The 72089-nt window shown below is 42.3% G+C and overlaps 1 protein-coding gene and 1 pseudogene across 1 annotated transcript; both read left to right on the top strand.

Moving 5' to 3' along the window:
- Nucleotides 1–23996: 23996 nt before the first annotated feature.
- Nucleotides 23997–31429, top strand: LOC136335519 (small ribosomal subunit protein eS27-like; annotated as a pseudogene).
- Nucleotides 31430–35216: 3787 nt separating this feature from the next.
- Nucleotides 35217–65182, top strand: EGLN3 (egl-9 family hypoxia inducible factor 3). The gene is made up of 5 exons (XM_066277695.1): nucleotides 35217–35886; nucleotides 57207–57326; nucleotides 59560–59696; nucleotides 61456–61529; nucleotides 62944–65182. The coding sequence occupies exons 1-5, from the start codon at nucleotides 35530–35532 to the stop codon at nucleotides 62973–62975; spliced, it is 720 nt and encodes a 239-aa protein (XP_066133792.1). The 5' UTR covers nucleotides 35217–35529; the 3' UTR covers nucleotides 62976–65182.
- The last annotated feature ends 6907 nt before the right edge of the window (nucleotides 65183–72089 follow it).

Genomic DNA, 72089 nt, shown 5'->3' with positions numbered 1-72089 from the left:
TAACATAATGGTTAAAAACTACATGATCTAGAAGTCTGTTGATTTTTGAATAGAAGTAAATTTAGCATCTGCTTCTAATAGATGCAAATGTAATATGGATAGAAAGAATTGAACCAGATTTCACATTTATATAGATTCAAAACTTAGCAGAGGTAATTAAATTATCTATAACAGTTTCTTAAGATTTCAGCCTTTCCTATGCCTACTCAGATTCCTACTTATAAAGGAGGAATCACTGCTGTTTGTTACAGGTTCAAAAAGTAATGTTTAATGTTCTTTTCAGGACCCACAGAGGAGGCATAGCACAGGGCTCTTCTCTCTTCTGCTTTCTCTTTCACTGAAGAAATGGTCCTGACCTTTCCTTGACTTCTTCCCTTTTTGCCAAGTTATGCAGTTGATTTGCCCTCTTTATGCCAAAACCCCAAACAATGCCAACCCTCTGTTACACTAATAAGAGGTCTATTACTTTAAACTGGTGGGGGGTTTTTGTTTGTTTTTTTACCTTGGCTGCACATTAAAATTACCTACTTTTAACACTCCCAGCCCAGATCAATTGAATCAGAATCTCTGGGGCTGGAACCCAGGAATTCCTAGTTTTTAAAAAATCCCCAGTGTTTCCAAAGTGCAGTCAGGTTTACCAATCACTGGCTTGAACCAAAAAGATGACATGTTACTGTGGGAGCATCACAGATCAAGAGACAGCAAGGCCCCAGCTGCAGTTCAAAGATCATCAGAGCCGCCCTCAGTGTTGTCCTTACAGTTTCTACTGCTTATCACTGTAGATTTAGCATTTGCCTCCACAGTGTAGCCAAGAAAGGAAAGCAGAAGCAGTCCTAGGTTGAGGTTATAGATGGATAGATCCCAGTGTTTTGGAACCAGCTAGTATTGGCTTGCAAGGTCAGTTGTGAACATTTCTTCCTCACCTTATATTCAGTGACATCATATATTAGCCTGAAGTTGGCCGTGAGGGGAGTGTTTATACCATGGAAATCAGGGCTTGTGTTTCCCTAGAGATTCAGTGATTAAACATTTATCAGCCCAAAATTGAATAGATCTCTAGTTCCCTGCCCTGATCAAACTTGAGACAGGGAACTTAAAATCATCCGTGGCTCATTAGCAAATCTGACCATATGATACTATTGCTCCTTTATTGGCAAATAAAGAGGGGGAGTAAAGCCAAATAGAAGAAAAAATTAGGAGTTTGCTGCTGCCACTATGATTCTGATAGCTTCATGGATAAGTAGAAGAGGAAAAAAAGACTTTAACATGGCCCAATACATCCCTTTTCCTTAACATGTTAGCCTAGACACCTGTGTATTATGTCTTTGGGTAGAGAACCAAGATAAAAGAAAGCTGGCTACACAATTGCAGTAGTTAAATCATAGTATAAACTACTCCACTAAAGAGATTCCAGAATACAGTGGCTTATGCAAGAAAGAAGTTTATAACTGTAATGGAAATTTCCAGTGGTAGATGGTCCAAGGCTGTTATGGAAGCTTTCATTGCTGACTGCTCCCAGCTCCTGTCATCACATGTGTATACCAACCAGTCAGAAGGAGAGAGGAGTAAAGGGAGCACATACTTTGCCCATTAAGGACACAACGAGGAAAGACTTACATCACTTCTACTCATACCACATTGGCCAGAACTGAGTCTTGATGGCTGCACCTACCTGTAAGAAAGGCTGGGAAATGTAGTCCTAATTGGACAACATGCCCAGCTAAACTTCAGAAAATTTTCTACTACAAGAAGAAGGTGAGGGTGGATATTGATGGATAACTAGACTCTGCCACACCATCCTCTTGTTGACATGCACGTTTGTGTGTTGTCATGGCTGGAGTTGGAGGCTTAGAAGGGCAAAACTTTAAAATATTTTACAGATAACAGGATTCTTCTCAGAGTCTTCAAGTTGTGATTCTCCCAAGAGCTCGCTATGTTAGTAGAAAACATCATCTCTGAAATTCACTGGCACTAACTCTTAGAGTTTATTTCAATGTATACACGTGAAAATATTGTGTATTATAATATTTTCTTATAGACTTTACAATGTAGTATCTTACTTGATATATATATATAATATATATACACATATATATATATATATATTTGGCCCAAATAATTCTTTGAAAGATGACTTTATTAGGACTTATGAGACCACATGGGATGTCTTTATAACAAAAGACAAACCTCTAGACCATAAGTGTACTAATTATAAATAAATAGGAATTAATATCACTCCCAGTCTTTCTCTCTCTAATCCATTTATAGTCGTCATGTTACCATAGACAGCCAGGGAGCACTGGGCATCTCCCTCATTCACCACAATGGCTGTTGACAGAGGTTCTTACACTGAGCATGTCCAGAGCGCATGATGAATGGTCAGGGCATCATTATGTCAAAAGCTAGAACAATAAATGGAGAGGGCCCCATCTACAGAAGCTAGCAAGATAATTGGATAGAAAAAAGCTCTTCTCCATCTCTATAAGAACCGTGGGCTTAAGCCTGATGAGAGATGGTCTGTGAGATGAGAGTCTGCCATTCTCCCAGGTCATGGCACTTGAATAAACCTCTTTCCTTTTGCATCAGCACCTGCCTCATGATTTTGACCTTTCTGCAGCAGGCACTGAACCTGCTTTTGTTATATTTTTGGTTACAGTTTTTGGTAACTTCTCCAGGACAGCACAGACCTTGATAAGCCCCAAAGGGCTCAGGCTGTGGTCCCAACTGCCTGTGGCCAGTGGATCACAGGAGCAGAACCTGGGGACTTCCCAGCAGCTCCAGAGAAATTTTCTCTGGGAAATTGCCTGCACTCCTCAAGGTGCCAGCCACCTGAGATGCCTGGCTGGTGAAAGGAAATGGTTTCTGGGGAGTAGAATGACTTCAAGACCCAGTAACTCGCATGCATGCCTGGGCTCCTCCATCCCTGCCACTGGGCTTTGTGCTACTTGGGTCCAGTTAGGACATTGTGGACCCTGCTGCTTGGACTTTGAGCCACTTGGACTTTGTGCTGTTGGGTCCAGTCAGGACCCCTTACAGTATGGGTTAGCTGGAGATGAGATACTAGGACTTGTTTGTGAGCACTCATCTGGACTAATGAAATTATGGATCCAAGTTTTATTTATTGTTCCCACTTTGTAGTCTTTCTATGGTTCTGGTTTTGGTTTGGTACTTTCATGCCATAGGGATGGTTGTGTTTCAACTCCTGAAGGGAACCTACTGGGCTGAAATTTAACAGATTGGTCAGTGTACCACTGTGACCCTATCACTAAGGAAGAATTGGTTTCCTATTGTAACACTGCTTGGCCTATGTATAGACTATGAGGAAAATGGCCCCTAAATTTTTCCCTAAATTACTACACTATTATACAATTGGAATTGTTTTGCCTACAAAATTCCTTATGTCCAGGTATTTATGTCTTTACACAATAAGGATTTAGCAAAGCAAAACAAACAAACAGAAACCAAAAAGAAAAAAGAAAAAAGAAAGAAAGATAAAAAGGAACAATTTAATGATACAGAGAAGGGAATTGGCTCTAAACCCCTCCCTGATAATGAGACACAAGAAGAAAAGGAAAACGAGGAGAGGAGTCTCTTTCATGTCTTGAACCTGGGGATCCAGGTTAGGCAGCAGGAAGATTTCCCCTGCCACCAGCCCTGCTGCCAGATGCCTCTGAATAGGGCCCTGTATGATGAATAGGGAATAGGGCCCACTGCTGTATGATGAAGGAATGGTCTTCCCTTGAATACTGGCAGGGCACCCACTTTGGCCAGGGAGCATCCCTATCGAAATGGAACAGTTCCATTTGAGGCAATATTCTACAGGTGGAATAAATTGGAAAATCCAGCCCACTGTCTACTACTGGGCTCATACTCCATTTTTCACTTCTGATTTACTGAATTGTAAGAATTCTAACCCCTCATTTAGGGAGGATCCTCAGAAAATGGCAGATCTTATCATCTCTATTTTTACCATTTACTATCCAAACTGGGTGATGTACAGACTCTCCTTAACATCCTGCTGATGGTAGACGAACAACGGCTAGTTATAGATAAAGCTAGTGAAGAGGCTCACAACTTCCATCAAGAGAATCCCAACAGGATCCCCAATGCAGCCAGGGTAATATCCTTGATAGAGTCCAACTGGGACCCGAATAGCTGGGACCTAGCCTTTTCACTTTGGAAGCCCATCGGCAACACCGCTTCTTGAAATACAAAGCCGTTTACCAGCTCTGTTGTTCAGCAGTGCCATCCTCCAGCCACTGCGTATGCCCCCTCACCTAAGGGCTCCCTTCCATTCTTGACCCCCTTCTTCCTTTTGTAGATAGCAAGAGTCTGTGGACCTGGGAATAGGTAAGACTACACCCCTTGCAACAGAAAGAAACTACAGATCTCAGTCCATTTATCCTTGTAACATTACAAGGGTCTGTCCCCAAACTTTTTACACAGGGGGCCAGTTCACTGTCCCTCAGACCGTTGGAGGGCCGCCACATACAGTGCTCCTCTCACTGACCACCAATGAAAGAGGTGCCCCTTCCGGAAGTGCGGAGGGGGGCCGGATAAATGGCCTCAGGGGGCTGCATGCGGCCCACAGGCCGTAGTTTGGGGATGCCTGGTAGAGTTTTCTAGGGGGAAATTGCTACCATAGACAGAGAGCTCTGAGGAGGCTCCCCCATTCACCAAGATGGCTGCCGGGGAAGGTTCTTATACCCAAGCATGCCAAAAACTAGAAAGATGAATGGACAGTGCCCAAGTGCACCAAAAGGTAGCAAGATAAATGGATAGAAAAAAATCCTCCCCTCCAGAGGTGGATCAAGGTCGATTGAGACCCCAGACGCAGAAGAAAATATTGGGCTCCTTAAAAAAAAAGAGACAGGGAAAATAAAAATACACATTAACCATATTTTTAAATAAATAAAAAATATTATGTACTATTAATGTTAAAATTGCACATATGAAACCAAATTTGGTGTTGTTAGAAAAAAGTATAAAGTTGGGGTTTTTGCGGGGCCCTTCAGAAGTCGGGGCCCAGGGCACGCACCAAGCACACCCGCCATTAACTCCGCCTCTGCTTAGGAGACTTGGATTCCAGTTCTACTCCCACTATCTAGTTGGGTGAGTTAGGACTCACCTATATGATGACTCTAGGAAGAGCTGAACCTGAAGCTAAAATTCAAGATAGACTAGACTGTGTAGGAAAAGAGACTTCTTTAAAGTAGTTTGGAGAGCAGTTTCTCCACTGATTCTCAATCATCCCTGCCTTCTGATATTCACCCCCTTGTCTAGTCCCCTCATCTTGAGTGAAGGTTGCACCTTGATTGTCATAAATAAAAAACAGAAAAAGTGAGAGCCATTTTCCTTATATTTTCAGATGTCAGCTTCTGAGATTAGATTACAAAAGTCTGGGCTCTTGGTTCACACTGTCTCTCTGCAGTGGTGGGATTCAAATAGTTTAACAACCGGTTCTCTACCCTAATGACCATTTCAAGTACAGAAAAATGATATACTGAAAGGTAGTTTATTATTTTATGCATTTAATACTTAAATAAGAACAATGAAAGAGGTACACAAAACTAGATTATGTTATAAGAAAGAGTTTTAAAATATTAATGAAAAAAATATTAAATAATACCTGACAAAAACAATAAAACTGTTATTTAAGATATTTCCATGTTGCTTCTTGATTGATATCTTTACTTACAACTGTTTTCACCTATGGACGGAATGAACATTACTACAGGAGCTTGGAATATGCTGTTGCACAGATGAATAGTTAAAAAAGAGTAAGAAATGTAAATTTGTGATTTCTACATTGGGCAGCTGCCCAGGCACCCACCTTAGAGAGAACCCTGATTACAAGTGCCATTTTAACAACCGGTTAACTGAACTCAACAAAAAATTAGGTATTGGTTCTGCCAAGCCAGTGAGAGCCAGCTGAATCCCACCAGTTTCTCTAGCTTTTCTTGCTTTCTCTCTGATAAAGCAAGATGCCATGTTGTGAGCTATTTCCTGTAGAGGCCCAATGGGTAAGGAACTGAGGGCAGCCACCAGCCAGTGGCATGCTGGGAGTAGCACTATAAAGAGGCCTACAAGGCAAGGAACGGATGCCTCTATCAACAGTCAGCCAGCACCTGAGGCCCATCAACAGCAACAGGAGGGAGTTGGAAAGCAGACGCCTTCCCTCCCTGCCACCGCCCCCCCTCACCCCCAGTTGAGCCTTGAGATGACTATGGTCTTGGCTGACACCTTGCTAGCACCTAATGAGAGACCAGGCCAGGGAACTCAGCTACACTGTGCCCTCATTCCCGACCTTAGAAAGTCTGTGAAAATGAAGATGCTGGTGTTTTAAGCCACTAAATTTGGGCATAATTTGTTACACAGCAATAGATAATGAATACAATAGTATGATAGACCAAATATCAGTTGAAAATGGAGAGACATTAGGAAAAAAATACTTCAAAGTTAAAAGTATTAAAGCTGATAATGTGACTATTAAATTGAATTGAATTTTGAAACCCACATGTACAGTAAAAGTAAATAAAAAATTAACCAAATTGATGCCAATAACTCTTAGTTCAGAAACTAAGATTAAGTCTCAACCTTTGGCTCACAAAGGAACACATTTTTTCTTTAGGGAATGATCCCTGTTTTAGCATAATATATATAAAAACTGTCTCCTCAAGAATTAGGTAAAAGATATGAGGAAAACATAGGTGTGTAGGCCAAAAATGGTGAGTTTCAAACAAATTCCTGATAACTGTGACCAAAAAGAAGAGAAACCTTCTTTATAATATCTATTAGGCACATCTAATTATATCATATGTGTATATATATATATATATATAATAAAATTAAAATTTAATTCCTCGGTCATACTAGCCACACTTCCAGTGCTCAATAGCCTCAATGGCCAGTTGCCATAGTATTGGACAGTGCAATAGAGAACATTTTTCTAAGATCTCATAAGAGGCTATTGAACGGACAACTGCTATGAAGCATTTCTGTGGTCCTAATACCAATATTTCTGATATTTGTTTCACTGTTAGTCCATTCTTCTACAATTAACTAGTGTAAACTGTCAGGTGTGCCTGGAAACTCTGGAGATGGCGGCAGCTCAGTCAGCCTAAAGGTATTCTGAGCCCACTGAAGAGCATTCGTACTGAGTGGGGAGGATGCGTGTTCTGAAAAGCATTATCAGAAGACTGGTACCATAAAGCACTAGCAAAGATCCAGTCTTTAGGTGAGTCAGTAGGTATCACCACTTCTAACGCTAGTTTCCAAAACCATTAGCCATTCACTATTGCTCTGGGTTTCCGTTTTCCTAGTTGTCAAATGAGAGCAGAGGGCCAATCTTTCAAGTTCCTTCAAGCTCTAAAACTCAATGACTCCATATGTCATTCTGGTAAGAAAGCTGGTGCATGGCTAAATTATTTGATGAGTCGCAGATCCAGGGTAGGAGTCCTCTGGCTGATTTAAAACCAGCTCTTTCAGGTTTCTTCCAGTGTCCAGGCTCCTGTCTTCCCTCTAGGTGATATCAGGGCACAGGATGGAGAGAGGGAAGGGAGCAGGACTGTGCCCAGTCCCCTTGTGTATCTGTCACTAGGTCATGTGGGATCTGGGGATTTCTTTCATTCCACGTGTCTAATGTAGGCAGTCAGGCCAGGTGGTTGTCAGCGCTTTCTCTACCTAACAATATTTTTCCACCATTTTCACTCCATGGTTACTTCATGTTGCTTTGGGTCAAAGATGGTTGAAATTTGCCTGAGCTGCTATTTCCTGGCGGGCAAGAAACAAGTCCTTGTATGATGAATTCTCCCAAATTTTCTATTTATTACTAGTACTCCCTACTCCCCATTGGCTCTTGAATCTTTAAGGTTGCCCAGGCTGTGGGCAGAGAGCTCCCACCTTCACATCTGACCACTGGTTCTTCCCTTCTCCTCCTCTTCTTCCTTCACCCTTATGTCCAACCAAAATGCCTGTTCATTCTCTCCTGCCTCTCCACACTGGCTTTTAGCAAACCTTTCCTTTACGTATTCTCTAGGAGAATTCTGAAAAACGTGAACACTTTTGTTGACATCTAAATTTTTTGTAAGTCTAATAGTCACAAAAGATGTGATCTCTGGTATATTTTGTATTGAATATATGCTCTAAGCATGTTTTTTTTTTAAACCTCAGAACATTAGATTTTGCTCATTCTATGTATGGAAAATATTTACATGAACCTAACTAGCAAAGTCAGTTTTTATTGTCTAACCAGTCAGCCAAATCAGCCATACTTTCTGTCAGCATAAGTCTTGATTTCATTTCTCAGTTTAAGTCAACGTTTCAGGTTAAGTCTTCACGGCAACCATATCACTTAGAGTTCTAATGCATAGGAACAAAGATGAACAGACAGATGTGCAGTGAGCTGGCAGGACCCTGTGCCTGGGTGGGGTAAGGCCTCCTGGCCCTCAGTGTTTTCCTATGAGCTCACTTGGCAGCTGCTCTCAAAGAACCGCCTGTCCAGTCATTTGCTGACCCAGGCATTTCTGTACCCTGGGGCAATCATCAGTTCAGGATCTTGGATGGTAAGAGGTCTAACTTGAAAAGGCAGGTTAATCTGCAAGTTCTAAAGGCAGATTAACTTTAGAAAAAAATACATGTGGAAGTTGACGGTCTCAAAATTTGTTCCTTTAAAGCTTCCAGTGACCAAGCACCCCGTCAAAAGTCTTCACGTTCTTCCAGGGGTACACGTATGCCACTTGAAGACCATGGCGTTCTTGTGAAGCTCTGTGCTCAGACCCCTGAGCTTTGCTCATTAAACGCAGAAAAAGAAAACATTTAGAGTTTAGGCAAAACCTTGTTTTCTTTTAACAAAGCCTGGAATTCCCTTGCTGTGAAAGGAGGAGATTTCCTCTGACAGTCCAGGCTGAGTGATGGCCTTGTTCTGTTAGGTATCCAGTCTCCCCACCGGTGTAGTGCGCCCCATTGATTCAATGAGCGAGGGGTCAGAGGATAATACTACTTATGGGTAATGAAAATTACTTTGGTTTAATATTTCAAAGGTATTGCCTTTCCTTTATCTTTCATTTGGAACAGGGATTAAACTGACTCTGTGTTGTTCGAGTAGGACCAGAGAAGGGGGGATACAGAGAAGCAGCTTGTGAGTCGCCACGAGGCAGAGGGAGAGCTGCAGACCAGTGGGAGGGTCTGCCTGTGCAACCAGGTGGCACGTGGAGCCTCTGCCTGTGGAAATCTAAGTAAACTAGACTTACTCTTATCCCTCTGGTGGAAGTGGTGGGCTGTCCCGGGTGCTGGGCAAATCCTTTTCTCATAGTTAATGCTGACCCTGGGCACTTGCTTTCAGGTGAGCTCTGTTTTGCAGCACATCGGTGAGAAATTACATTCACCCCAGCTTTGATTTTTACACAAAAAATACTAAAGTGGGAGAAAACAAAATGCAAGGAGGTGTTAACATCACAGGACAAAAACGAAAATAGAGAAGAGTTGCACAGTGCGCCAGACAGAAAGAGTGCCTGACACCCCCTCTCAGAGGTGGCGGGGCCCCAGCCTCTGTCCCTCCTGCTAAACACACTCTTCTCATTTTTCTCTTCAAACCTCTCCTGCACACCTTCCAGGAAGAACTCACATTATTTTCCTTGTCTCATTCAGAACACTTGAGCATGGGTACACATCACAGTCTTGGGGTCTCACCAAACTCCAGAGCCCCCAAAGTGTACTGCTCACAAAAACTAGGGGATATTTCAAAATGAATATGAAGTGATAAAATATCCCCTAATTTTTGTGAGCAGTATAGTTTATATTTCTCCAAAGTCTGCTCCTGTCTCAAGTAGAATTCTGCTTCACCAGGATTCTCTTGTTATACTTGGAAAGTAACTACCGTAGTTCCTCATGAATTAAGTTCTGAGTGGCTGTCAGAAACTTCTAGAAGGGATTTTGGCACTCATGGTAGAGAAGGGAGTTGGATTAGGGAAGTTTCTATTGTTTCTTTGACATCAAAACTTTTTAACTCTAACCTTCAGAAGTAAAGAGCTTTTCCAAAATGAAAATATTATTATTAATTTTAACTATGAATGTATTATGTATACACTGTGAAAAAGAAAAACCCAGATGATAAATAAGTATAGAAATTGAAATACTTCACCCACATCTCCTTCACCTAAAGGGAAGCAATTATACTTTGGCATACATCATTTGAAATTTCAGATTCATACAGTATGAATGTGTGTATATATTTACTTACTTTACACAAATGGGACTGAAACCTGCTGCTTTATAATCTGCTTTCCCCTTACTGAATATATTTCTATATCAACAGTTATAACTCCATATCCTTATTTTAAATAGCTACATAGAATCCTGTAATTTATTTAACTGACATGTGATTGTTGAACATTTAGGTTGTTTCCAATTTTTAGATAGTGTTGCAATAAGTATTCTATCTAGCACATATATCTTTCAAAGAGAGTTTTTAGTTTCCCTTTCCTGAATACCTTTGAAATTACCTACCCTACCACACACCGTATATTTATGGAAATCTATTTCTCTTTGTATTTTAAAGCTCCTTGAGGTGCAATTATACAATGATTTCAGAAAATAATGACTGTCAAAACAATGCTATATTGTTGCTTAATAGGAAAGGGCAGCTCTTTAAAAATTTAAATTAGGGCTTATTTGCATATATTCTTATATAATATGTTATATTAAAACATCTATTTTTAAAAAGGTTTTATTTATTCTTTTTTTTTTTTAGAGAAGCGAGATAGAAAAAGAGAGAGGGAAGGAGAAGGTAGGAGGATCAGGAAGCATCAACTCCCATATGTGCCTTGACCAGGCAAGCCCAGGGTTTCGAACTGATGACCTCAGCATTCCAGGTTGATGCTTTATCCACTGTGCCACATAGGTCAGAAATCATTTCTTATAATTATTATTGGTAAACTTCATAAAGATAATTTTTATCAATTTGTAGCTCATTCTATCACTCCAGGAAAAGTTGAAATAATCTTGCTCTCCTATCGAGAAATCCAATTTACTTGAAGTTATGTATCCATAAAGAAACAGCTGGACTGTGATCCAAATGACTGTGATGAAGCTGGTATGATAGTTAACAAGATCACTTTCTGTAGTTGAAGTGAACTCCAAAAGTTCTGCCTAGGAAAAATTCTCAGATGCCTTTAAATGCAGGATTTCTCTGGGAGAAGAGAATCCTCTTTGGTAATGCTTTTGGATTAATTAATCGAAGTTTACGATGTGAGCTAATGGTTATATCTAACAGTTAGTTAGAAGTACTTTTCTGGTTATAAGTATAGAAATCAGTTCATGCTCACGTAAGCTAAAATGAAAAATTGTTAAGCAAACACAGAAGTCCTGTCAATGGTTTCTTGGAAAGGTTCTGACACAAAGTCCTAGAAAGCTAAGTGACCATTCCTGTTGTGGGCCCTCCCTGCTTCTCCTCACACATTGGCTCGTTCTTCTCTTTTCCTGCACATTGGCCTCTCATGATTGATTCTTCACTGGGAGAGAGGCTCACCCTGCAGCTCGACCCAACTCTTACAAGTCCAGCTCTCTGATGAAGGAAAGTCTATTGATTTTTCCCCTGTGTCTCCCAATTCCAAATTTATAGAAACAGAGACTCAGATAGACCCAGCCTGGATTAGATGACTTCCCTTGACTCAACCAACTGGCTGGGAGGCAAGAGCATACTACACAAGATGGCTGCCTGGGAGGCAGGCAGCCAGAGTGGTTCTGAGTGAAGAAAAAATCAGAGTATGAAGCTTGGGAAAGGAGAGATGAGTCCTAGAGATATAGAGAGTTGAATGCCATTAGATTATAGGTATTGATTTTAAACACGGAATGGATAAAATCATGTAGTTAATTCTTAATTGTGTGGTATAGGGAAGAAAGGATAGGAACAGAATCCTGAAGAATCTGACTTTAGGGCTGAGCACAGGAAGAGGAGTCATTTCTCCCAAATGAACCTGACTTGTCAGTGAAGAGAACTCCAGGAACGTGTAAAGAACTGCTAAAAAGGCATTTACTTATTATTTCTGAAATTTATCAAGTTCACTGATTGTTTTCTTCAAGGAGTTTTCTAAACCGCTTGTCCACTCTGCTTCCTGCTTGGTGTGGGCTCTGTGCAGCCCCCACCTTGACTGATGATAGCTCAGCTGCCTTTCCCATTCTGGCGTTTCTCCACCAGGGATGAATCCAGCTCTGAATGGGACCTCAGAGTTACATAATAATGAGACTATTTAAAAAAAAAGAAATACAAAATATAAATATAAATTAAGGTAAAAAAATAAGTATTTATTTAGAATGAGAAAAGAAATGACAATAATTACAGTTTTTTAAAGTTGACAAATATCACAAGCATAACAAAATCTAGGAATTCACATAACTTAAAAAAATTAACTCTTGCAAATACCTCTAACATACTTTCTCCCTAATTTTTTTTTTAAATGAGAGCAGGAGAGATAGAGAGACAGACTCCCACATGTGCTCTGACCTGAATCCACCTGGCAACCCCCATCTGGGGCCTATACTTAAATCAACTGAGTTATCCTTAGTGCCTAAGGCTGACGCTTAGACCAACTGAGCCATCCTCAGTGCTCTGGGCCAACAGTCAGACAAATTGAGTCACTGGATGCAAGAAGGGAAGAGAGAGAAAAGGGGGAGTGGAAGGGATGAAGAAGCAGATGGTTGCCTCTCCTGTGTACCCTGACCGGGAATCAAACCTGGGATGTTCATACACTGGGCCGATGCTCTATCCACTGAGCCAACTGACCAGGATCTCCCCCTAAATTTTTGACTTTCCAGTTTTTGATCACCTCTTTCTATGACAATGATTTTGTAATTAATTATCACTTTTCACAATCAGAAGGTAATTCATTCTTTCCTCTAGCATAATTGTTTACACTTGTAAAAATTGATAGTTTAGAAAAGGTTCCTCTAGCATCAGAATGATTATTGATAATTGTTTAAGAATATTGTCAAATCTGGTAAAGCTATCAGGTTTCTTTACTCTATGAGCTGTAAACTTCAGAAGAGTTTTTCCATAGACAGACTTCAGGTTCCACACATTTCAAACTGAATCTCCTCCAGTACACACAGGCTTCCTGGTGCTGGCTTCTGTAGGATGCGTTCATACTACAGTACTGCCTCTGGCTCCTCATTCTGTGTCAGGACATCTCACACAGGAGATGGCCAGAAAAGGTGTAGTCAAGAGTTCAGCATGGATGCTATCTTGAACAAGCTTGTCACTGGGGTGAGAGAGACAGGAAACAGGTAACTGAGTACCCTAAGGTAGGTGTAATTTTGGTGGCCATGGCCGGGCAGGTCCATATTGGATTCGGGCAGACAGTAGAGGAACTGTGGAGCCAGAAAGCGTTGGGCTATTCCCATTTAATGGAGTCTCACAACGATGGACGAGCACACAGGCAGGGGAAAACCTATTCTCTGGCAAACAAACAGCAAAAATGGATCCTCACAGTGGCGGGCAGGCAATCTGCCATCCTCAATCCACCCTGAGTGTAAGCACCCATAACCTTACATAGGCTATGCACAAGTACCTCTGCCACATGCTTACACACTAATCAAGCACAGTGCTTGAGGCCAGTGAACCAGTGAGCAAGACTAACACAGCTCTTTTCCCAACATTCTACCCCTTTAGGGTTGCTTGCTTCACATTCTATGCGACAAGTATCTTACGTATTGTCCCTGTGTGAGGACTGAGGTACATTACAGAAACAGATTACAGCAACAGCACAAATTATATAACAATTACAAAGATGCTGTTCACAATGTCTCCCTGAACACTCTGCCCAGGGAGTTAACTGAAGGCCCATCTCTAGTCGCCTACCCCATGGTAGGTCATAGGGCCTGCTAAGTCCAGGGCCATGTCCATTGAAGAAAGTGTCCTTGGTATGTTCCTGCAAATGGATGGGAGTGGCTTCCCAGTGCAGAAGGGCCTCCACAGGTGCCATGCCCCCCCATCAAGGTCTCTCATAGTACTATCCACAAGAGGCATGTCCATCTACAAAAGGAGCCAGTGCCCCTCTAGTCATAGTCCAAGAATTCATTACACCGCTCAATGACCAGTCCACGATAGACAGCCCAGCTGTCTGTGCAAATCACCAAGGTAAAGGTCCATTATAGGCAGCTAGCCATATAGCTCTCTATTAACGGACCTCAGCACCTTTCCATAAGTGCACTGTCCATTGCCAGAAGTCCCATCTGAACCCCTCAGAGGTCCAAGCTCACAGGGCCTGGTGGTGTCAAACACATTCAAGGCCTGTGCTGCCTGACAGTTTTCTTAGCTGTTGCTGCAGCTGCTGCTGTGAAAAAAAGCATCTATTATCTTCTAATGCCAACACCTGTTGCCCATTAGAAGTGGACCAGTGGATTGCCAACTTCACATGGGCTTTCCAGCACCCTGCCTGTCCTTGTTGAACAGGTCCCTCAACCTTCCCCCTATTCAAACTGGCATAACAGGTCTTGAGGATCCTTCTCTTCCACAGCTATCTTCAACAAGTAATCTTGCAACTGTGCAACCTGAATGCCAGCCATTTTCCTGGAAGATGCTGGGGCCACTCACTTCCCCCGCTTTTTCAGCAGCTGGAACCTCTGTTCTGGCTTAAGCAGCCACCAGATCTCCAACAGAACTTTATTAGGCTTGCCATCTAATTTCTCCCTATCTTTCCCAGCTGCAATCAAATCTACCCACATCTGTGTTCTGGTAACCTTTACAGGCCCTTTTCTCTTGTTAGTCAGGGTGGGGGACAGAACAAGCAGCAGCCCTTGCAGCCTTATAGTCCATCTCTATTCCAAAGAAAATGCCATCCACCCCTATGCCCCACAACTGCAGCAACCAGGCTGCCTGGGTTTCGGCCTGAATTGCACCCTCAACTCCATCAGCTTTGCCTGGATGTAGGGCTGGACTACAGAGTGCTCCACTACCTGTGGAGGGGGCTGTGCCTGCCCCTGAGGGACTCCTGGATGCTGGGATTTACCTTCTGGGTGACCACTGGCTGAGCTCAGAGTCTGCTGATGGCAGTTTCATCCCGAACCTTCTCATCCTCAGAAGAGTCAGAAACGCCTCCTCCTGCCAACTCAGAGCCACTCCTCTGGCATGGATGCAGCTCCATCCTCAAAGCCTGCTTCAGCTTGTGAGGCTGCCAGCTCTTGGCCTAAAGCTGAGACTCAAGCTCCTAAACCCACGGCTGTTTCTCTAACAACTGCCGGTGCCAACATTCAGCTTCCAGGGCAAACTGCAGCTCACAAAACCACAATTTCTTCTCCAGCAATCATTCCAATTCCAGGCACTGTTAATGCTCAGCCTGCACCTCACACTACAGCTCTTGAAAGTGGTCAGTGTCTTTCTCCAGCAACTGTTTCAATTCCTGCTGCAGTAGGCGTTCATTCTGCAGCTCATCCTGGAGCTCTCGACCTCAGGGAGCCTCTCACACAGAGGCCTTGTTTTCTGCTTTCAGAGCTGTAAAAAACACCCAGCCTGCCTGACCAGGTGGTGGCGCAGTGGATAGAGCATCGGACTGGGATGCCAAGGACCCAGGTTCAAGACCCCAAGGTCGCCAGTTTGAGTGCAGGCTCATCTGGTTTGAGCAAAGCTCACAGTCAATGAACAACTAAGGTGTCATAACAAAAAACTGATGATTGATGCTTCTCATCTCTCTCTGTTCCTGTCTGTTTGTCCCTATCTATCCCTCTCTCTGATTCTCTTTCTGTCTCTGTAAAAAAACAAAAAACAAAAACAAAAAACAAAAAAACACCCAGCCTATGGCTCCCAAAAGGACACCCATGGGGAACCATATACTGGAGAACAATGACTCCTCTAACCCACCCTTCAAGGGTGTTGGTGGCTCCATACCATCTGCTCTGAATCCTGTTGACTATGCCAGATGTAATGCCAATGGCCATAGCCAGGCAGGTCCACACTGGATTCAGGCAGATGGTAGAGAAACTGTGGAGACAAAAAATGTTGAATCATTCCCATTTAATGGAGTCTCACAATGGTGGATGAGCAAATAGGCAGGGGAAAAACACTTCTCAGGCAAACAAACAGCAAAAATGGCCTCTCACGGTGGCAGGCAGTCAATCCACCATCCACAATCCACCCTGAGCATAAGCACCCATAGCCTCATATAGGCTATGCACACATGCCTCTGCCATATGCTCACACACTAATCAAGCAAACTGCTTGCGGCCGGTGAATCGGTGAGCAAGCCTAACACAGCTGCTTTCCCAACAGTAGGTAAAATTGAAGAGAAACTGTCAGGAAGTTGAGGGAGTTCTTGCTAAAGACTTCCTCATGAGACTAAGTTGGCTATGAGAGGAAGAGAGGTTAGGCATAGGGTTGCCAGATTTAGCAAATACAATTACAGAACATGCTAACTATTGCATGGAACACACACTAAAAATTATTCATTATTTAACTGACATCCAACTTTTACTGGGCATTCTGTATTTTGTCTCACAATCCTAGGTGGGTCCTTCAAAAGAAAAATGAAACTTGGGCATAGACATTGAGAGAATGAGAGAGCTGATCAGAGATTAGTGCAATGAAAGCCCAGTTAAGAATAGAAATCAGGAAACTCCTAGGCATGGTAAGGAGTATCTTATCTCTAATGGAGCTCAGCTACTCAGGTGCACTGGCACTCACAGAGCCTACGATTACAGAAACAAGGCTTAAAATATACGATTAAGGATGGCATTCAACTAGGTTTCTCTTCTTTTTATGCTTACTCTATGTGCATTCAATAAAACCAAGGCAGCGGAAATTTTAAAAAGAAAGATGTACTGATTATGGATTGGAATCCAAAGCACAGAATATGTTAACATCAGAATATTTTTTCTACACTTCCCAAACATGCCATAATATATTCACTCAAAGCAATAAATCCCAAGCTGCATAAGCAAATTATAAACAAATGGTAGAAGCTGAAGTTTCCTCTCAAAAGAGGCTAAAGAACAGATAATTTAGAAAGAACAGATTTTATTGGAACGTCAATAGTTTTCATGACACAGATACTTAAACTACTCGTTTTCAACAATCCCATATAAAGAAAATTATAAAAGGGTTTTTGTTTTTTTTAAAGAAGATAATTTGACAGATGGAGTCTTTTTATGGGATCAGTAGAAGTGATAAAATTGCATAAATTACCAAGATTTTATCTCCATTTCTGTAATTCTCCCTACAGATTTAGAGATGGCAGATTGAATCAACTGGGAAATAAATTTGCATGTTTATAACAAGTCTAAAACAGGAATTAGACACAAAAACTCCTCACTTGTTTTCAACAGTGGTTTGTCTTGAGGAATCCTGCTCTTATGAGACTACACATCTTTTACCCATGTCAAGGTTCATCAGGTGAACATGCATGACAAAAGTTACGCAAACGTAGGGTCAGTGAACAGTTTGTTGTGTTACTATCATTAGCGTTAAAGGACAAATAAAAATAATTGTGAACTAAAAATGTTGGGGCAACTAAAAGGAACTGAATTCTAGATGATTTTATATATGGATGATTTGCTTATGACTAAGCTAGACTAGATTTGGAGTAAAATAAAGCAAGTATTTTGGTTCACGAGACCATTAACTTTGATGATTCCTGAGTTATGTGATTATATTGGAAAGCCAATAGTCCTGCCTGTCCCTTAGGGAGAAGGTGCAGAAGGATCACTGCCTTGGTGGTCACACAGTTATCATCTGTGTGACTTTTGGGAAGTCATTTGACTTTTCTTAGCCTCAGTTTCTACAACTGTGAAACTAGTGTTTTATGCACTGGGTGTATGTATATTATGTCAAGAAAAGCACAGAAGACCAGATGTACCTCCTTCTCCTGCAGAGTCCCAGCTTTACTCACAAACCCACCAGCTCTGGCTTGGATCACAAAATGAATGGGAAGAGGCAGTGCGATGCACAGTTTGCACTGGACCATGGGACATGGTATCTCAGAATCTGTTCAATCTGTGCCCCTCACTTGATAGGTGAGAATGCTGAGACCCAGAGATGGAACATAACTTAGTCCAAGTCTCACACACTTACCAAGTGAGTGGCACAACTGGGGCTCTGACAGCCAACAGAGAGTGAGACAAATAAAAGTGGAAACTTCTCTGAAGGCCCCATTATAGGTCAGCAGGCACTCTCATCTTCTATTGGCTTTTGGCATTCTCTAAATCAGGATTTGCACAAGGAATAGCGTCTGTGTTCTGTAATTTATTTATTTATTTGGTTTGAATGCATTCCACAATAACAGCTTTATAGATATACTTTATGTACCCATTGATAAGAAAAATCTACGGTGAGCAAGGACTCATGTGGAATGAAGTCATCAATTTCTTAAAAGGCAGAACACTCATACACTCATGGCTGCATACCCCTCTCCCCATTGCAAATGCTTGCCTTTGTTCTTGAATTCAACAAATTTTGTAATCTAAACAGTGAGCAAATTATAACATTTAGGATTCTTTGTGCTTATCTATGTATCTAATTGTACACAATGTGTTTGAAGCAGGACCACTCCCATTTCCAACAATATCCATGGTGGGTAAAAGAAAATTTTTTATTTTTTAATTATTATTTTTAAAAATAATTTTTATTTTTAAATTAGTTGATGTACAATATTATATTAGTTTTGGGTTTAAAAAAAGCATTTTAAGATTTATTTTCCTATTGGGTACTTCCCCTCTTTGTATAGGATTCCAATTCCAAATTATTATTAGTTTTTTTCATTTTTGTTTTAAATTAGTGTGGTTGCTACATGTAGAAGAGAGATGTCAAGAGAATTGGCCCCAGGAAAATAAGAAACTGGAAATAAATCGGTGCATCCAAACTAAGTACACTGATATCTTCCTTTGAGGAAACAAAATGCTAAGATACTATTTAGTTAAAAGATGACCCTAGCCTGACCTGCGGTGGCACAGTGGATAAAGCGTCAACCTGGAATGCTGAGGTCGCCGGTTCAAAACTCTGGGCTTGCCTGGTCAAGGCACATATGGGAGTTGATGCTTCCTGCTCCTCCCCCTTTCTCTCTCTCTCTCTCTCTCTCACTCTCCTATCTAAAAATTAATAAATTTAAAAAAAAAAAAGATGACCCTAGAACAAACATGATGTTGACTTGGCTGGGGAGAGAAGCCAAGCTAACTTGTCACTGTGGTTTTCTTTCCCTTGCTTCTGCCTGCTTGCCCAGGTCACCTCTCTGAAAGCACATCCTACACTCATCTGGAGACCTCCCTGTATCTCCTTGGGCTGTCCAGCCAATAGCCGTGTAGTAACAAGAAAACTTCACTTCTTTTTTGAATGGAAGGAAAGAGGGGGCCTTAGAATCAGACTAGGTTAAATCCCAGTACCACCCCTTACCAGCTGTGTGTTCTGCGGAAGTCACTTACCCTTTCTTAGGTTTAGTTTCCACAACTGTGAAAAAGGATAATAATTTGTAACTTTCAGAGCTGCTGTGAAATCAAATGAGGCAGAAGATGTGAAGGACTTAGAGTTCCCGGCCTAGTGAAGGCTCTCCCTGCTGTAAACTATTGTCTCTTTCTCCTCTCCAGCTCCCCTGCCTGACTGCTTGCATTCTGGCCAGATTCTGAAAGCAGCTAGCTCAGCCCTCTTTGTCTATTTTTCCTCCCCTCTCAGTTTCAGAGCCTACTCTGGCTTGTCTTCAAATTTAGTATTGTCTAACGGTGTCGGCCTAAAGTTTGAAGGTGTTCCTATGCTAAAAATCTCATGGGTGTTTTCTGTCTTTTCTTACCCCTTATCACCTTCTCCACTGCATTCTGAGTTAGTGGTCCCATCCATGACTGTGCTTTTCCTCAAATCCATTTCCTAGCCTGATTCCTTGGACTAGTCATTGTTGTCACTGCCCCTAGATCTCAGCTCTTAAGAGGAAGCCATCTATTTGAAATTAGTCACTTTGTGGAAACAGTCTGTGAATGCATATTAACATCATCTATTTATTGAGCACCTAGTGAACCTGTGTCTCTGTACAAGGAAACAACACAAGAGGGAAAATAGGTAATCCTGCCCTTAGGGACACCTGGGTCAAAAAGGATTCTAGTACCAGGTACATGCATGGCAGTGCTACACACAGGTGTTACTGAAAACAGAAAGTCATTTTCATGTAAACAGTACATCACCTTGGCCTTTAATACTGTCAGTGGAGCCAGGAATAAACAATTAGCAGTATTATCACATGGGAAACAATAAAAGAAAGAAAGAGAGGTAGGAGGAAAGGAAAGAGGAAAGGAAGGAAGGAAGGAAGGAAGGAAGGAAGGAAGGAAGGAAGGAAGGAAGGAAGGAAGGAAAAGGAAAGGAGAATGGAAGGGAGGAAGAAATAAAAGTTTAAAAACAGAGAAGGAAGAGAGAAGCCATGAGGAAAGAGAAAACAGAGGTATACACAATACATGTCACCTAGTCTAACTCCCATCTAAAGCCTGAGTTTCAGCCATTGTTTCTGCCCAGCTGTGTTATACTTCTGCCTGAAAAATTCCAGGGACAGAAACAAGGATGAATATTTATAGAAACCATTCCATGATGAACAGTAGTAATTATTAGAATGTTCATCTAATAATATGTAGAATGAAACATTGCCTTTGTATCATTTTCCCCCATTGATCTTGGGTCCCTGTGGGGCTGAAAACCAATCAAACTTCTTCCCCTGGCCTTCAGAAGCTTCCTGATCTGGGCCGTGCTGGCTCTACCTCTTCCTGAGCAGTGCTCGCTGGGCTCAGTTCCCCCAGCACGCCTTCCTGCCTGAGAGCCTGCCGACTAGAGCCCCCATCTTCCACTCTTGGCATGAGACCCATGCACAAACAGATGCATGTGATTTCTTCCAGGTTCTAGCTCAAGTGCCACCTTTCCTGACCACCATCGTGAAAATCACCCTCTCTTGGAAGGCAAATTGGACGACATAAGAAAAATCTGATGGCAAAGCCCCTATAAGTCAAGTCAAAGACCAATAAAAAAAAACAGGGAAAAAGATTTGCATATTAATAGTACAGGGGTAATTTCCCTACACTATAAAAGCTTTATACAGTTCAACAAGAAAACAACCAATTGGGTTATTGGTTTCATGTGAAAAAAATGGGCAAAGGATATGAACAGTTTACCAAACACTCAACCCATATATGCTGCTCAAACATATAAAAACTCACCCATGGGAGAGGCAGAGAAAGTGAGAGAGAGAGAGAGAAAGAGATGATGTTTCATCTACCAGATTAACAAAGATAAAATAATAATATTGTATCAGTGAGGGTATAGGAACCAGGTACCGGTACCCTCATATCCTGCTGATAAGAGTGAAAACTGAAATAACTTCTATACAGAGTAATTTGATATTTATCAAAATTACAAACACATAAACCTTTCCACCCAGTGATTTTTACTTCTAGAAATTTGCCCTACAGATATGCTCTCGAGAGTGGGAATTGATATATGTACAAAGATACTCTTGGCAGTGTTTTATATAATAGCAAGAGCCTGGAAACAATATATGGGCCTATCAGGAGGGAAATGGGTAAATAAATTATAGTGCATTCACGTGATAAAGTAGTATCAGTTATTAGGAAGAACGAGGCAGATTCCTCCGTGGCGCTGGAGTGCTTTGAGTGTGTTCTGTATTGGGTTGCAGGCACTTTGTATTTGCTGTTTTGTCATTTTTCCTCAAAGAGGGCACCTACAACTCTATCAGCTTCATGTTTCACAAAATCTGCATACACTCTGGGCCCCAGTACACCTGCTCCAATACACAGGGAGGGGCGGTGGAGGAGGAGTGAACGGATGGGTAGGGGGCACAGTGTGGGGGACAGGGATGGATCAAATTTGAGAGTCTGGAAAAGTCCCACAGGTGATTCTGATATGCTCCACCCTTTTGAAACTCACTATTACTCCGTGCTCAACCAGCAAGCCCCCAGTCCTGCACAGCCCCCACCCCCACCCGCACGCATTCTCCTTAAAGCGGCCAAAGCACTCTTAGGTAAATACTAACCTCTGCAGCTAAGTCCGGTGGCTGTCATCCATTTCAGGGTGCCTCTGCCTTTGTCAGCCAGTTGTCTCAGCCCTGGGCATGCCTGTTGGAGGGCCGGCTGTCCTCACTCCGAGCCTTGTTTCTCCCTGGATTTTCTAACCTCCGATGTGAAACCCAGCTGTGTCAGGTCTGACAAGAAGATGGCAGTACACTGAGTCTGCAGATCAGTCTCCAAACCCATCAGTCTTCCTGGAGGCCAGTAGCCTCTAAACAGTTCTTATCTTTGAGAAATCACCTGGGCACTCACTCACTCGCTGTTTGTCACCCTTTCCCTGTTGCCACACACACTGCTTCTAGGGAGCAGGGAGTTGGAGAAATTTTTAGAAGGGTGAGGAGTAACCAGGCTGGCAGGAAAGATTACTGGTGCACAAATCAAGAAGTCAAATAATATGTTTTTTATTTTTTACTTTTTATTTTTTGCAAGAGAGAAGGACAGATAGGGACAGACAGGAAGAGAGATGAGAAGTATCAATTCTTCATTGCACCTTAGTTGTTCATTGATTACCTTCTCATATGTGCCTTGATGGGGGGGGGGGAGGGTCTACAGCAGACCGAGTGACCCCTTGCTCAAGCTAGCGACCATGAGGACATGACTATGATCTTGCACTCAAGCTGGCAACCCCGCGCTCAAGCCAGATGAGCCCACACTTAAGCCAGGGACCTCGGGGTTTCGAATCTGAGTCCTCTGTGTCCCAGGCTGGTGCTCTGTTCACTGTACCACCGCCTGATCAGGCTATGTTTTTTATTTTAACCACAATTTTTTAGAAAGTAAAGGAGGAAGGAAACTTTGAAATACTGTATAGGGGCAGACTGAGGAGTAACTCCATTTAATTCCATTTACATGTACTCTCCTGAATCTATCTACCTTCTTTCTTTCCTTCTTTCTTTCTTTCCTTCCTTCCTTCCTTCCTTCCTTCCTTCCTTCCTTCCTTCCTTCCTTCCTTCCTTTCTTCCTTCTTTTAAAAACATAGCTTAAAACACTCTATAAAGCTTTCCTTTTATTGTTAGCATTATCTTGTGGTGACTCTCAGGTTCTGCCTCCATCTGGTTTGCCTTCAGACTTACAAAACGAAGGCTGCTTTGGCAGTCCCACACTGAAGATTCCAACTCAAATCCAGAGGAAAGCAATTTATTTTTAAAAGAATTAAACTGAACCTTGTATACAGTTATATATCAAGGGTGAACAAAAATGATATGGTAAAAATCAGTCACAGAAATTTTGTTAGAAACTCCAACCTCCCCGTCCATGCCCCACCCCGCCCCGCACACCCATCCCCAGTGGGAGCCAATGCCAGAGAAGAAAGCGACACAGAGCAGGGCCAGCCAGCCACCAGACAGGCACAAACTCGGGGCTGTTCAGGTAGGGCAAAGAGGCCATGTCGCTGTGGGTCACACTAAAGTGACAAAGGCCCGCTTCGGATAAAGTCTCAGCTCTTGAGCAGGAAAGCCTGAACAGGTAGGCTCATGAGCAAAGGGTGGAAGACTCTGCCCTGTTATAAGGGGCAGAGGGGGCACCGTGCCAGAACTCTGCCTCTAACCTCCTGAAATTCCCAGCAGCTTGTCACCAGGAGAAGCTGGAGAAGGACGTCAGCATCCATCGTGTGTAACTTAAGGCTCTGGTGGCTGGCAGAGGCCCTGGAGGACTTTCTACACATCTGGTAACTAAATGGGATACCAAACTGTCAACATAAGAGTGTTCAAACCCATAGAAGACTTGATGAGTTTATGCGAGCCAAACAGAGCATGTGCCTGGGAGCAACATCTCACCGGGCTGAGAAGATACTCCAGAGAATGGCAGTTTTGTTCTATTTATACATTTGGAATTCACTGAGGGAACATAAGGAAGATTACATGGAACCCAGTGGAGGTAGATTAAGAAGGTGGGGGGATAAAGCAAGGTTGGAGTTTCTATGACTGGACTACAGGATGGCTCACATTTAACCTTTGCGGCAGACAGGGATGGTATATGGCAACAAGGTCATGCCCTCCCTTGAGGGCGGTTACATCTCCAAGGGGTCTGGCATTGCTAAGGTATGTTAACCCAGATGCACAAGATGGACAGAGTTTGCTTAAGGCAAAGAAAAACGTTCTAGCAGGGAAGTTATAGGCCTGGGTCATCACTACCCACCATGATCTGCCTGTTAAGAATTTATGATCAAGCATTTTGTGAGGCTACTTTCTGTCACTGAGCTTGTCAGGTTTATCACACAGCCCCTTTTTTCACTCCCAGAACTTCTGGAAGTGCCTGCTAAGGCCTGCTGTTGGGCAGAAGCACATCAAAAGCCTCTCAAATTAAGATGATTAACTGGATGAGAAGGCTCAAAAGGCATCTTTTTCTACTGCAAAGATCTGGACACTGTGCAAAAGGCCACCAAAAGCCCTGTTAGGAGGAAAGGAAACCCATGTTGTCAGAGCTACAAAAGGATTGTCCCCTTGTCCCTTCAAGAGACTTGGTGCTTACTGTTCTCTAACCCCCCCCCCCAAGCATGTCACCCCAACTCCTATCAGAGCTTCTACCTGGTCTCTCATGCCCATCCTCTTCCCAACCATTCTCTACACAGCTGCAGAGTCACCATGAGCCCCGAATGAGACGCCCCAAGGTGTGCCTCTGTATTATGCAGACTGGCTTGAGCTAAGGGCAACTTTAGCTACAAGTTCAAAAGAAACTTTTGCCCCTCCCTTTAGCTACCTAAAAGAACTTAAATTATGGGCCTTGTCCATAATAAGAGATTATCAGCAGTGATCTTTTTGATCCACCTATATAGATATATGGCAGGGAAAACTTTTATGTACTAACCATCTGTTCTTCTTATCACTCTGTAATGGCCCTTTGAAGCCCCCAAGAGGCACTACCTTATCCCTAGCTCAGGATGTTTTAGATACCCTGATCCCCTTCCTGTCTCTGAACCTCTTGTCCTATATGTGGGGGTTCTCATATATACAAGGTTGGGTAAAAGTAGGTTTACAGTTGTGAGTACATAAAACACAAAGTTTATTTTTTTGTTATTACATATTAAGTATTGTACGATTTTTCATACAAAAAAAAACTGTAAACCTACTTTTGCTCCACTCTGTATGTAGGTATTAAATTTGGTTCTTTTCCCTTGCTGATCTGTCCTGTGTCTATTTGATCATTATCCCAGCAGGAAGAACCCTGAGGGTAGAGGAATGTACACTCCTCTCCCACATCATGTTTTTTAAAAGCAAAATAAAACTATGCCCCCTCTACAGCTAAAAAGTCCACAACAGCTTTTGATTTTATTTCATAAAAATAAATAAATAAATAAAGCCCAGGGACGAGCAAATTTTTTTCTGTAATGGGCCTCATAGGAGTTATTTTTGTCTTTGCCTGATTTGTGCTGTTATACTCTAATGATGGGCTGTGCTAGAACCAAGCTAAAGGGGACAGTCACTCAGATCTGTACAAGTATGAAAGAAGCCACAAACAACATGCAGAGAATGGGCATGGCCACGTTCCAATAACGCTATATTTGGCTCAGGGGCTGTATGTACCATGTTCTTACGTCAGAGTCTCTGTATTGCATTTGCTCTTGTGTCTTCCGGGAATGCTCTTTCCTCAGAATTTTGCATAGATGGCTCCAAGTAGTACTAGATAACTCAGTAAACAGATGAAACATATATTTGGAGAACCAGCAGAGAAAGAGCCCTGAAAATGCAAGAATATTTTGGAACGTATTCAGTTCCCCCAGAGTATCCAAGTAATTGTCATAGGCGGGAGGTGAAGGTGTGGGTATCAGGATTTTGTTGACATTCTTTGCACTTACTTTAAGTTTTGGTTGTTTTTTCTATTTTGAATTAACTGGGGGTGGGTGGGAAGAAAGAAGTACATCACAATCTTATCCTGTTTAAGCCTTTAAAGTCTCAGTGTGGCCCTGGCTGGTTGGCTCAGTGGTAGAGCATTAGCCAAGCATGTGGATGTCCCAGGTTTGATTACCAGTCAGGACATACAAGAGAAGCGCCCATCTGTTTCTCCACCCCTCCCCATCATGCTTCTCTCTCCCTCTCTCTCTCCTCTCCTCCTACAGCCATGGCTCAATTGTAGCAAGTTGGCCCCTGCTCTAAGGATGACTCCATGGCCTCCGCCTCAGGCGCTAAAAAACGGCTCTGGTTGCAACAGAGCAAGCGCCCCAGATGGGCAGAACATCGCCCCCTGGAGGGCTTTGCCGGGTGGATCCTGGTCAGGGCGCATGCGGGAGTCTGTCTCTGCCTCCCCATCCTCTCACTAAATAAATAAATAAATAAATAAATAAATAAATAAATAAATAAAGTCTCAGTGTGACCCTGCTGGCTACTTCTTAGTAATCATGGCCTCAGGTCAAAAGTTCCCTTATCACACAAGATTTCTCTGACCAGTGATTGATGGTGCCCCTCTGCCACGTATCACATTCTACTGTTGTATTTTCTCACAGCACTTAATCACTACCTGAGGTCACTGTGCTTGTTCATGTGCACCCAGTATGGTGTTTGGCACATGGAAAGCATGCAAAAAAATATTTGTTGATTGAATGGCTCAATGAATGAATGCTTAACTGAGCATGTAAGAACTCAAGAGCTAAAAGTATTTCAAGAGTGAGATCCAGTTCTCAGTGAGATTCTCTGCTAGTCCTACACATAGAAGTGATTCAGAAACAGCTTAGATACCAGAATCAGTTTTTAGCTAATTGAGTTAAATCAGTTTAGGCAAAAGCGAATTTGTCACCAGGAGAATCTGGACCAAATCAGATTTGGAAGAACATTCTGCTATTATGTCATGGGAAGATTTTTCAGCTCTTTACCTTTTATCAATTTGGTCTGTTTTTCTAAAATGTTTGTTTTCTTTCTATTTTTTAGATTTTTATTAGTTTTTGGCTTATTCTCTAGTGAAACATAATTTAAACATCCAACAATCAAGAATTTGTCAAAATAAATCTGATTTCTTTGCTTTCTGTTTATAGTAAACATCCGATTTGTTAGGCACTGTGTTGGGCACTGGACACACTACAAACATATCCCTGCTCTCAGAGTTCTAAGAAAAGTAGACATAAGACATACTCATTTGAACACCCCCCCCCCAAAAAAAAAGCCAAGTTTTGATAGGCACTGCAAAGCAATAAATAGGAGCTGAGATGGTTAGTCCCATTTTCAGGAGGGTGGTAAGGAAGACATTTTTGAAGAAATATCATATAGGAAATGACAGGAAGAAGCTCCTTCATAAAGAGCAGGGAAAAGTGTATTCCCAGGTGAAGATGCCAGAGGCCTCATCACTGAGGTGGGAAAGAGGGTGGCTTGTTTTAAGACCCGAAAGAAAAGTAGGGTGACTGGATCGCAGGGAGTGAAGGAGCTGGTCCCCGGGGCCTCATGAGCCACGTTAAGGAGTTTGGATGTTAAGTGTAGAGCTTTCACAAAGGAGAATGATGCCATGTTATTTCCACCTGAGGACGAATGCTCTGGCTTCTGTGTAGGGAATGGACTGATGTGGGGCAAGTGTAGAAGCAGGGGGACTCGAAGGCAGGCTCCTGCAACACCCTATGGGAGATGATGGTGACCCCCCTCCCCCGGGCTGTGGTGCAGAGCATGTGGGGAGAAGAGGAAGAGCTGGAATCATAGCAGGCAGCAGAATTGAGCAGAGCTGTCAGTGAATTCAATGTAGGGACTGACAGTATGTAGGCCTATCGGTTAGTGTCCAGTTGGGAAAACAGAAACCATTCTAGGTATTTCAAACAGAGGGAATCAATCCTAAGAAAATTAGATTATCTGTTAGAATGTTTCTAACTACTCGTGGAAACAAAACCTTTGGCAGGGTTTGAGAAACAGAAAGGGAAGGTGTGGAGACCTCAAGATGAGCACCCTCAGGAAGGCAGGACCACTCCTAAGGCTGGAGTGGAAGAAAAGTGTTGGTAACATTATCAGGGCCCAGAAGTGGGTGCCACTAGGCACCGTGTAGCACTGCCAGACCTGGCCACTGCCCTGGCCACTGTGTGGCCAGGAGCGCACAGCAGCTGCCAGCAGCTTAGAAAAGGGTCTCTCCCTCATTTCTTCCAGTTTCCCACCAGTGCTTCCCATTGGCAGCATCTATCTGCGCCAGCTGGCAAAGGAGTCTGGGAAATGCAAGTCTCAGGATTCCAGCCACCTCCAGCAGGGCACACAATGGCAGGAATGGTGCTGAGCGCCAACAAGCCAACGAATTCTGTAATCTTTAAAAATACACATTTCTTTTTTCTACAAAGGCAATCTCTACCCACTTGAGAATAATTAGAAAATACATACAAACAGAACACTAAAAACTGCCATAGTCCCACTTACCTAGAAACAATCATTAATGACATCTTGGGGGATCTCTCTCTCAAAAAGGAACTTTTACACCATATTTGGTTTTGTAAACCTCTGGCACTAAATTATTTGCAATAAAACATTTGCTGGACATTTACTTTGTTCCAACTAGTTCCCAGTGTTGAGTATTTATGGTTTACCAACATCTTGCTGTTGCAAATATAAAAAAGGAATTATTGCTTGAAAACAACTTTGCAATTTAAGGAGACAGTTTATGAAGAATACAATCATAACCTGTTGTTTGGTTATTATGACATTATTTGCTTAGGGAGGGAGAGAAAATTAACTATTTTAGATAGAAGGCAAAATGTCAGGCCTTTCCCTATCCTGTTCATATCCTTTGTTGGGGAACAGAAAACACCATGAAATTTCAGAGCTGGAAATGTGAGCCCGGAGCCCGAAAGGAACTTTAGCTACAACTGCATTAGAACCCTCCTGCTGCTCTCTGTCTGTCCTCATGGAGCCAGACTTTGGAGGAGAAAGCTGGTCCTCAGGAGTGCGCAGAAGGGGTGAGACAAGGTGTCTTTAAGAGTAGGCCGCTTGGCCACCGTTTCTCTGGTGTTATCTGTTAGAATGTTTTTGACTACTAGTGGCTGAGAACTGCAATTTAAATTGGCTTTAAAAATGAAGAAATGTATTATCTCACATAGCTGGGAGTCTAGAGGTAGGACTGGCTCCAGGAATAGTGAGATAAGCTGCTCCATGATGTCACCAAGGTCCCAAAGTTCTTTCAACACTCTGTCCTGCCTTTCTCGATGTTGGCTTCATCCTGAGCCCGGCTCCCTTCACAGTGACTAGACGGCTGCCAGAGGCCACAGAGGCCTGTTTCCTCTTCTATGTTGAGCAGGAAAGGAAAATAGAGACCTCCACCTTCAACATTGGTTCTCTTCAGGGCACGCAGACCAGTGGCTCTTAGGACTGCTGCACACTAAACTCACTTTCTGAACTATTTATTTCTTATTATTATTTCACTTTTCTTTGGTTTATTTATTTGCTATTATATTTTCCAACTGTCAATACCTAGGCTTTCTCTTTAGAAATATTAATTTATTAGTCTGGGGTGGGACCCAGCTGAAGGTAGGTGTTAGAAGCTCCTAAGTGATTCTAAAGTGCAGCCAGGGCAGAGAGCCATGGGATTCAGCTGGTTTAGGGTGCCTGTACATCTCTAAACAGTCACTAGGACAATATTGATTGGCTTAGGAAAATGGATCTCAGAATATGCTCCCCCACCCCCATCGGTAGAAGCAGCTCCTGGGAACCAGTCAGAAATGCAGATTATGAGGCATCACCCAGACCTACCGATCCAGAAACTCTGGGGTGCAGTCAACAATTTGTGTATTAACAAGCTTGCCAGGTGATTTAGATGGACCCATGGCCTCAGACCAATCAAACTCTTTCTATGGAGCTAAGGAGGGGATACGTATGTGAACAAAAGCTGTGGTATGTAGGGACAGGGAACCCCAGGGCACTGAAGCCTTGAGCACCCCCTCTTCCCAGCACAGGCCAGAGAGGCAAAAGGGGGGATCAGGACCTGCATCCTGGAGACTCCCGGCTGGATAGAGGGTCCTCCCAATGTTGCCACCAAGCTTCAGCCACTGCTATTGGCTGTTAGGCAGAGTAAGCCATTTTTTGTTGGAATCCAACCTTTCTCACCCTGGGGAATCTCCAGAAGTTTTCAACAGGAGCTAAAGGGCTGAAAAGACTGACTTGGTGTGCACACTTTCCGGAAGCATTGCGAACTAATTTCAACCACAGTGCAATTCACTAGGATCCTGGAAAAGAAAAGGTCATTAGGTAAAAACAAAGGAAATCTGAATACAGTAAGGACATTAGTTAATAATACATCAATATTAGTCCATAAATTGTGATATATGTGACATACTAACGTCACCTATCAATAGGGGAACCTGGATGTGGGGGTATGGGCACTCTTTAATCAGCTCTCCTGTAAATCTAAAACTATTCTAATATAGAAAAGGTTTTCAAGTAAGGCACATTAAGATGTGAAATTCTAATGGACATATACCTTTGTAAGGGATTTTTATAAAATTAAACAAAAATTTCTTTAAAATACTCAATATAAACTTGACACTGCTGTATTTTTATGATTGATGCCATCTTTTTTGTAATTTTTTTTTCTTGCCAGAACAAATGGCTTTTTTTGACATTTTCAGTTTAAACAAGGGTTGAATTGGAAAATATTAGTAAAATCCTGATGGGTCATAGTTCCCAGAATCTGTGCACGACCAGAATTATCAAACAGCTAATGTGAGAGGCTTAAACTTGTCCACATACTTAGAAATAATTAAGAACCTGTATAGAAAGTCACTTTCTTCCCCCTTAGACTTGGAAAGGAGGATGGCTGGACTCCACAGGAACAGGCTATATAATGCATCTTACTCTGAACCCAATTCATAGCAGTGAGCTGAAACATGAGTTTCCTTCAGGCACTGTGTTCTAGTTTCTCCAGCTCCATTTAAATAGAATGTGCTTCTTGTGTCCTGAGAGGTGAGCCTTGCGACCCAGTGGACTGGGCGGGGGGCTTATTACCAATAACTATTCTCAACAGACTGTACTTCCCTGGAATGGGCCATTCGTGGAAACACTGGGCCATTATTGGGATGGAGCAAAGAGCAAATTCTAATTTGCAGTTTGGAAGACTCCTCTTAATATAATCCGCTAAGTAATTTATGGTAAGTTTTGCTTATCTCCTTTCTTCAAAAAGGACCAGTAAGGAAACTGATAACTAAAATTGTAATTGCAGGTGAGTGCTACAATTAAGAATTATAACTAAAAAGAGTACTTGAGGGCAGTTCTGGTGGTGACGATCTTCAAATAAAGATTTCCCTCCTCCCTCTCCAGAGGAGGAGGAGAGCAAACACAGAGCCTGGTGCAGAGCCTGATTCCTGCTTTGGAGATGGGAAATGCCCTGGAGGCTGTAAAATCACCACAGTCGTTGGCCATGCACAGACAGTTGTTTGTGTAATGGCTGCCCCACTGTCCTCCGTCAGCCGACAGGAGGAAGAGCAACAAAGAGCTCCTTCAGAAGGAAGCAGCACTAAAAGCACCCTTAATCCAGATGGGTAGAGAACCACTTCGATAAACACATTTTGGATTAAAAATAAAGGATAGTACTTAAGGTAAAAATAATGCAGCCATGCCAAGCAAGTGCCTCAAAATAATTTTTCCCCTAACCTTCTTCCATTGGAATCTCTCAGATTTTGTCTAGTATTGTTTTAGTCTCTCACTCTGTGACCTTGGACAGAGTGCTAAGGCTCTCTATGCCTCATTTTTGTCTTCTTCACAATAGAGAATATTAATAGTACCTATTTCTTGGTGGTGTTATAAGAATTAATTGAAGTAATGTTTGAAACACTTTTAGCACAGCGCATGGAATATGGTGTTATAAAACTGTTTGTTTGATAAATTAATAAATAAGAAAGCTCTGGCCCACACTGAAGTCATTCAATGAACTATAAAGTTCCTGATGGGATGGCATGGCAAAAACACAGAATACTTAGGGAAGGAGCCTCAGGCACCACAGGATGTTAAAGGAGCAGAAGAAATGTAGACAGTTTTCATGAGAACAGAGAAGAATGTAATGGAACCCTCCTATATTATTGGTGAAAATGTGAAATGATGCAGATCTTTGGAAAGAGTTTGGCAGTACCTCAAAAAGTTAGACACAAAATTATCATATGACCCAGCAATTCTACTCCTAGGTATATGCCCAAAAGAACTGAAGACAGGTAATCAATAACCAAAAGGTGGAAACAACCAAATATGCATTAGCTTATGAATGAGTAAACAAATGTGGTCTGTTTATACAATGGAATATTATTCAGTCATACAAGAGAACAAAGTGCTGATATATGGTACAAAGTGGATGAACCTGGGGAACATTTTACTAAGTGAAAGAGAGCCAGACACAAAAGGTCACATGTCCCACGATTCTACAAATAGGGAATATCCAGAATAGGTAAATCCATAGCAACTAAAAGCAGATCAGTGGTTACCAGGGCAGGGCAATTGGGAAGCAACTGCTTAACGAGTAGAGGGTTTTCTTTTCTAGGGATAAACATGTTTTGGAACTAGAGAGTGGCAGTGGTTGTACCACATTGTGAATGTTCTACATGCCATTGAATTGTTCAGTGTATAAGGGTTAATTTTATGTTTTGTAAATTTTATGTCATAAAAAAGCACACATACATAAATAGGACCAAAGTGGTGCTGTCTTTGTTCCAGGTGAGAACAAAGGTCATTCCAGGTTTCTTCTGCCACTCACCAGAAACCTTACTGGAGAAAGTTACCCAACGTCCAACCCTTCTGGATCCTGGTTTCCTTATCTGAGAGAAAATGAAATTGGACTAGGTGATTACAAGGATTCCTTTCATTGCAAATTCCTAGGCAAAGAAACTCAACACCCTCCTTTTCTCTCTGTCGCGCCCACATGCTTGGAAATGACTGCATCTGTACTGCAGATAGACACTAGAAGATGGTGCATGTGGTTGTAATTCAATTACAGGAAAATTAATTTGTTTTAGTTATTAATGTGCAAAGTATTTTAATATTCATTATTAAAATGACAAAAATTAATGGGCAAATAACTAAAACACATGCACTTTAGCAATTAGCTTGCTGCTTGCCACTCTGATGCTTAGGCTCAGAGCCCATGCACGGCTCCAGCCTGTCTGCACCCCTCTGTGTAATCACACACTGTGCTTTTTGCTAGTCACAGTATCTTGGGCTCCTTAGCCAAGTGCAGTGCTGGCAGCCCCAAGTTGATTGGGAGGCCTTTGATTGATTAATAGGTGCCCTTGCCAAGCAGGGATGGTGGCAAGGGATTATATACCCTTCTGAACTGCCTGCGCTCTGCAACCAAAGTGATCCAGAACAGCTTAAGGTGATCAGTCATTAGCATGTGCTTATAGACTATTATTCTAATTACAACTAGACTAGTTAGAACTTCCTAAAATTATTAAAATGTTATTTAAACAGTAAGCCAAATTTACCCAGTCCCAGGATTTAAAATCTTAGGTCAACATGTTCATTCTGGAAGGAGAAGATATAATTTTCTGTAGTTTACTCATCACTGCAGGAGTCCATGAGGACAGGACATTGTGAACATCACTGATTCACAAAGTCGCCAAGAGTGAGAGCTATCTCAATGGCACATAACACATATACCTCCACTACCTGTTACTGCAGATTTCTGGTCCTCTGTCGAGTCCCTCTTAATAATTCCTAGAAGTGTTAGGTGTATCTACAAAGAATCTTCAGCCAAAAAAATATCAGCCATCTCTCAAGGTTTATGGAACATTTCCTCCCTTTTAAATTTTGGTTTCTTCAGAAATATCTACTTCTGAGGTCTGTAACAGTCCCCAAAGCTGCACAAACCGGAAGCCACCGCCTACCTGGGCCCACATTATTAAGTATTTACCAGCTGCTAAGTGCTGGAGGTCCAAGGATGTGGGCTTCTGGCATTTTGGAGCTGCTGGGGAAATTTAGGCAGCTCCTAGAGGCTGTTCAAGTCAAGCCTTTACCCTAGTTGGTGCACCTCCTGCTGAAAGGTCGTATGGATGGTGCCAACTCATCACCATCTTGGCAGAGAAACTCCTCTCAATATAACAAGAAGTTTCACTGCAGTTTCCCATTGACTGCTCCTCGTGAACATTCCTCTGCTTCTTTCTGTCACGTAGCAGCCACAGCAGTAGCAGCAGCAGCAGCAGCAGCAGTAGCAGCAGCAGCAGCAGCAGCCTCTTCCTATTCTACTCTTTGTTCCTGGCTTTGACTTGATTCCGTTCCTCCTTCCGTTTCCTCCCCTCAGGTGCAGACACGAGAGGGCTATTAGAAGGTGAATAAAAGTGAAAATGTAAGGGATTGTGTACAAAAGAATGATGCCTGTAAAACCTGTAATTCTTCTGTTCAACTTGAATAAAAATACTGAGTGCAAACTACTGTAAAATTAGAATATGGAAATTGCTTTGCATACATTTTATGACTCTTTTTTCCCCCCTGATTTCCATTCCTGCTGTTCATTAGGAAGTTAAAGAAGAAAACCCATAAAGCAGTCAGCTTACCTTTGGGTAACTAAAATATCTTCTAGGTGATGTCTATCCCTCCCATGTAAGTGCCGCTTCTTGGGAGACATACCTAAACTGGCTGTTACACCAGCATGTGATTAACTTTGAAGGCAGACTTTCAGGACACCATACTTTTGTAAACTTGAAAGATAAGTTGATTAAAACATCCAGGAAAGCAAAATACGGTTATTTGCAGCGTTCAATCTGGTATGACGCAGCGTTTCTCCATTGTGCATATTCCCCTTCACTGAGCACAGAGGGCCTTGAACATAGGGGGTTAGCAATGTTTGATTTTAGTTAAAACTGGATTCCTTCTCTGTCTCTCGGTGGCTTGAACCTCCTGACCTGGGTAGAACAGCAGAAGAAAGGGGAATAAGGAAAGGCACGTAAAGCTAGATACAGATGGCTGTTTATATACATACAATTTGTTCCTGGATTTATTATTTTGTTCAAAAGCCTGTGAGGTGACCAGCTGGAATGTGGCAGTAAACAATGAGGTTAATTTCACTTGTATTTTCAGAGCTGGGAGTCAAGTTTTCAAGTTTGTTCTTGGATTTTATGCAAAACATAGGCAAATTAATGGCATTCTAAAAATCCCGTCTGTTCACCAGCCCCACCCCTAGTCATTAACAACCGCGGCTGGCGAGTGGTGACCCCCGCAACTGCGACGGGTCGGGGGAAGGGCTGTCCGGAGGCGGTCTAGGGGCGGGGCCTGGGCGGGGCTCGTGACGCGCGGAGTTGGCCGGTTGCCCGGCTGGACCTCAGCCTTTCCCCGCCTGTGGCCGCCGCCGCACCATTGGTTGCTCTGCGTCTCCAAAAGGGGCCCTCCGACTTTTCGCTGGGTTAGTCTGGTGCTGGGTGGTGGAGCTCCCCACAACTCCTGCGGGTCCCTGAACTGGATCCCTCCTTCCCAGAGTTACGAGCAACTTTACCCTCTCCCTGGCGCTGCGGCGGCTCGGGGACCTGGGCAACCGCAGGTAGCTGAGCCCGGGGCCACGCTACCCGCGCCGGGGCTGCGCGCGCGTAGATCTGTCTCTCGGTGCACGCTGGGGGTCCCGGAGCTGGGCTCTGCGGGCGATATGCCCCTGGGACACATCATGAGGCTGGATCTGGAAAAAATCGCCCTGGAGTACATTGTGCCCTGTCTACATGAGGTCGGCTTCTGTTACCTGGACAACTTCTTGGGCGAGGTGGTGGGCGACTGCGTCCTGGAGCGCGTCAAACAGCTGCACAGCAACGGAGTTCTGCGGGACGGCCAGCTGGCCGGGCCGCGCGCCGGCGTCTCCAAGCGGCACCTGCGGGGCGACCAGATCACGTGGATCGGGGGCAACGAGGAGGGCTGCGAGGCCATCAGCTTTCTTCTGTCCCTCATCGACAGGCTGGTTCTGTACTGCGGGAGCCGGCTGGGAAAGTACTACGTCAAGGAGAGGTCCAAGGTAGGACGCGCGCGGGTGCCCCGCCGCTGCTGCAGCCCGCAGGGACCGGAGATATTCGGAGTCCTTGTCTGTCGCCTTCGCAGGGCTACGAGCGAATTTTTAGGTTTTAACCAAGAAGCAAAAAAGAAGTCAGTCTGGTTTCCCTATCCCCCCACCCCCCAGGGGAAATCCGTGCTAAAGGGCTTAGGTGTATAATTATAATGACCTTCTGATAACTTTGAAATAATGGCTTTGCTGGGTGGTACAAACCGGAAAAACTGTGGCTTTTTGGTCTCATTTTTAAGACATGGAGTTTCTCAAAGGTCCGAACTAGAGTTGGAAACATTGCGTATGGCCCGAGACACACGTGAACTCATGATCTTAAATGTCTACTTTAAAGTCAGCGAATACTGCTCTTCATTGATTTCGAGAGGATTCCCATGAACACACTCCAAAAGAATTCTGGAGACAGTTGTGATTTTGCAATGTGGCATTTGGTTTGTGGAGTTTGGCAGGTGTGGAGAGAGTTTGCCCAAAGCTCCTCTTCACTTTCGAGTGCTGCCCTTGGCTTGTTGCACCCAGGACACTTAGATCATCTACTTGATTGTGAAAATTCTCAGCTGGTGCTGAAAATACACCACCACCTATCAGTTGATGGGGAAATCACTCAAAATCACGGGTTATGTGATCAGGAGAGGGTAGTCAGGTACCTCTGGAAAGTGATCATGTTATTGTTCACAGCCAGAAGTGAGTCCCTGGGTGGAAATTTATCTTGGAAACATTTACAGGTAAATTGTTAGAAATATGGGAATGTGTAGTACCACGTACATTACTTTAAACTAATCTAGCTCAGGTTTTTCTGCAAATGATAATCCAGCCAGTTTCCAGTGGCAGTTCTGAAAGTGATTTGCCTTTCTTTTATCACAGACTGGTCAAGGGGCAGTCAGATTATAGAAAACTTTTGCTTGAACACAGCAAGGCAAAATTTACTAGCGTGAGAAGGGAGGTAAACACTCACCTATGTACCATTCTTTAACCATATAGCTAGTATTTCTCAATATAAGATTGATCCTGTGATAACATATCATTGTTGTCTCATTTTTCCCATAAGCTAAGGGGAACACTCTTAATATAGGGCAAGTGGTGAAGACTGGAAATGTGTAGAAGTGAAGGGTTGGAGTGGGTGAGTGGAGTAGAGGAGAAATAGATTGTTGTATGCCTGTCAAGCTAGGAGGATATGAATAGAATATCTGGAAGCATCATAATTAATTGGACACAAAAAATTATTCTTAGAAGAAAATGCTGCTTTCTAACTTTTACTTTGATTTGGAGAAAATTCAGGGTTAGCTGGACCAGTAGAGGATTTCTTTACTCTTCCATTATTTGAGTGGTGAATTAGAAAGCTGTTTGTTTTGAATAGTCTTATTTTTGCATCTTGCCCAACTTTGGGTGGGGGAGGGGAAGGGAATGGCTATCCTCAGTATGGCAGAGGTGCTTGTAACTTCAACTTGGAAGAGCAGATGGCTTCTTGCTAGTTTTTAAAACTTTCTTTTAAACTTAGATGTTAGGAATCCACCCCCTTCCCCCAGCATTCTAGAAACAGAATTTGCTCTGAGGAAGATCAGAATTAATTGGTAGAAAGAGGTCACTAACATATTTACATGTTAAGTATTTTTACTTATTTTTGACTTAATGAACAGTGGTAGGGTTTTAGGCTAGAATTTAATTCCACAAATTGAATGAAAAGCACGGTGTATGTCCAGCCAAGAAAAAAGGTCTATAGATACGATTTTTAAACTATGGATTATCTTCTGGGTAGAAAAAATAACTTTTCAGTTAACAGAATGTGACTGGGAATTGAAAAGAGGAAATTCATCTGTTGTTCACATCTATCTGCCTATACCTAGATTTCCTGCTCTCCTTTGGCTGTTTTGGCATGCAGCTCTTTATTCCTTTCCTTTAGAAAAATCACTTGTAGAATGGGATATTCCCAACCAGTTAGAATCAAATGCAAACCAGGCTTGAGCAAACAATTATAATAGTAAAAATGTTTCAAAAGTTTGATTTGCTTGTGTAAAAAAGTCTTCTTAGTAACATTGGTGGCCTTGGATCTCCTGTTTGAAGTTCATTATTAAAGTATTGCAGAAACACATTCCATTTCTACATGATTTACAGCAGTTTCACTTTAATTTAACCTTACTTCTCTTCCTTCAGTGAGTACATTACTCTGTGCTGCTTCCCAGAGTAGAGATATAGACTAGTTTCCTGCTTGCATCCTTCAAGGGGGGTTTCAGAAAAACTGATTTTTTAAAAAGTAGAACATGTAAATTTATTTTAAAAGTTTACTTGTAACTTTTTACTATGAAAATTTTCAAACATATATTAATTTAGAGAGCCTAGTATAATGAGCTCTTATCACTCATTTTCAACATTTACCAATACATACATTTATTTTAGATCAGTTATTTTTCAGGTACTTTAAATTTCTTGGGGTTATGGTTATCAATGTATTGATCCTAATTAGATTTTTTTTTCTGAAATTTTAAAGGTCATTAAATAACTTAATAATGCCCTTTATCTCAATGAAGCAATAGCAAAGGCATTGGGAATAAAATAGGAATATATACTAGAATTGAAATGGAAATTAACACTAAAAAGTTCCCCCTCCCTGCCAAGAAAGTTTATTACAGGTCAAAATTTATCTACCTCTACTTTGTTGGAGAAAAGTCCTAGGCTGCTGAATGCTGAAGACTCTCTGGGGAAGTGGTTTCCTAAAGCAGTATGGCGCCCCCTAACTTCAAGCATGATCATTGCTGTCAGGCTATCAAAAGATTCATCTGTTACTTCCTTTTGGAGAATTTAGACCATATCCAAGATAAATATCGCTTATAATGTTATCCTTTTACTTTGGCTGCCTAGAAAATGGCTATTTTCCAGAGAACGTGTCGTTTATAGAACCAGATGTCCTTCTGCTTGAAACATCTCACTCTATAGACTCACTAGTGAGTAACTAATAATAATAACTACCTTTTAATCAGCAGTTTGCTCTGTCTGGCACTGTGCTAATAAGCACTTTACAAATACTGTCTGTCTGACTTAGTCTTCAGAACAACAATCTTCAGCAAATTGAGTGATTAAATCATTTGCTCCAAGGTCACAAAGTCAGTGTAAGAAGCTGTTTATTATAAAAGTTTGGAAAAAACTCATAGACACAGACAATAGCATGGTAATTACCAGGGGAAAGGGGGATGGGAGCAGGAAGAAAGGGTAAAGGGAGGCTAAATGGTGATGGAAGGAGACTTAAGTTGGAGTGGTGAACTCACAATATAATATAATATATAGATGATGGATTATAAAATTGTAGACTTGAAACCTATATAATTTTATTAACCAGTGTCACCCCAATAAATTCAATCAATAAAAGTGAAATAAATAAAAGTTAGGGTCTTAGACTGGAGGAGGATACTGACCTTGTAGCCTTAGATAAATTGCTTAATTTTCACTGAGTGTAAAATGAGAGATAATAATACCTAAAGCAGTGGTTCTCAACCTGTGGGTCGCGACCCCAGTGGGGGTAGAACGACCAAAACACAGGGATCGCCTAAAGCCATCGGAAATACATATTTTATTTAAAAATGTATTGTATAATAAATATGTATTTTCCGATGGCTTTAAAAATGTATTGTATAATAAATATGTATTTTCTGATGGCTTTAAAAATGTATTGTATAATAAATATGTATTTTCCGATGGCTTTAGGCGACCCCTGTGTTTTGGTCGTTCTACCCCCGCTGGGGTCGCGACCCACAGGTTGAGAACCACTGACCTAAAGCTTTTCCGGGAGGGAACATTAAATAAGATAATGTACATAAAATTCTTAGCAGAATTCGGAGCCTTTATAAATGCAACGCTGTGAGTAGAAGATGAGGGATCCTAACCCGGTTCAGTCTGACTCCAGAGTTAGTGTTCTCAACTATGATGCTCCTGCTTTCCCTCTTCACTTATTCGGCAAGTGCTCACTCAGTATGGGGTACTGTGCAGGGTTTGGGGGTACCGAGGTGAGCAGGCATAATCCCTCCCTCATGCGGCTTAACATTCACTTATACTTATACTTTTGAATTGTAAAATCCTCTAGTTTACACTTGATTAATTCTCAAGCCTAAAAAAGAAGAAAGACAAACCCTGAACCTTGAAGTGGGTTAGCTAAGTATATACATTAGAGGAAGAAAACGGAGGGCTGTGCTAATGTTTCCCTACTGTTATTAACGGGGAAAGTATTTGTTAACAAGGTTGGATTCTTGACTAGGGTAGACAGTGGAGTTACGGGGCTTGCATTGTGAATGGGCAGATCAATCCTGCCCTGGAAACAACACAGAGAAGTGATGAAACAATGTGAAGTTATAAATGAAAGAAAATGTGTTGTAAAGTGGTGGGTTTGTTCCTGTGCTGTTTAGCAATAACAGTTTGGCCCACCCTTTTCATGTGATGTCAGGAGTATCCATTACTCAGTGGAGCTCTACATGGTTGCAAACTGCTATAAGCAGAAATGGGATAATGTATTTTGAAGACCAGGATCTCTCTGAGGACCGAAGTGCAGGCAATGCAGTCATGGTTCACAGAAGACTGGAGCCATGAACTACAAACCATCAACACCAACCACATCTTGTGCGTTAGTTCTTTTCTCTGGTGCTCTATGGCAGGGGTAGTCAACCTTTTTATACCTACTGCCCACTTTTGTATCTGTTAGTAGTAAAATTTTCTAACTGCCCACCAGTTCCACAGTAATGGTGATTTATAAAGTAGGGAAGTAACTTTACTTTATAAAATTTATAAAGCAGAGTTACAGCAAGTTAAAGCATATAATAATAATTACTTACCAAGTACTTTATGTTGGATTTTCGCTAAGTTTGGCAGAATAAATCTTTATAAAACAACTTACTATAGTTAAATCTATCTTTTTATTTATACTTTGGTTGCTCTGCTACCGCCCACCATGAAAGCTGGAATGCCCACTAGTGGGCGGTAGGGACCAGGTTGACTACCACTGCTCTATGGAACTCCATCTTTGCTTCTCTGCATGTGCCCTTCATTCTTTCTCTTTCTACTTTCCATCTATCTTTTTCTGCTTTTCCAAACTCATGGCTCGAAATGGCTGCCCCACAGTGGCCACCTCAGCTTCAGTTTGAGATCTATAGATACTTGACCAACATTCTAGAATATCCTTTTCATTCCTTTGGAGAAAGTCTGATGGTCTTGCCTTGGCTCAGGTGAGCCATCAGCCTTTTCTGGGAGTGGTTAGTGGGGCACGTGGAGTTATGTTGCAAATATGGCTGCCAGGACCCAGGAGAAGTGCAGTTTTTTGGAGCGTGGGGTTTGAGGACTAGATATCACCACTGGTGTCTCTGCAATTAAAATCTTTAAAATTTATCTGTAATGAGGTATTTTAGAGGGAGGATGCACCGAGTTTGAAACACTGGAACATTTTTCTGTAAGGATATACGGGATTCCTATACAAACTTTTGTATTTAAAAATAATTTAGCTCTTAGAGGAAGGAAATTAATCCAAGGAAATAACTTACAGAATACAGCCTCAGTGACAGTGAAGCAAGTTTCTCCACTGGGTGGTTTTCATAGTATTTTTTGTATCTTTTGTTGAATTATTTTGGTAACAAAGAAAAGAGGTAGGTGTGGTATATGTATGAATGTGTACTTTATAATTTCTTTTGTTCAGTTTTGGGCCACCGGCTACACAAGCACAACTTTATCTGCTTGCAGTGAAGTCAGAACTCAAGGGGTATCAATTTAATTTATTCATTGACAAATAGTTAAATGTCTTGTGCTGTGGTAGGCCTGTAAGTGGATAGGGGAAGGGAGATGAAAAGTGATTATAAAACCACCTAAAGAAGCTGAAGTTGAGTGGTCTGACATAGTTGTCACCAACTTCGCTTTCCCTTTTTTCTGGTTAAACAGTCTACTTTTACACTGGATTAATCATTTTTGTTTTTCTTCTTTGAGCTTCGTCCAATTTCTCTATTTAAAATTAAGTGATCAAAATAAGTGACCAAAGCTATCTAGAACTTTAATGGTACAGGTTTTTAGAGCTAGAAGGGTATCAGAAATCACCTCTATTTCATCTTTCAGCAGTTTTTATAGTTGCAGAAAAGGGGGTTAGGGTGGGTCCTGGGGCTGAGCAGAGGTGCTTGAAGAGAGGGGGACAGCCTGGCTGGGATCAGTCCTTAAGTCAGGTGGTCTGCAAGACAGGGCGGTAAGTTCATTCAGTTGCATCAGCATATTATTTGGGCATTTCAAATACAATTCTCACTTAAAACTGACAAACACATTCTCATGGAATCATGTAAGCCTATCTGTGAATTCAACTTTTGGGCATCATGAATTGTTTCCTTCTCTGACCACACTCAGCCCAAAGCAAATTTGTAAATTCTTTCCCAATTCCTTACTCTGGCTAGAAAAATTTCAGATTTTATAAAAAAAAACAAAAACAACAGCCTACATGTTACAGCTCCATTCTGAAAGCACCATGTATGGAAGACTACTCTGATGAAGATTTCAGGTGGGGGTGACGTTTACCCCTCCTGAGCAGAGCACCTCTGAGAGCATCTCTAAGTCTCCCGGCATCGTGCATCTCATTGAAAAGCTCAGAGGACACCTTGCCTGTGGGGTGTGTTTGCTTAGTTCGGCAAGACCTCTCTGCTTTTGACTCATTTCAGCTAAATTAAGTGACATTTTGACCAATTGAATAGTAAGGACCAGCTTGCAGGTTCACACTATAGAAAAGCTTATTAATTCTTTGTTAATTATTACAGCAACAGACTGGATAATTCCTTTGTAGCAGCACTTTCTAGCTGTTAATTAATATTGCTCTAAGAAGTGTGTGCCATTTTTCTGTAGAATTTGTCAAACATACATGTTCTGACGGTAATGATAGTTTAGATGTATTCCACTGGGCATCTATGGGGGTGGGGAGTGCCCAGTGGGTACCTGAATCCAGAGGCACTGGAATTGTAAATGCAACAGACAAATCATTTGATGATGCCAGACTAAGGAACACTGCTTGGGCAGATTGCCAGGAGCCGTTGATTTGGCTCAGATTCAGTTATGTGTCCATTTGCCAAGCAAGATTAGTTAGCTTGGTTCATTATACAAAGAATTTATACTCTGTTTCCCTTGATTATTTTGATCTTAAACCAATATGGAATTTATTTGAATTTTGTATCTTCTTTGGATTTTGGGATTTGCGGATGAGTTCCTTGTTTTGTTCTTGGTGAGCTGGTAGTGACTGAGTGTTATATTTTTCACCCCCTGCCCCAACTCAGTCCTTGCCTTACAGACATACGGATTTGCAGTTGTCTAATGCAGGCGTTCAGCTCTCATGTTGGAGTCATTCTGTATCTACTTCCTGGGAGTCCTCCATGTTCAGTACACTGTCAGCATCTCTTTATTAAGACAAGTCGATATTTGGTTCTTTAGGAGATACAATCATTAATGTTTCTCAATTTCTGGAGTAAATGTACCTCTCTCACATTATATATTGCTTTTCTTCCAAAATGAGGCCAAAACACTGATATCATATAAAATAATTTAAAAATACAAAGAATCAAATAATATGATAGTAGTCTTGATCATTTGCCAGTGGGAAGAAGACAAAATGAACAACTCAGTTTCAGGTGTCAGTGACATTTATTTTTGGTTTTCTAGGGGAACCTGAAGTTGTTCTGAAATATTCAGGTTAATAATTCCTGAGTATTGCTTGGAGTAGTGAAGATACACCATTTTAAATAGTCTGAACATCTTTCGGAGCTTGCTCTGTGTTCTCCAGACACCTGTGAATCTGCCTGTGCCCCTCCCTCCTTTCCCATTCCATTTCTACTCCCCTATTTCGTCAGACCTGAGGGACTCTTACTCAGAAATCTCAATACCCCACGAAATTCACAGTGAGTCTTTGTTTTAGATGGCTAAATTTTCCCTATTCATATTGTCCTGTAGGTTAATTTGAGTGATTGGGGATAGATAAAGAAAACCTTCTTAAAACCCAAAATATTGAATATTGACGCAGAAACAATATTGAGGCAATATTACTGGTCAAAGTTTGGCCTGTTTTCTTCTAGTTTGGCTTTCTTTTGTCTGCTTGTTTGTTTTTTAGGTTCACTGTGGAACCTCGAGTTTTGTGTTTATTTTTAAAACTAAATTTTGTTTTGCTTTCGTAGTAGAAATCCTTGAGGAGGAAAGTATTTTAAAGACTTAGCTTAACCAGCCCTGGCGGGTTGGCTCAGCAGTAGAGCATCGGCCTGGCGTGCAGGGGACCCGGGTTCGATTCCCGGCCAGGGCACATAGGAGAAGCGCCCATTTGCTTTTCCACCCCCACCCCCCTCTTTCCTCTCTGTCTCTCTCTTCTCCTCCCGCTGCCAAGGCTCCATTGGAGCAAGGATGGCCCTGGCGCTGGGGATGGCTCCTTGGCCTCTGCCCCAGGCACTAGAGTGGCTCTGGTCGCAGCAGAGCGACGCCCCCGAGGGGCAGAGCATCGCCCCCTGGTGGGCGTGCCGGGTGGATCCCAGTCGGGCGCATGCGGGAGTCTGTCTGACTGTCTCTCCCAGTTTCCAGCTTCAGAAAAATACAAAAAAAAAAAAAAAAAGACTTACCTTAACCATAAATCACCTGCCTCTTGTTTTTGTCCTTCCTGTAATCCATTTTAAGGTGCTTTTGTCAGTGTGTACCATGCTTTACCCCCCCCCCTCGGGCTCCACTCCCATTGTCTACTGTACATGCTGTGAACCATTTAAGGCCTTCCACACCTGACCCCACCGGACCCCACTGACCCCACTGACTTTTCTACACTTAATCTCCTGCTCACCGCTTGCCTTCTCGCCCAGTCCCTGAAGTGCTGGGAACTGGTTTGCCAGGCATACTCAGCTTCCCCAATGTTTTCTACTCTTCAGAAGCCCTCTCTGCCCTCTCTGTGAGTCTTCCCTCCTGCTCCCTAGAACTTGGTGGTGGCTCCATCCAGGCTGCCCCAGCACATTTATGTTCTTTGGCTGCTTACCCCAACCCCATATTTACTTAAAAATTCCTTTAAGGCAGAGATCATTAAGCTTAATATATACTTTTAGTGCCTTGAACAGTTCTTTGCAATTCATAGGTGTGTGTTGACTTAATTTCATCTTCAAAAGGAACTTTGATTTCAAAGGATGTCAGGATGTCAAAAAAAAAAAAAGGTTTAGTGACATGGTCCTTAATTTGATGTCAGAGTGTTTAAATATTTTATTATATTAACATGCTATGAGGGACCGTCTTAAAGGAGGGGCTTTGGCTTTGTACGGTTTTTTTCTCAGTTTTGGAATTCTGTGCTTGGCTCTGGAAAGTCACACCTGGATCGTGGCAGCTCACTCGTGAGGGTGGAGTCTGGCTTTTGGTCCTAGCACAGCCACGGAAAGTGGCATCTCAGGAGGACCTCAGTTTCCACTTTAGGAATGAGTTTGATTTTTATGTTTATATTTTAACTTAAATTAGTCAGTACCTACTAATGTACCTAGGATGGACATTTTCCATTTTATTTCATCTCACTGTAATTTTGGACAAATTAGTTCTCTGAGTCTGATTTTTATAATGTGGATACAATAATAATAAATATCTTCTTCTAGGATTATAAGGAATTAAGTGAAAAGTGAGACTGAAATTTTCATCTGAAAGGGCAAATAGTGAAGAGTGCCTTTCATTGGGTGTTTTTTTTTCTTTAACAGGGACAGAGAGAATCAGAGAGAGGGATAGACAGGGACAGACAGACAGGAACGGAGAGAGATGAGAAGCATCAATCATTAGTTTTTCGTTGCAACACCTTAGTTGTTCATCAATTGCTTTCTCATATGTGCCTTGACCACGGGCCTTCAGCAGACCGAGTAACTCCTTGCTTGAGCCAGCGACCTTGGGTCCAAGCTGGTGGGCTTTTGCTTAAGCCAGATGAACCCGCGCTCAAGCTGGCGACCTCGGTATCTCGAACCTGGGTACTTCTGCATCCCAGTCCAATGTTCTATCCACTGCACCTGGGTTTTTGAAAAGAGCTGCTTCTATTCACACCCCAGGGAGGATTAGTGATGTGATAGTAATCCTCAGCAATGCCAGGGAGTTACAGTGGGGATGCTTCCTGCCAGCTTTCCTAACCACACTGCCCTAGGAATTCCTCTGGCTTCCTGCTCTACCCACCACCTCCTGTTCCCCAAATTAACAGTGCAGTTGACTCATTCCCCTTTGCATTCTATCAGTTAGGGGGAGGCACTGCCCCAGAACTCTTGGTTTTGCCACAAAATAGCACGGTTCTCAAAGTTTGGTTGTTGGAATCCCCTGGAAACTTGCTGTAAATGTACGTTCTTTTTTTTTTTTTTTTTTTTTTTTTTTTGTATTTTTCTGAAGCTGGAAACGGGGAGAGACAGTCAGACAGACTCCTGTATGTGCCTGTGCCCGACCGGGATCCACCCGGCACGCCCACCAGGGGCGACGCTCTGCCCACCAGGGGTGATGCTCTGCCCCTCCTGGGCCTCGCTCTGCCGCGACCACAGCCACTCTGGCGCCTGGGCCAGAGGCCAAGGAGCCATCCCCAGCACCCGGGCCATCTTTGCTCCAAAGGAGCCTCGGCTGCGGGAGGGGAAAAGAGAGACAGAGAGGAAGGAGGGGCAGGGTAGAGAAGCAGATGGGCTCTTCTCCTATGTGCCCTGGCCGGGAATCGAACCCGGGTCCCCCGCTCGCCAGGCCGACGCTCTACCGCTGAGCCAACTGGCCAGGGCCTACGTTCTTGAACTTCTCCCCAAACCCAGTGAAACAGAAACTCACAAGTCTTCCGCTGATGCCCACCCATGAGAACATCTGAGAACTGCGTCGTAAATGGATAAGAGGAGGCCCAAATGGGTATGGTGCTGCACCTTCCTACAATTTCTCTGTGACAGAGAAAATCAGAGATCAGTCTTTGATCAGACCTGAGCTTATCCATTGCTGAAACTAAAAAAAATGTATGTGATTTCAGTTTATTTGGGATTTTTTTTAAGGAAAAAAACCCCACCACACATTAACAGATTATACAGATACACACACATGCAACTTTTTCTGTTTTTGTACCAATAAAGTTAATTCTCCAGAACCAGAACTGGAGTGAAACTTGGAACTGATTCTCTCTGTTGTGTTGAATGGAGGGGTAAGTGCTTGCTGGTGACTGCGGGGGGCTCCTTGCGGGTGTCTGACAGCCCTGCACCGTGCACAGGCTGAGGGCACTGGGAAGACCGAGGGAGAATCATAGTGATTTTGGACGAGCACAAACTGGAAAAGTGTCTTGTGAGCTTCTGGTATGTGCTAGCTGGGGGCACCATGCAGAAGCCTAAGCTGGTTTCTGGCCCTCTTGGGTAAGACTGCCTCCTGAGGGGTGCCACAAAACTGAGGAGGGAGAGAGAGAGAGAGAGAGAGAGAGAGAGAGAGCTGACAAATGACTCAAAGGCTAGAGGTTGGAAGGTAGCCATCACTTGCCTTTTCTCACTTGTGCATGGAGAACTTGGATTTCCCAGTTAAAGATTTCAGGCTGTGTTTGGAAAGCCACAAGAATCATCTGCAGATCTTTGCTGCATTATTTTGGAGTGGAAGGAAGACAATCTCAGTCATGGTCGTTCTGAAAATAGTAGCACCAGTTTTGAGTTACCAATTTTTACCTGATTCTTTTAGAAGCAGTGTTTAGTGGTGAATAGACCATGCTTACATCTATAATGTCCCCTAAGTTACTTTCTGTGTCTGACTCTCAGTTTCTATGTTTGTAAAATGGGGCTTATACCTCTCATGGAGGAACATGGGGACAGTTAAATCAACCATCCCTGCCCCCAGACTCAGAGGCAGGCGTGCCTTAATCTCTAGCCCCTCACTGCTCCCCAAAATGTTTTACACATTTCTCTGAAAAGAGCTTTTTATTTTCCTCCCCTCTAAGAGGTCTTCTGTCTCATCCCTCCTGTAAGCCACAGTGGGTCTGTATCCATTGTATTCTAATTAACTGAATTTTAGAAAGTTCTGTACTTAGTGAATGCTAATTAATGTGGTAGTAGAGAGCTAAGATGTCTCCTAAACAAGTTTTGCACCTGAGTGAGGAAAATTGATCTCATCTCTTGTCTTCCCAAGGGAAATACATTTTCGTATTTCCTTTAAAATTGTTTCATTGGTCATTTAGCTTCTGACTTTGAAACAAGTCTGAAAACCTTGGCTGGTGTTGACCTGAGTTAATAAGGAAAGCTCCTGGAGAGGCTACCTTCTCAGAGAAGCTGGTGAAGCAGAGTGGCCTGGGGGTGAGACTTGAGCTGACTTTGGACCAATTGCATTTGGAGCAGCGCTGGGCCCCACAGGGGCTATGGAGAGTGTGGCGGAATTGAGCCCACCCTACAGTGTGAGCCACTGAAGCAAGAACAGCTCACACAACTTGTGCTTTGCCACAGGATTCAGAGTCAATTTTCTTTACTCCTTGCTTTTGTTACCCCCCCCCCGCCAACATTCTCCCCCATCAGCATTCTCCCCCACCAAGCTTTTAGTTCATAGATGCAATTGCAAGCACGCTCAGTTTTCATATTTTTGTTATTTTTTGCATTTTGTGACTTTTCTATCATTATGGAAATAATTATAGGCCAGAGTGAGAGGGAGTCAAATATTTCAAATAGAACTGAAGATCTTAGTTTCCTCAAAAGTGGGATGGACGCGAGCGAAGCTGCCCCGGTCAAGCGGGACTCCCACTCTGCAGTTCTGACGGCGTTCGGGAAGACAAGCTGCCTAATTTCCTTTGGCCTCAGTTTCCTCACCTGTAAAATAGAGGTAATAATGGCTGCTCCCACATGGGGTTATAGTGAAGATAATGATAATGTTTGGGAAGCACAGAGTCAGTATCAGGCACGTAGTGAGCACTATACAAATGTTTGTTCAGTGAGTAAATGTGCCCACTGAGTTTTGTGAGTCCTACTTCTGACTGATCCGCTGTGTGCCGGCTCTTTCATTCAGCACACACCTCTTTCCACGTGCTGAAGTGCAAATGTAAATAAAGATCTGGTTTTGTAGACAGTTCTTTACCTTTATTTTTTCCAGCATCATTGCAGTTCCTGAGTTAATACTCAGAATTCACTGGGAACTGCAGGAAAAGTGTTTAACTAGTGTCTCTTAAAAACATGGCCTCCAAGCATTTTTCAGGACATGTTTTGATTGGTAACTATGTTTTTTTGTAGATGACCCGTTAATAAAATCTTGTCTTCCAAAAAAAAAAAAATCTTGTCTTCCCATTTGTATTTAAGTTATCATAGATTCCCTAGTATTTTGGGATTTTTTCAGACGAGAATTGAAAGACAACCATATTCTGACACTCCTACAGTCACAAACATTCCTTTTTTCTATTACACTTGGAGCCTTAGAGAGCTACAGGTAAAGTTTTATTTTTCAGATAAGGCTGTTTCTCATATCAAAGGAAGTTAAATATTACAACTCCCTACCCCTCTGTAGCCTTAAGAATTACTTCTGATTTTTTTTTTTTTCTATAGAAATAAGATAACTTCTAGGTGTATACGATAACGTCCAGGGCTAATGACTTCTGAGAAGTGAGTAGTGACTCATGCACATGACTCTGCTCACTCTTACCCTGTAACCAGGAAAGTAAATGAAACGAGATTTGTAGAGCGCCACCCTAAAGTGCCACCTGGCTACATGTTTCCTCAGGAAATGGCAGCTGTAACGATTTGGGGAAAGGTGTCAGAATGAGTATGGTTAAATGCCATTCTCTATGTCCTTAACTTTGAGCCTGGCTGACTTTTACTGATTTCATAATTGCAAGGAAGCCCTTATTCAAAACACTTCTCTGGTGACTGGGGTAGTGACAGGGGAGGGGAGGGTGCTCTGCTGTGCTTGTTCCCTCTGTGGTCCCCGGCAGTGTGCTCGGCTGTGGGCTGGCTGCCACCCTCACGCAGCGCACGTAGCCCTGTCACTCAGCCGTCACCAGCTGGCCCAGAGCCAGGCCACCACGGGAAGGGCTGCCTTCCCAAACCCAAGCAGCCTGTATTGATATGTCGATGTTCCCAGGCCTGTTTACTGTGCTTAATTGCAGAGCTAGGGCTGAATCCCCTCCAAGGGGAGGAATTAACCACAATTCAGGGAGGAATAACAACAGTCTGAAATGCCTGGCCTCCAGCTTCAGTAGCTTCTTCGGAAGGGTGATTCATTTAAGTTCATGCACAAATCTTGATCTAGAACAGTCAGACTTTACAGGCCTGTGAATCCTCTGTAATTTCTGGGGGCGGGGGTGGGAGCCCAGCTCTCTAATGTAAGACTTTTATGGCACCGAGCTGGGAGAACTAAATAGAAGGTTCCAAGTCTTGGTAATTGTTGATGGTTGTTTGGATGATCCTGAGTCTAGGACCAAGTTCATAGTGGAGTAAAACCAGGACACAGATGAGACCTACCTGAGGACAGGTTTTCAAGTGAGGATGGTGCACTCTCTGCTCAGGATGTCCTCTCCTGACCAGGAGGAGCTGGCAGACCCCCTTCACCAGAGCCACTGCTCACCTCACCAGAGCTGAGGGGCTTTGGGAGCTCTGCTGAGACTGGTGGGGCCTTTGATTCTAGGAGGAACCGGAGAAGATTCTCCTGGTTGTAGAACCGGAGAATGTGTCAGTGGCTTTGGAAATCCTGTGTGTTTGCTCACTGGCCGGTGCGAGACTGGAATAAAGAAATGGCCCACCATTTTTTGGCTCCACTCTTCCTTTACTGTCTGCCCAAATCCAGTGAGAACCTACATGTGAATGGCAGTGATGGTGGTGGCCCTGGCCATACAGTTTGGAAGGGGAAGGTGGTGACCAGACCCAGCTCATGTTGTTGCCCACCAAAGTGTATTTCCTAGTTCCTCATCATTTCGTTATGTTAGTCTTTAACTGGAGGCACTGGGAGGGAGGAAAGAGCTAGGCTTGCTTTTAACCAACACGATAGATGACAAACAAGATGTCAAGACAACAATGACAATTTGCACAAAGTTCCCTGCTTTTTTCTCTGAAGTACCTGCATTGTCTACCACTAATTTCTAGATGGAGTTAGAATGAATAGATACAAATTCTAAAGCACTTTTTAAGGTTATGTGTTGTTCATCATCACATTGACAGCCTACTTTTTTGTTCAACTTCACATAAAGGTGGAGACTGGCAGCAATGTGAACTTCGTTTAATGACATTTTCTCAAAACCCTTGGAGGAAGCTTTGCACAGTTTTCATCTTGTGAAGATGCCTTGTGAATCTTGTACTGTCATAGTTTAATTGAAGTGACAACAGTGGGTGTCCCTGAAGAGCGCACACTCGTGGACAGGGAGATGAGGAAAGGCTAAAGCAGCAATACCAGTTTGCCTTCAGTGGCCTCTGTATCTCAGTTACTTACCCTTGTAGAGGATTTTTGGTTTTCTTCTCTCACTCCTTGTTACAGCCAAACGGAAAATAATGGAAAGGGACATTTTGGCTTAATTTATCTTTAGATTTTATTTTCTTTTTTAGGTGAGAGGAGGGACATCAGTGAGGCAGACTCCAGCATGTGCCCCGACAGGGATCCAGCTGGCAACCCTGTCTAGGGCCGATGCTTGAGTACTGGGCTATTTTTAGCACCAGAGGCTGATGTACTTCAACTGTGCTATCCTCAGCACCTGCTCCAACCAATCGAGCCACTGGCTATGGGAGGAGAAGAGGAAGAGAAGAGAGAGAGGGAGAGGTAGAAAAGCAGATGGTCACTTCTCTTGTGTGCCCTGACTGGGAATCAAACCCAGGATGTCCATATATTGGGCCAATATGTTAGCCACTGGCCAGGGCCTATCCTTAGATTTTTTATTTTTGTGTGTTTTAGAGAGCAAAACTTGCAAAGCCCATCCTCTTCCAGGTTTTCATTAAACTCCAGCCTTCCCTGTGGTATGCCTGCATATAGCTCTTTGAATACTTAAAGATTTTTTTTTAAGTAGGAAAACTTCAATTTTAGAGCTGCTGCTAGCACATGTAATGCCTTTGTTCCTATTTTTAACTCCCCCCCCATGACCGAATGGGGCCCCATCCCCAGCAGGTGCCTTTATGTATATAGTACATAAAATATACAACCACATGGCCACCCTGCTTACTGTCTATATTAAATGTGCATGTTAAAATATGTGCTGAACACCAAGCACCCAGGAAAATGACCCCAGGAGGATAGCCGATAGCACCTCCATCTGTAGCAGATTAGGAAACACTAGCAAGATCATCCTCTAGGCTGTTGTCACCTGGATATATAAACTAGACCTACTTCTGGCCAGAAAACTTCAGCTATTACATTCTCCACTATGATGACTTGCTTGGCTGTTTTTCCAAGGTGTGTAGTTTTATGTATTTCTTCTCAATTCTTTTCACATCTAATTCTCCTTGTAATTAGTACCTTACGGTAGAGAGGGAAGGATTCTGGGTCCCCATTCCTTCGTCTAGATGGACAGACTTGAGGGGAGGGAAGTATGGAGGAGGCATGTGGAGTGTGGATGGCACTGAAGGGTGAGGCTGTGCCTTTGGACAGCAAACATCTGAACCTGGTAAAGAGAGCTGAGGAAGGTGCCCACTATTGGCTCAGGCGCTAATGCAGGGTAGTTTGATTTCTTAGGAGATCTCAGGCAGGGATCTCAACATATAGCCTGATGTATGCTTTTGTGGCCCCAATTTAAAAATTGGGATAAAAAATATTCAGGAGTGTTTACACACAAATCCCATTTGGTTGTCTGCTACTATCCTAAAATCTGAGGATTTTGTAATACTGGGTCCTCATTGTGAAGGTGGGAAATTCCCTGGTGTGGGTAGCAGAATATGCACTCCAGAGCTCTGAGACATACATATATACATGATTAGCTTCAATTATTTATGTTACTCACGAGCGCCAAAAGCTATTTGAGTTTGCCAGCCTTGGATTTGAAGCTACAAAGCACTTAAATCAGATCGCTGAAGGGGAAACATGCTGAAGCCCCAGCTGAGGGGAACAGAAACATGCATATCATCAGCTTTAAAAATAGCTAACATTAAGCAGCATAAACCCATTTTACAGATGAGAAAACTGAGGTGTGAAGAGGATAAGGTCAGGTTATTTTGTACTTAGGTTGCTCATGATCATTCATAATTCAAAACAAATCCTTACAAAGATTGGCTGGTATTTTTGCAGAGCAATTAGATGGGTCTTAGAATTTGGCAGTGGATCAAAATACCAGTTTAAGGTCATTTGACCAGACAGCTCTAAAGTTATGCTACTTTTTGACAATTTTAAAAAATGGATTCCCATTTATTATACATTTTACAAAGAAAGTGAGACTTGATTAGTATTTCAATTTGTTGAGTTAAAATTTACATAAAATGCCACTTTACTGTAACTTGTTCAAGATCGAGTCATACTAGTAAATCTGACTCCAAAGTCATGAGTGATGTAAACTACATTTCTGTAAAAATCTGCGTTGTTAATTGTCATCAGAGAAGTGGTGAGCCGGCTGGAGGCTGGGGTGGGGCAGATGCACCCCATTGCCACCCGTGGGTCTAAAATGATCATCAGTGCTGAGTGGACAGTGGAGGTCCCCAAAGCCAACTTTTTGAAATGACTTAATCTGTGTAATCAAGCTGTGGTCAGTTTCCATCAGGAACACTTTTCTTAGGCATTGGAATGAAGTCATAGTCTTTCACTTTTCAACTTTACTTTTGGGATTGATGAGATCTGGTTTTTTATGAAGTCAGCTTACCAATATCTTTAATAGAACAACTCTTTTCCACTTGTAGCATTTGGGGAGTACATTTTGTTGCTTGTATTTGGCTGTTAAAGTTTATATATCTTTGTACATCTTCAAGGAATACATACAAATTTCCTGCCCAAACATGGCCGCCTGTGTGTAGAGTACATATCTTTGGTCTAGAGCCAGCTTGGGAGCCTGGGAGGGGCTCAGCCCTCGGCTCATTTTTCTTTGGCTCTAGAGCTACGGAGAGGCCTCCGAGGATGGTGGGAGGGCGTCCACTCTGGGGCCAGGAGAAAGAATGGTGAATGCTCAAGGGGACATGTGGATTTCTGTTCGCATCAACAACAAAACTATAAGACTATATTGTATCTGCTTTTCTAGATCATACTGACATTCCAAATATTAATCCAGCCAGGAAGTTTTGGCAAATATGAAGTTTGTAATAAATGAGACATCTTCCTGATCCATGTCAGTGTCATTGCTTGGCATATTTGTCACATGATAATTAAAGTACTTTGGCCCTGTTGTTCCGAAGCATTCTCCTCTTTTATGTACTCTAAATTCCTTCCCAGACTTGATGAGGTTTCAGATCGCTTCTCTGTTGACCCAGTCAGTTTCCGGGGTTTGTTTCTGCCCCGTGCACAAATTGGCACAAAAATGAGTGACTCGTTATTGATGTGATTTATGCTTCTGAGCACATCCTAAGCCTCCTTGTTTTAGACTGTGCCAAAGACCAGCAAATAGCTGGGAATGTGCCCAAGCCAAGACCCATCTCCTATGCCTGTTGTACAGAAAACCTAATAAAATGGACTGTGTGAACAGGCCCACTGAGGCCCACAGTGATTTCCTTCCATTGTTTTGAACTTGATGCCGTGGCTTCAGGAACCAGGAGAAAGGGTGAAGATTCACTCTTGCCAGAAAAATTCTCTGTTCCTCTTCCTTGAGCAATCAGATAACTGTACTTGCTGACACTTAGAGGTTTTGTCCAGCTGGTAAGTCTCCTGGAATGTGTTAGCTTTTTCTCTGTGTTTTATGGATGCAGCAATTTGTAAAGGTACTTTTGTGAGTTTGTATCTATTGATATTTTTTCAATATTTGAATCTAAGTTGAGTCCTGAGGCAGATAAGCACCTCATGATGCCCTGAAGAACTCTCTTGTTTTTCCTCGGGTTGATGCTTACACTGAGTCTTAGCTCCGCTTTCTAGGAAAGAAACCAAGCCTGGAATCACACGATTAGGTACAGAGTGAACTAGATGCCAGGCATCTGGACCACTGACCTTTACCTTAGAGTTGAGCTGTCTAAGAGAGTAAGTTTATGTAGCATTGATGGAGTGCCTTTTCTTTTCAAGGCTTCAAGTGGGGAGAGGCTGAAGTGGTAGGGAATTCAACCTATAATTATTTGTGGCTTAAATGACTTTCATTATTGGCTCAGTGGTGGCTCTTATTATCAATAGCTCCAGGGATAGGTAATTCCCTGGTCATTCCAGGTGACTCCATTTATCTCTTCTTCCCTAGCTGGGCCCATCATTTCTGTCTGCTACCAACCACCTTTCCCCAAGCCATTCTTTCCTTGGTGTTAACATCATTTGTTAAATCTTGATTGCAGTAGCTTCAGAATTCCACCTTCTATAATATGTTCAAGCTAACAGCCTAACTTCACCTCTAAGATGACATTGCTTTGGCATTTTAGATGTTCGAAGGTAGGGTGTGGGGACTGCTAGCTGCATAGGATATAAAGTTTGGTAGATGTTGTGATGTAAGCTTTAAGGTCTCTGTAAAGCCAGTTTCCATTCAGCCGTTTTATTGTTCTAGAGATTTTTTTTTTTATAAAGTCAGTATGCAATGTGTGCGAAGCCTTTAAAGCTACATGCCTAGTTTATGCCTTCTGGTTATCACTGAGAGTGACGTGGCACCCACGGCATTGAAGCTGATTCCTTGAGCTATACTAGTGTATTTGTTTGGGCCTCTATCCGGCTGATCATTTTATCAATACAATAATCCTGCCACTTATCAGAGAAAATACCAACTGGATTGCTACATATATATTGGAAGGTAGGTTTTTTAAGTGAGAGAAATCTATATTGATCTGGGTAGAATGTAAACATACTCTTTGAGGAAAGAGTCATTTACTAATTCATCCATTTATTTATATCAGATTTTAAACAGACTTCTGAGTATCAGGCATTGTTCTAGGCACTTAGAATACATCAGTGACCAAAACTGAAAAAAATATCCCTTTCCTCATCTTATGGTACCAGTTCTAATATCTTTTCTGCATCTATCTCCTGTCCATAAAAATGTTTTAGAAATATGGCAGTGTCCATAGAAAGAATTAGCTTTTTGCACTTTGCCCATGTTTTTCTATTTCTTGATATAATTTCTTTTTTGAGCGAGAGAGACAGAGACAGAGAGAGAGGGACAGATAGGGACAGATAGGAAGGAAGAGAGATGAGAAGCATTAATTCTTCATTGTGGCACCTTCATAGTTCATTGATTGCTCTTTCATACGTGTCTTGACTGGGGGGCTCCAGCTGAGCCAGTGACCCTTTGCTCAAGCCAGCTACCTTGGGCTTCCAGCCTTTGACCTTTGGGCTCAAGCCAGTGACCATGGATCATGTTTATGATACCACGCTCAAGCCAGCAACCCTGTGCTCAAGCCGGCAACCTTGGGGTTTTAAACCTGCCTCAGCATCTCAGGATGACATTCTATATCCACTGTGCCACCACCTGGTCAAGCTCCTTGATATAATTTCTGTGAAACAACTAGCTTGTTACCCTCTTAATAGTAATTCTCAGTTGAATTTATAGTAACTTAATAGTAACTTTCAGTAGAATTTTTAGTGCGGATTTCTCCTTTATTCCTCTAGTTGGTTGATATGGGAGTACTGGGGAAAGGAAGAGAACTCAAGTTACCATGGGATTTTACAACTATCAGGAGGAAGAAGACAAGCATTGAGAAACATAAGATGTGCCTGTGGCTTTTTCTGAGAACCAGACCTGAGTGGTTCTGTGCTAACAAGTTAGGACACAGCTTCCCATTGACCCTTCTCTCTTCCTTCTTTCCTAAGCATTTTGTTGAGCAAGCTTGACCTTTTCCTCTTTGGAGATTGGTTTCGGTGTCTTTGTAAATGCAAACATCTTGAGCCCTAGCTCTAAGACAGAGGGTAATTCAGGGATTCAGGGCCACTTTTTAAACAGGCTTAATTCCTAAATTTCATACCTAGTGATTCTGATTTTGTCAGTCTAGGGTGGGAACCCTGAGCCTGCAATTTCAAAAAAGAGGATTAAAGAAAAGAGGACATCCTAATGAGATGTACATGGGTTACTGTCTAAAATGTTCTACAAATGTAGCAATATTGTTGAACCGCTTTGTACTGGACTGGGCCATAGGTCTGACTTGGCCGTTAAATCTTGCATGCTAAAGAGTCCAAATTTATGTACTGTCCATACAATTAAGAAGCCAGCAGCTGCCTATAAATGTCACATAGTACCCAAGGAGACTATGTTACTCAGCTGCTCACCAGTAGGAGAAGATTGTCTCAGCTTTGTTAACCAGTCTCTTGGGATTTCTTCATAGGCAATGGTGGCTTGCTACCCAGGAAATGGAGCAGGTTATGTTCGACATGTAGACAACCCCAATGGCGATGGCCGCTGCATCACCTGCATCTACTATCTGAACAAGAACTGGGATTCCAAGGTATTTGGAAATAATGGGATTAGAGGGAGGGGTTAAAAAGTAGAGGGAAAGAATTCACATGACTTAGAGGAGAATTTGGAACAGGGGTTGGGAAACTTTTTGGCTGAGAGAGCCATGAACACCACATATTTTAAAATGTAATTCCATGAGAGCCATACAACGACCTGTGTACATTACGCATTATCCAATAAAAATTTGGTGTTGTCCCGGAGGACAGCTGTGATTGGCTCCAGCCACCCGCAATCATGAACATGAGCGGTAGGAAATGAATGGATTGTAATACATGAGAATGTTTTATATTTTTAACGTTATTATTATTTTTTTTAATAAAGATTTGTCTGCAAATCAGATGCAGCCATCAAAAGAGCCACATCTGGCTCGTGAGCCATAGGTTCCCGACCCCTGATTTGGAGTTTATAATTTCCACAGATGAATCTTTTCTTTTTCATATCCCCCTCCCTTAGGTATTAGTACTGAAGTTGATGGGATGAAAATAATGAATATAAAATTAATTTGATTGGGGGGGTAGGTAGGATCATTAAGATGTGGGAGGAGTGGTTGATGAGAAGGTAATTCGCTATTTTAGGGATCGAAGTTTTCATTGTAATTCAGAGCTGATATGATTCTCAGTGTCGAATAAGGTAGACACTTACCCCTTCCAGTGGAGACACTGAGAGAATTCCACAAAAATAGAACTGGAGGCTATAAAACTATTCCCCAGTGAGGTTTCCAACACAGGCCCCCCTCTCGGGTGATACATCTCACTGGTGGCTGCCTGCCATGGTTTACTCTGGCTTGTGAATGCCAAAGGTTTTATGGTTTATTTATGTATTTCTGAACATATAGAGAGATAGAGATATGCAGTCTGGTTCCACACTTACAAATATTTTTCTGGAATTTGAATGTTTTCTGAAAATTGAAGATGATTTAAGAGTCTGAGAAATTAGAACTTTGCAAGCTTATTTGGCTTTGGAACCTTCTGCATCTCCCGCCCCTGTTCGTTTGGGCGGCTGGCTGTCATTGGCCAGGATGTTGTATCAGGGGTCTGAAATACGAAACCCAGGAAGCCAGTGACTCAGTGGTAAGGCTTATTGTCTCTTATCCCTGTTTGGTCACGTGACTAGAATTTATCCCTTAGTTTTCTTTTAAAATCTTGAAAGGTGGTGTTATAGGCAAATGAGTAAAGTTATAGGATCAGTGATAATAAATTGCAAAATATTATTAATCAACAAATATGTGAGAGAGTGCCTGTGGGTGCCAGGCATTGTGCTGAGGGGATACCTTGATATGTGAGCCTGACTTCTACCCAGCTATGGATTCTCTAGTAGGGCAGATTGGGCATACACGTAAAATGAAAAAGTGTCTCCAATGAAACAAGAGATTCATAGAATAAAAGGTACAGATAAGGTGGTTTGAGAGTTCAGAGAAAAGAGCATGTCACTTCCAACTTACAAGGTCACAAAGGAGCTAGTGGTGTTCAGAGGGAAGTTGTGAGTTCTGCTTGAAGGGAGGGTGTGCTGGGTGATTATCCTAGGAAGCTCTTAATATTTAATTAAACCATACAAAGTGGCTCGGGTGGGTGTAGCTCAAAGTCAGTCAGATATCGGTGATTCTGTACAATATGGCCAATTAGAACTGCATTTTGTGTGCATAGGCTTCATGAGTTTGGATGTGGGAAAGCTTCTGTTGGTGGGAGGTGAATAAGGAAATAGCTCTAACCAAGTATGAAATAAAATTTAATACAAAGTATGAGGCTGAAGTAAAAATTTGGGAGTAGCCTGACCAGGTGGTGGCACAGTGGATAGAGCATCGGACTGGGATGCAGAAGACCCAGGTTCGAGACCCCGAGGTCGCCAGCTTGAGTGCGGGCTCATCTGGCTTGAGCAAAAAGCTCACCAGCTTGGACCCAGGGTTGCTGGCTTGAGCAAGGGGTTACTTGATCTGCTGAAGACCCGTGGCCAAGGCACATATGAGAAAGCAATCAATGAACAACTAAGGTGTTGCAACAAAAAACTGATGATTGATGCTTCTCATCTCTCCCCGTTCCTGTCTATCTGTCCCTATCTATCCCTCTCTCTGACTCTCTCTGTGTCCTTGTAAAAAAAAAATGGGGAATAATATATGCTTAGAGTGAAGGTTAGAAGCTGGCCTTGTTTTTAGACAAGTCTTAAACATCATTGTTAATTATCTGTGTGTGAGCCAGGAAATAATCAACCTTCTTTGTGTCCCCCAGCTACATGGTGGGGTCCTACGGATATTTCCAGAAGGGAAACCATTTGTAGCGGATGTGGAACCCATTTTTGACAGACTCTTGTTCTTCTGGTCAGACCGCAGGAACCCGCACGAAGTCCAGCCTTCCTATGCTACCAGGTAACAGCCAGGGCCACGATTCCTTGTGAGAAGTTTCTTTACAAACCCCAGTTCCCAGAGGCTTCTCTATACTGGTGTCCTATGAAAAGAAGGAGTAACCACACCCCAAAGCTGATAGCAAACCTGTTTGGTGTTGATTTTAATTTTCCTTAAAGTGGAAGCTTAGGATTCCTTACCACACAAAATCTAACATCAATTTGAACTATTAACAAATTGTTTTCCATTAAAGTGAACATATTGGACTCTAACTTTCCCAGAGTGTTTTTCTTTTCTCTTCTTTCTTCCCCACCCCTCCTTTCAAAAAACTCATGTTGAACTATTCCTCGAAAATGTTGGCTGCCACGTACCAGGAATTCTGTCGGCTCAACTCGATGAGTTTATGAGTTGCCAGGTAAAAGCAAAGAAAGAACCTTGAAAAAGGAAAGGAATTTATTATGACTTCTATTCTTTTTTTACCCTTTTCTTAGCATAAATTGGTTTGGGGTCACTGTACCAACCATATCCTAACCATTGGATTTAAAATAATCCTGTCCTCAGATTGTGCGTGGGAAGATTTTCAGAGTAACTGAACAACTTAATGTTGTTTAGTGTTAATCTAGAAACTCTAGCTATAATCTTAATTTTGGACTCTGCCTTTCATTTGCCTTTGTTTTATGGCCACAGCTGTAAACCGTAAACCAGGCAGTGCTGGAGGGCTGTGGGGGTGCAGCTGGAATTGGTGATAGCAGCTGGGGCAAAGGGTTAGAACATGGGTAGCAGGATATTGACTAAACCTGCACAAGCCTAATTAAATTAAATTCATTAAGTTAAATCCATAGATATAAAGTTCTTAAGATTTATGTGTCCCTTTCAAGAAATCACAGATCTGAACCCTACACATAGTTGCATATTAAATGTCAAATTGGAATGTGCTTTAGATGAGCAGGTAACTAATTTTACCACCAAAACCTGACTGTGGCTTGTTAAATGGGGTACAATAATTGGATCCTGTGGTTTGTGCTAGAATTCCCTTGTTATTCCACAGTCCCTGTTGGCCAAAGTAACAGGAAACGTTAACAAATGTTGATGGGAAGCCCTGGAAAAAAAATCAGTGCTATAGAAATTCGAGTAGCTAATAATTATTATAAAATGAAATTTTTGGAAAATTCATGCATGAAACAACTCCTGTTCCAGTCTATCCTGTAGATGGGATAAAGTTTATTAACGAGAACACAGTAGAAAGCTTGAGGGCATCATTATTTCATTGCATCTTTGCTTCTGTGTCCAAAACTAAAGAAAGCCGAGTTTTAGGTGTCCTGTCATTTACATAAATTATTCTTCAAAGCTTCATTCAGATGTCACCTCCTCTTCTCTGTGCTCTCTCCACCAAGTCAGGTCTCCCAGTCTTTAGCAGAATGATTTCCCTCCAGTCCTTTCTGTGTAGATCATTATACATCTCTTACATTATTTGTTAAGTTGCCTGTCTCCCTGGTTGAGGCCGTGCTTTTGAGGCCGAAGCAGGAATATTCACATGATGATCTGAATTCCCATTGCCTGCATTGATGCCTGGTGCATACTTGGAATTCCTTATTTGTTTTATTGCATTTAAATAGAATTGAAACCAGAGAAGTTTATTTTAAAATAAAAAAGGGATGGACTTCTAATAATTGGGAAAAGTTTAAATGTTGGTTTTACAAAGGCTATGAAGGGAGATTTGTAGTATGCATTTTTAATTTTTCAGTAGTATTTTCAAACCTCTTATATCTGCTTATCTTCACAGATACGCTATGACTGTTTGGTACTTTGATGCTGATGAAAGGGCAGAAGCCAAAAAGAAGTTCAGGAATTTAACTAGTATGTGTTTGATAAATTTCTGTGACTTTTGATTATGTCAATCTTTGATTTTTATTCCAGATTTAAAAAATATGTTCTAATCTACTCTGTTTATTTTCAGCTGTGGGTTAACTTCATATATAATGATATCTTGGTGGACTTAATCCTGAAACCTTAGCCTTAGCTCTGTTGGGAAAATTAGAAAAATTCGAAGGGCATCCTTTGTGAATGCGCACTGATTGCATGACAGATTATTATTATTAATGTTCACCCATCCAAAATAACATTTAATGCTGTCCATGATTTTGGCACATTGCAAAGGAAATACAACAAAACCCAACTAGAATGGTTAATTTATTATATTGGTGTGGGACTGTGACTCCCAATATAAAAACTGCATTCATGTACTATAAACTGAATATGACTTAATAATACTCCTGTTCCCTCCAACCAGCATTCTAAAGCAGCATTTCCCAAAATGTTACACTGAAACACTAATCCAGCCAGCCTTGCCAAGGTGGTTTTAGGAAGATAAATTCCTGGCCCCCAAATATGGGAAAAGTTACATATTGTATCCTTCTCTTAAAGACTAACCATGCACAGCCCTGGCTGGTTGGCTCAGTGGTAGAGCATCAGCCTAATGTGTGGATGTCCTGGGTTCCATTCCAGTCAGGGCACAGAAGCAACCATCTGCTTCTACACCTCTCCCTCTCCCCCTTTTCTCTCTCTCTCTCTCTTCCCCTCCTGCAGCCACGGCTCAATTGGTTCAAGTGAGTTGGCCCCAGGTGCTGAGGATGGCTCTGTGGTCTCTGCCTCAGGTGCTAAAAATAGCTTGGTTGCAGAACAATGGAGCAATGGCCTCAGAAGGGCAGAGCATTGCCCCATAGGGGGCTTGCCTGCTGGATCCCAGTCAGGGGGCATGTGGGAGTCTGTCTCTCTGCCTTCCCTCCTCACACTTAATAATAATAATAATAAAAGAGTCACTGTGGTCATTGGCATACTAATCGAAAAAAAATTAATCTAAGAAATCTTGGCCCTGGCCAGGTAGCTCAGTTGGTTAAAGCATCATCCCAATATGCCAGAGTTGCACGTTTGATCTCTGATGAGGGCACATACAAGAATCAACCAACGAATGCATAAATAAATGGAACAACAAATAGATGTGTCTCTCTCTCCCTAATCAATTAAAAATAATTTGAAAAAAAAATCCTGAAGTAAAGAAATACGTAATATGGCCTAAGTCATCACCCATTTGGACTATATGTCAAACACGTAAGAAGCATATTTGCTGAGCCCTATTAGGAGGCGCTTTGCTCAGTTTTGTTTTGTAAGACGGGAATTATTTACTAGAGGCTTTTTGGATGACATTTGTGATTTTAAAGTCATCAGATCTGGCTCCTTACCCTCTTCATTCTTTTTTCTGTTTTTACCCCAGGGAAAACAGAATCCGCCCTCACTGAAGACTGACAGTGCTCCAAAATTCACTGGCCTCATTCGTCTTAGCAACAGTTCCTGAATTTTCTTTGAGTTGAGACCCAAAGAAGGCCTCTTCAGTGAACTGGTGTGGAGCACCTCCCTCCCTACCACTCGCACGTTCACACCCCTGTCCTGTGAATGGTACTTTATGTTTCTTCCAAGACTGCATTCACCTTCAGACACTCTCTTTGCCAGATGAACTCATCATCTATCACGGAAAATACCTGAAGATGACCTCTCTGGCCAGCGGTTTAACTGTTAGATTTGGTGATCTGTATCAAAACGAGAGCCCAGAAGCACAAGAGAGAGAATAAATCTTATTTGCACTTTATGTACACTTCCTGATTTGAAAGGAGTTGGTTTGCAAAGAAAAAAAAATGGTGACAGGTGCCACAGAGGCATCATTGAAGCCTTAACAGCAAGAAACTGGAATTTGTGTCATCTGAACAATTTCCAAATGTTTTTAATCCAGAGCTTTTGGGGTTTTTGGAGACTTATCACAACCTAATGACATTATTACCTCTAGAAAGGGCTGCTGTCATAGTCATCCATTTATAAGTGTCCTGTGGGTAGACACTCCTTTTTCCTGGCCCTATAGCCTGGACTTTCTGCCCTGCCCTATTTTACAGAACATATGACTTTCTGATCAAAAATGACATCACCATTTATTTTCTATTTTCACTTCTTACTTGGAGAACCTAATTCCTCAGAGGCAAAAGCTAGCCATTAATTATTTGGTTTCTTTCTTGAAATGGAATTTCAATTTAAAGCAAAGGGAAAAAATTTACCTGCTGGTTTAGAGTCAGCAACCTCTGATGCTAGCGTCGAAAGACCCGGGTCTACGGATACACAGCAAATGTGTGTGCGTCTTGAGCAATCTGAGAGCGAGATGGAGTTGGAAATGTGGACATTTTCATTTTTCAGTTTTTCTTTTTAATGAGCTCACCCGACTTTAACAAAATAAGAAAATAATTTTAAAAAATAGGGTGCTGTATTTAAAAAAGGAAATGGAAATAAAAAATCCTGAAAAGCTGATTGAGTTCTTTCACATTTTCTGTCCTGCATTGCCTTTTCAACAGACTGGACTCTCCAACTCCACTGTGGTTGGCATTGTGGCCAGAAACGTGGAATTTGCTAGAATTGTGAAGGGTTCTACTGCCAAAGTAAACACAGATTCCTCAAGAACTCTGTATCGAGAGCCTGCTTTATAAAAGCTACTCTTGCTAGTTTTCAATTCCATTTTCATATTTTAAAAATCCCTTAATTACTTGCTTGAAAATCCCATGAACTTGAAAGGGCCAAGAATATTTTTTTTGGTCATTTATAGATAAATAGGCTTTGCAAGAAAGAAGCTTATTTTTTCCTTTTCTGGTTTTAGAAATTTTCTAGCTAAGATGTGTCTTTATACTTATAATTGCTATCTTTTTTTCCATAATATTTATCACCTTTTAACTTACTATGTAATTTTCTTACTTGCTGTGTTTATTATCTTATATCTTTCCTCTAGAGTGTAAGCACAAAGAAGACAGGGATTCTTGTATATTTTTAATGAATGGAATGTGTTCCCAGCACCTAAAATAGTGCCTGGCACACAGTAAGGGCTCAGTAAATACTTTTGAATAAACTCACTGACCTACCTTAGCATTTCAATATTTTGATAAATTTTCTTCATTTTTGACAGGAAGGACTAACTAGAATCTTTGTACACATATCTTTCACTGTTGACTTACGAATTTAGGCTAAGAGTTTTAGAAAGTTTTGGTCATTGTGTCATTTCATATTTGCTTATCTGTCTGAAAGGGTGGTTGACCACCATGAACCTGAAAATTGAACACAGAAGAATTCTGCCCTTTGTTGTCCTGGGATTGTAGGAGTAATTGACATGAATAGCTTCAGATAAGGCAGAGTATATTCCTCCTTTGGAACAATTTTGGAAAACTTCATTAAGAGAGAAACAAGGTTTTTTCTTAGGAATTTTATAGTATATAAAATTGCAACTAAGATTTCCTTTCCCATGATTACTGGTGTCACGAGAATGACAGAATATTCTGAAGGAATATAATTTTGCTCAAATAAGACTTCTTGTAGCTTTTATTTTGGTTAATATTTTGTCTTGCCAAAACATTGGAATCTCTATGGCCTTGCTTACTCCCTCCAGACAAAGGTTCTATAAACTAATAAACTATATATCAAATCACCTTCAATGCACTGGTTCTTCTCATGGCCTATTTGAGTTCTGGAAGATTAACTTGGAAAATACAAGGGTAGTAGTGCCTACTCTTTTGATTCTCTGTGTGACAAGGAAGGGCTTAGCCTTGCTAAAGCAATATGATTTGGCAAATAATTTGATCAATTTCCTTTATATTCCTGGCAATGAAATATTAAGAGCCTACCTCAGTGTTACATCACCTATATAGTGCAAAGTCCATGGCAGGAGATTAAATTTTGAACCAAAGATCCAATTTTGTGGAAATAAGAAGTCTTACCTAAGTGCATTAAATAGATCTTCAGCACATTAGTTAATACCAATTAAATGCTAGGCTGTCTGAATCACGAATTATTCATTCAGACATGATTTCATTTTTCCTTCTTTAAATAACACAGGTTTTTTAGAGGCTGGGTCATCCTAATTTATATTGGCCATTCAGTCTTCAAATTTCCTGTGTTTCAGAAAGCAATGATGAGAAATGTCATGCTTGGTCAGCAGTTTGTGTAAAATAGGGTTTTGGACATGTCTGGTGCTTTTATATTTGATAACTATGAGGACAAGCACAAGGGATATTCTTGGTAAAGTTATTTCAAATGAAAATAATACAAAACTGACTTAGCTTCAGTCTGGAATCTTTTGAATTACATGACAAGAATACTGATGAGCTAGAAGGTTAGAGACTATTGTCAAAACAGTGAAAATAAATAGTTCTTTTCCAAATGAAGCTGGCTATAATGGAACTTGGTTGAAGAGTATATGCTGGTTTATATTAAAGACCCAATCTACTATCCAGATGTGATTTTTTAACATGCTGCTGTTTCACCATGTTGATAGGCTAGGCCCTTTGAGAGGCTGGATTTACCATGGCCTATCTCCTTTACATTTGCAAGGCCAAGTTCAGCAATTAAAGAGTCATGATATAAAACAATTGGTAAGATGACTAGTTAAGTACTCAGATAATACCTCTGTGCCATACCTGTGCTACGTGCTCTCACATGTTTATTCTTTGTAGCCTCTGAGACAGCTCTTCCTCTTTACAGATAAGGAACTACACTCAGAGTGGTTAGGCAGCTGGTCAGAGGTTACACGGTGATAGGGTAACACACTAGGATTTGACTCAAGACTTCCAACTTCTCAGTGTTGTCTTTGGTGTCTCCTACCTGCAGAGGACTCACCAAACAACAGAATGGGAGTGAGAGGAGTTGGGAGAGAGGGAGCTTGAAATAAATGCTTGCTACTTGATATTTTTATATTGTGTTTTGATTAGCAACAAGGATCTCATGCCCAACATTAAAGAATGTCAATTTTTTAATACACACCACATAAGCAGAAAACACGAACTTTGTATTTGAATTCTGTCTTGACTTTGCAACAGGATCTTCTTTGCCTGCACAACAGGATTGTGGAGGAACTTTGGGTGTATGTCAAACATTGGCCTCGTGGGCTAATGCTGGGTATGAGCTGTATGGGGTGTGCTGTCAGCAATATGCCAGTTAGCAGTGTGGGCCACCTGGAAGTGAAAACAAGTTTGGGTTTCCTGGGTGTAATTTAGAGACCTCCCAGCGGGCCACGGTGCAATGCATTGGGACATTTAGTGTGTGAGCTGCCAACCTAGGTCCCTATTTTGATGCACTCTGAGGGGAGGAAAGGAAACAGATTTCTTATTCTTAATATACCTAACATTCCATTTTGGGCTTGAGGTAGAGCTGAGATGTCGGTGGAGTTCTTTTACTGACAAATGAAAATATCTGATAAATGGACATTCGGGGAAGAGACCTCCAAGTGATATTGAGTGGAGATTTACAAAGATTTTTAATTCTCGAAGGCACTTGGGTGATCTTTACCTAATCTTTTAAAGGTGGCTTGTAGAAGATGTCATTTTAATTTCTTTGAAACACGGCACTTTTGCTTAAATACTGTGAAAGGCTGAATGTTGAAAAGCTCCAGATATCTTTCGTGAATTCTGTTTGTTTGACCTCTGATAAACTCAGCACTTAGGAAAGCCAGCTTTTTTTTGGAAATAGTTGCTGTTCACGCTCCTGAGTGCTGAGATTATTCAGGAAATTTATAAAGGCCATTTTATGATTCATTTTTTAAAGTTAGAGAAACATCTCAGAGCTGTTGTGTTTTATTGTCAGAAGTTTGCATACGGATTTTAGAGCTGTTGTGGACAGACATTATTTTAGGAGCAGATAAACACTGTATCATTAAAAATGAATTTAACAAGCAGTCTTTATTTTGTGTCCATATAGGGGAAAATGGCACATCCCTTATGATGACTTGGGGCCGAAGAATGGAGGGGCTTTTCTTTATTGGTGTGAGCTTCCAGGAGAATGGGATTTAAAACAGGGTCAGGGTGTGGTGGGCCTGTTTTGAAGAGAGCTTTGGGAGCAGCCCAAACTCAGACCGGATCTCAGAAAAGCTGTCAGGGTGGTGGTGAGGGTGGGCGTGCATAGCTGTCCGGAGAGAAGACACATTAGCAGGCAGCAGGGAAGTAGTTGCCATTGTCTGGATTTTGAAGCATTCACTGGGGACCAGGTTACCTGCTTAAAAAGGCTGAGGAGTAGGAATTCCCAAGAATCTTGTCCAAAGACCTTTATTTTTCTGAAAAGGTAATAAATGCACATGGAAAACCAAATGCAAACAATTTGAAAAAATATCTCTTTCCACCAGATATATATAGCCCCTTGGTCATCATCTGTGTTGGTCAAATAAGTTTGTAAATATGTTATATATGTTTGCTCGCTTATAGTTTGAATTGGGTGTGGGGGACAGTCTGTAAAGAGGCAGGGTTGTTATAGCCTAAGGCTTAGTTTTAAGACTAAGCTTTTCCCCACACCCTTGACTGATTGCATGATGTAGGGTGGTGCACTCTCATGAGGAATCCCATTATACCTCAGATAAATGACTTTGTATCAGAGACTTCCCTGTTTGTGTATTGGATTAAAGGTTTTGGTTTCTATACTATAAAATGGGGGCAGACTGGGAGCTTGCTCTCTTTCGGTTCCTGAGATTAACATTAGAGAGGAGAGCAGAGAAAGGCCACATGGAGGAGACCTGGAGAAGCAGCCAAGATGGTGTAGTGCTGAGTGAGAAGCTAGTTTGTGCAGGGAGAGAGAAAGAGATGCGGAACAGAGGTGAATAAGACTGGTGAGCTAGAAATCTTTGATTCCAGGAAACTAATAAGTCAGTGGCTTTGTGAGCACTGAATGAGTGGGTTTTGGAGCCCAGTGTGTGTTGTACTTGCACCCGCTGGGTGCAAGCTAGGATTAAAGGTAATGGCCCACCAGTTCTTGGCTCCGTTGTTTCAGTACTGTCTGTCCGAATCCAATGTGAACCTGCATGGGCCAGGCTGCTGTGGTGGTGACCATGGCTACCGGCCTTACAATCTGCCTCATCAGGGAAAGTTAGCACCTCAAGAAGGGCCCCTCCCCTGCTAGCTGGCATATTTGCTTGGTCATTTCCTCCTATTTTTATGCTTATTAATCCTGTGACCGCCTTCTCCTGGACAGGCCTTTTTTTTTCCCTCTCACCCTCCTGGGTGGAGAGATAACATTCTCAGGACTTAATTCTCATCTGATACATTTTATTTTTAACCAACCTCTACATCCTTTCCTCTTTGCTTCTGATTTTCATAGCCTTTTTCTGCCTTTCCTCCCTGCCTCGCCTGGGTTCCTCAGAAGATGTGAGCAGAATGTCCGGTAACAATGCCAGCGCCGTGGTTCCTCCGGAGCAGCTGCAGGGCGCTGGGAACGTGCCTGGCCTCGGAGGCCCCGGAAACTTTCTCCGCTGCCCACGTTCCTTCCTGTTTTAAATTGGGCAATTCACTCTTATCTTCTCCTTCCCCTCTGGGCTATCTGTAAATTTCCTTTTGTCAGTAAGTTTATCTTATCTTGATAAAGGAAACATGCTTTAAAAAAATAAGACAGCTGTGGCTTGCAGTGATTAGAAGGGATGGGTCTCCCAGCCTGGCCTTGCAGCCACTCGGGGTTGCCACAGTGTGACCGAGCCATGACTTGATACAATGATTCTTGGACTGAGATGAATGAAAGCAGCCCAGTGTCCACCCAAGTGAAGGGGAAGGTTTTTGTTTTGTTTTGTTTGTTATGTGACCTCTGACTGAGGCTTTCCCAGACAGGGAAAGTAAACTGATCTCAGCTACATTTAAGTACATATACATCCTTTTTTTCTTTTTCGCCTTTGCCCTGCCACTCTCTCCTCCCCAAATATGACTAAATATGGTTATGGCTGAAAGTTTTCCAACTAACACTAGGGTGAAGAGAAAGTTTCTAACCTGAGAGGGGGCTGGATTTGCAGAGCCTGGCTGCATTCCCCAGAGAGCGTTGTGCATGGGAATGTGCTTGAGATTTGAACTTCACGGCCTCCAACTGCATTTTGCTCTCAGTGGACCAGTTGTCTCTCAACTATCGCTTAGCTCTGTCGCACATCATGTGTATAGTCACCATGCATTTCCGATGACACTGTCATAGGCACTTGGAAACAAAAGCTAAAAACCAAAAGAGATGCATGGTGTAGCTTCACAGGATGGCAGACTTATCAAAAAGGATCAAGGAATACTACCACTGAAATGTAAGCCCTCTGTCATGTGCCAACCCAAAGCCTGGGAAGAAGTAGGTGACATACACGAATTAGGATCATCAGAGGAGAGTTCAATACAGGAACTTTTTACCAAGGAAGAGGGTATGGGGAAACCACAAGAGACAGTGCAGAAGCACTCGGGCATGAAAAGGAGCAGGGAAGGAGAGAAAGAATGTAACCAGAAATGGGGGCTGGGTCAAGGGGCTCCCTGACAGGCACTGGGGCCTCAGCTGGAGGAACCCAGTGGCCTATGGGACCCTGGAAGAGAGAGACTGGGAAACAACGCCCCACCCTCCTGCTTTTCCTTCTTCAGACCTGCTGGAGCACACCCTCGGCTAAGCACACATAGAAGGCCCACTCTACTGGGCCCACTGACAGTGATGTAGGTCACGCTCCTTTGGCAGGTCAGGACGAGCATGGAGCTGGAGAGTGTGGAGGGCCATAAACAAGACAGCCAGCATCAATGCCTCCCGAGTTCTACATGATCCAGCCTCTGCCTACCCCTCACGGTTTATCTCTTACTACCCTCTCCCTTGTTTGCTATGCTCCCACTAATCTAGCATTTTTCTGTTCTTCAAAGAAGTCACACTTGTTTCTGTCTCAGGGCCTTTGCACTTTTGTCCTTTGCCGGAAGTGTTTTTCCCTTACTGCTTTGCATTAATGATTATGGGTTTCAACTCCTTAAAAAATATTTCCCCTATCTCACCTTCCAATCATATTCTATCTCACCATCCAGCTTTATTTTTATATTGAAAAGAGTAATGAAACAGTTTTATTTTAAAGTGTTGATATTTAACTGGAAGTTGTATTCTTTGTAAATGTTTCAGCTTAAGGTGAAAAATTTAGATATCAGCTTAAAAATATGAAAGGGGTGCCTGTTTTTATGAATTTCATTTGGGGTTTCAAAAATGTTTGTATCTCACCAGAGAAGCTCACCAGGGGTTGTCTGAAGCAGTGAGTGGTCCTCGCTCTCTATTGGGGAGATGGCATGCCTGTGTGGTTGCCATGGCCACCAGCACTGCACTTCTCTATCTATGGGGACCCACAAATTCTCCCCCAGGAGCTTCAGAGAGATTTCCTCACTGCTCTGATGGCCACGCCCTGCCTTATTCTAATTCGCATGGATGCAGAGCAACCAAAATTTGAAATAAATGCTTTAGTTACACCAGAGGATGTGGTTTGTATGCCAGACCAGGGCAACTTCCCTTGTCTTTCAGAAGAGCCCCACTCCACCCATTTCAAGCACTGCTGACCAGGGAGTGAAGCCCGAGGAGCCGAGTCTTGGTCAAAGCAATTTGAAGACTGGGTCCCACTTGGTAATTTACAGTGAGCTTTTGTAGCCTCGTTCTAATTTAGGGAAAGACATGAAGTCATTCTTGGTGGCCTTCTTACCACTGCTATGACTTTCCTGACCTAAGCTGCTGGCCGCCTGCTGGCCAGGACAGATCTTCATTCTGACAAGCAGGGCCTCTGCCACACAATTATTATGTTCATCATCACCGTTGCTTTTCAGAAAAGACACCAGTTTGGGTTTGGAGGATAGGATTTTGCTCCAAGTTCTGTTGCTGCCTGGTAGGCCACTGTGGTGCAGCTGTGTTAGGCTTGCTTGCAGATTTACCAGCTGTAAGCACTTTGCTTGATTAGTGCGTGAGCACATGGCAGAGGCACTGTGCATAGCCTATATGAGGCTATGGGTGCTTGCATTCTCGAGAGATGCGGGAAATTGGGGATTGTGAATGCATGGATTGCCTGCCCATCACTGTGAGGGTTCATTTTTGCTGTTTGTTTGCCTGAGAAGTGGTTTCCCTTGCCTGTGTGCTTATCTGCCTTTTTGAGACTTTATTAAATGGAATAGCCCAACCCTTTCCGGCTCCGCAGTTTTTCTACTGTTTGCCAGAATCCAGTGCGAACCTGCCTGGCTTCAGCCACCAGCATTACAGCCACCATGCTCATCTTCTAGGTAGTGATCTGGACTGGAGAGGAAATGTCATGGACATCTACGAACATGCCAAGAACACTGGGCACCTCACTGGACTAGCAGCAGAAGCCGAGGGACACTTGAGGGACACTCCAGGCAGCTGGGCACCTCTCTCTCCCCTGCTCTGCTCCTGCTTGTCCTGCTAAAGAGTTTCTTTTGGACCATGATGCCCTAGCTCTGTGACTAGGCTAAGTCACTTTCCAGCTATGCAACATTCCAGCAGCTTTCAGTCTTCTGATTCCCAAGAAAACACTATGATTTGTGAAGGTTATCTCTCAGTGCCAGGCCAAAAGTCTGGATGGATTGCCCTGTGGTCAGC

The sequence above is a fragment of the Saccopteryx bilineata genome, chromosome 4 (genome assembly GCF_036850765.1).
Source record: "Saccopteryx bilineata isolate mSacBil1 chromosome 4, mSacBil1_pri_phased_curated, whole genome shotgun sequence".
Taxonomy (NCBI): Eukaryota; Metazoa; Chordata; class Mammalia; order Chiroptera; family Emballonuridae; genus Saccopteryx; species Saccopteryx bilineata.
The sequence above is the reverse complement of the archived record's forward strand: the minus strand, read 5'-3'. Positions and strand labels throughout refer to the sequence as shown.

What these genes read in the sequence shown, in the direction of transcription:
- EGLN3 (XM_066277695.1), top strand. Translation starts at nt 35,530, where the DNA reads ATGCCCCTGGGACACATCATGAGGCTGGATCTGGAAAAAATCGCCCTG. An exon ending in ACAAGAACTGGGATTCCAAG is followed by an intron (nt 57,327 to 59,559) that starts GTATTTGGAAAT and finishes TGTGTCCCCCAG; the next exon opens with CTACATGGTGGGGTCCTACG. An exon ending in GAAGTTCAGGAATTTAACTA is followed by an intron (nt 61,530 to 62,943) that starts GTATGTGTTTGA and finishes TTTTTACCCCAG; the next exon opens with GGAAAACAGAATCCGCCCTC.